Source organism: Lupinus angustifolius, chromosome LG04 (genome assembly GCF_001865875.1).
Source record: "Lupinus angustifolius cultivar Tanjil chromosome LG04, LupAngTanjil_v1.0, whole genome shotgun sequence".
Lineage (NCBI taxonomy): Eukaryota > Viridiplantae > Streptophyta > Magnoliopsida > Fabales > Fabaceae > Lupinus > Lupinus angustifolius.
This window is the reverse complement of record NC_032012.1, coordinates 11,756,251-11,828,339: the sequence shown is the minus strand read 5'-3', so window position 1 is coordinate 11,828,339 and position 72,089 is coordinate 11,756,251. Positions and strand designations below refer to the sequence as shown.

Here is a 72,089-nt window from a genome sequence, read left to right as displayed (position 1 = left end):
TGTAGGACATTTAGCTTATCATAGTAACTGGTTTGTTTCAGGCTACACCAAAACTTAGTGAGGATAAAGTGAAGCAGTGTATAGATGCAAGACTTGATGAAGAGTACCCACCCAAAGCTGTTGCTAAGGTTCTCACTCTTTTTATTATATTTTTCTTCCTATTATTTTTTCTACCACTTTTTCTTGCTGAGGTATTGTGGAGTGTGAACTCTCAGGGAAGTGTGTTTTTTATTCTACCATTTTTTACTTGTTTGACATACAGAACTATGAATACCAACGGGTGTTGGTTCAAGTGGTAAATGTTTGATTCCCCTTAAGCAAGAACCCGGGTTCGAGTCTTGTGGATGGAAAAAATGCCCGTTGGGTGAGTTAGCCCCACGTACCTGTGGATGTTCTGTTGAAAGGGACAGTCACGCATCCCGAGAATGATTAGTTCTTTATCCATAGAGTGATGGGATACCTTTATAACTGCATGATGGTTGGTTAATTACAGATGGCTGCTGTTGCTGCATTGTGTGTGCAATATGAAGCTGATTTCAGACCAAACATGAGCATTGTGGTCAAAGCACTTCAACCTTTGATGAATCCAAGACCTGGACCTGTTAATGAAACATCATACTAATCTTTCTATCTGTATCTCTGAGGTGCAACATAAATCTTCTACTTCATAAATTGGACACACAAATAATTTCAGATTCATTAGTTTTTCCCCCCTTCTTAATATGTGCATAATTGTGCATGCAAAATATAAGAGAACTTTTCAAAAGATGGTAGATTGCTCAAACATGGTTATATAACTTAAACATCCTCAAATTGTTTTAAGTACATTCATTTTGTTCATAGTTCATGAGATTCTTTGAGGTTTACTTGCTTCTTTTATTGTAAGGTATTTGCTCTATTTCCCTTCTTTCTATGTCCCTTTTTTGAGTTGAGATTATTTTATGAGAATAAAGTATCTCCCGACTCCTCATACGAGGATATAAGTTATCTCACTCAACCACTAAAATTATAACGCGTGTCATATTTTTTAGTTTTTATGTTTTTTTTAGAAAATGGTGAAATATGACACATGTCATAATTTTAGTGATCAAAGGATATAACTATCTGTTGGGAATGTTTGAACTATGTTATTGTATTAGTCCCACATTGTCTAGTATTAGAATAGAGTAGAATATCAATGTTATATATTGGACTCAGGTCCCTTGTTGTAATGTGCATCAGATATAAGCATCAAATAGAAACACCTCATGGGCAGGTGGGTCCATGGGTGTGCTAGGGTTTGTAATCATATTCTCTAATAATATCTTGGTAGCCGCTTAGCGCTCCCAATGACGTAGGCACAGTTGGTCGAACCCCGTTAACAAATTCTCTTGTTTTTTCTCTTCTAACGATCACTTCCGCTGCACCACTATCTTTCAATACAAGGAGATATTTTATTACCATCACTTTAGTGCATGTAGTAGCTAATTTTGAAAAGAAAGGTTTTGGGAGGTACAAATTGCTTGCTAATAATATGTGGGAGGAGATGACCAAAAGAATTAGAAAGATAACAAAAGAGATATTAGGTGGATCAAGAGACTCTAGACCAATGATAAAGAAATCATGGTAATGACACAAAAGTGTTGAAGATAAAGTTAAGGTAAAAATGTATGTTACAAATCACAATCATTGTATAAAATAGTGAAAGATAGGACAAAAATATGAGGCAACTAAGAAAGAGACTAAGAAAGCGGCTAGGGAAGCTAAAGATAAAGTGTATAATGTGTTATACAAATCTTTAGGTACCAAAGAAAGAGAATGACTACAAGTTATAGAGAAAGAAAAATAATATACTTCACCAAGTAAAATGCATTAAAGATGAAGACGAAATTTATTGGTAAATAACAAGGATATTAAGAAAATACGGAATAACTATTTTTATAAGTTTTTCAATTAGAAACATAATTCATTGTTTTATGATAAACTAAAATGAAAGAGATAAAAGAAATTTTGAAAAGTATAGATGAAATCATTAAGAAAGCTTGAGATCAGTATTTTGACAATAAATGTAATTTATAATAGAAAATTATTACATTGTTCGATTCATGTAGTCAAGTTCATCTAATAAAATTAAGTGTTGATTATTGTTGTATTGAATGTGTTTTGTCTTCAAAATAACATGTCCTTTTTTATGAAATTGGGATATAATAACATTGAATTCTCACATTTTTAGATAAAAATGTTGGTGACTTGGACTCTCATGTGAATATTTTTAGATAAGCATGTTTTTATATCAACCAGTTATGGCAATTAGACATGAGAATGAAATTTTTCCATATCAGATTCTAGTATTATCTTTTTTTGGACATAGATTCTGATAAATTTGTTCAAGAGAAATTAATTTATGCATTAACAATGTAAAAACAATAGAGTGTAATATCTATATACTGTTAGTATAAAAATTTATATACAATCAATACATCATCCACTATTTATTTGTATTACTTTTTTAAAGAGAAATGAAAATTAAAAAATGAATAAAATCTATAATGGACTAACACTGTATAAAAGTATTTACATTTTTTCCTCAAAAAATTATATTTTCGGTATATGATTACGTTAATTATCATCAACTTTTATTTATATATATAACCGTATAAAAAATTAAATTAAAAGAATGATCTTAAGGTTCCTTCTACATAGAAGAGGAATTTGACATTAAGTCTTCCTTTTCCTTTGATTGTTGAGAATAAGTTAAGAAGAATAAGAGAGGTGAGAAAGAAAATGTAAGAAAAAAAGTGGAATTGTGAGTTATTTGATAGAAGAGAAAAGGAAAAGAAAAAAGGTAGAAAAAGTAGGATTTTATCTTTCCACATATGAAATAAACAGTATTAATAGTAAATATATAATTTTATATCAATGATTAAATATATAGATTAAATTAATGTGTCTAAAAAAAATAAAAAATAGAAAAGGATAATTATATATCAATGATTAAATATATAATTTTATATCAATGATTAAACAGATAAAAAAAGAAAAAGGATAAACAAGATAAAAAGCAGGGCCAAATTGTAAAAACAAAAAACAACAAATTTAATCGTCACTTTCTTCCCGGTTTCCACAAGGGAAAAGAGGAGTCTTCTCATATATTTTTTCCTCCCTCCTCCCTATTCATCCCTTGTACCAAATGAGAGAAATGCGCAAACTCTCTTCTCTTTCTCTCTTTCCTTCTTAAATCACATCTTCAAAACAAAACAAATAAGTGGTAATATTACTCTATCTTCCTAATTAATATATATTATGATTTTGGTTCACAATCTCGAGCCTAGGACTCAAATGCATTCCAATTTGATCAAATACACCTTCAAACAAATGGCTAAGAAATTGGAATATGAACTATGATACTAGAGGATTTATCTTATGAGTTAATAAAATTTATGTCTCCTTTTAAAAAAAATATGATTCCAAATCAATATATTCAAAACCCAATTATAAAAAGAAAATCATTTATTAACAGCATGAAATCGAAATTCTATTTCCGACTAAAGGTAAAAACAAATTAGATAGTCTGTCTTAGTATCTGACCTAGATCATACTTGTTTAATAAACAAGTCAAACTCATCCTTCTCAATAGCTTATTTAACTTAAATAAGTCAAACACATATTTCTTAAAAAGTATATTAAGGGTAACTCAATAACACATGTAATTTTATTATATATTTATATTAATTAATTTGTTCTCAAGTATAAGATTGTATACATCTTGTACACTGTGCCCGCCATGTGTGATAAAAACAGGAGTACATTTACTGTCCCACATTTTGTGTCACTCCATGTACAATGAGCTTATGATTGGTTAGAAAAATATTTAATAATTAAATTTGAACTTAAATATATTTTTTCTGATCAATCACATGCCCATGGGACATGGAGTGGCACAAAGTGTAGGATAGCATATGTGTACCAGATAAAAATCATTTTCAGGTGAAGGGGAGATGCCAAGTTGCAAACCCAAATTTCAGTGTCACGTAGCATTAAGTTAAATAAATTGATTTGTTAATAAATAGCAACAGAAAAACTCTATAGAGGATTAAAAAATAATAATCTCAAATCTTATTAAAATGCTTCCTGATATAACCTTTCTTTTATTATCACAACCAAAAAATCAACTTTGTTTGTAAAATAGTGGAAAGCCATGAATGCAATTTCAACAAAGCTAGACACCAAAAACAATCTATTCTTGGACTTTTTCTGCAACTGAAAAATATTAAGATAGAAACAAGATTATTAAAATTAGAACCTCAATGCTAGTAGACTAAGCACCAATACCACTTGTAATTTATTAAGCTAAGCTCAAGTTTTCAAATCTACCTCAATACTATAATAATTTATTTACTCATGGACATAGTTTATAGAGAAAAAATATGTATATGTCGTTGTCAGTATAAGAGATTTTATATTGTCATTACATTATCTATGGTTTAAATTTTACCAACAATGACTCTGAAATAAAAGTAATATAAATGAATAGTCTTACAAGTATATAAGGACATTATGAGTTTGAAAGACTCAAAACCCATAAGTCTAACATGAACATAAAGAAAATTTCAACATAATAGGCTTTGTTGTGTTTGCTTTCTTGTGATACTAAAGCTTTATCTCAACAACAAAAGCAATAAAGAATTTGATAGATCCCATGAAGTGCATGTCTTGTCTTGTGCTCCAAGATTAAAAGGGTAACATACACATAAGTTAGGTGACACAAACATGATAGGTCCTTTTCCACTTTTCAAAGTTCTGCATCAGTACAATACTACTTGTCAAAAGAGAGGTGTTCTTTGTTCGGTTAACTTTAGGGTCTATTTGCGAGTTGGGTTTTGGGGAAAGAGAATACTTGGGAGCTACATAATACCCTTTTGAAATGACTCAGAAGCTTTCACTTTACATTTCTTTCCGTCTAAAACCCAACTCGCAAATGAACCCTTAAAGTAAGGTCTCCAAGCCACTGAGATTCCACTCTGCTACTGAGCGCGTGTTTGTTTGTTTTTACGTTGGGGAGCCTCAAACGCAAGTTTGAGCAACAATGTGCGTGTTTGAGAGGCGCGGGACATCAAACTAAGCATGCTATAAATCTTCTATACAAAAAATTACACAATAACCTTACAGGTTGCATCAAGTTTTGGGCATTAACTGGGGCACATTCGATAAGTCGGATAGGCGAAATTTGCAGTGTCATATGAATTTTCCTGTTGTTTGAACTGATATGAAACAATGTAACATATGAGGCTGCACTAAGCTAGTGTTTCATTGATAATCATCTCATATCATAAGGTGCACCATTTGTAACCATTAATTTATGCAGGAAACAATTATCAATGGTTGAAGTTTGAGATCTGGCATTTGATCAACAATAAGCTCTCTAAAGATGCAATTCACAAGTTAGTCCCTATAAATGAAATGAAATGAAATATCGTCATTTACACATGATTCCCAAATTGGTGTTTATTTTCCATATTCGGAGTATGAAGTTTGCAAGACTGGATAGATATGGGTGCCCAACATCGATATAGACTCTGATACTATATTAGAATAACCGAGTTGACACCTTAGACTTAACCAATATGAAACTTGACATTTCGCGAGAACAGAACAGATCTCTTTCTCCACAAAATGTTACTCCAAATAATTCAATTACTCACATTCCTACAGTTACAAAGCAAGTTAAAAAATATTTATAATTTATCCTATACATTTTGCAGGGATCATAACTATCTACTTCTCCATCTTCTTCCTTGTGTATAGTTAATGCCTTACCAGCTTCTTAGCCGAAACAATCATTTGTACACACACATATATACATACATACATATATATATATATATATATATATATATATATATGTGTGTGTATATGTGTAACTTGACTTACTTTTACTCTGTCATGTGCCCTCCAAGAGATGAGGTAGTGTTATCTTCCCGCAGTTTGTCGGGTCGAGCCTCCTGAATTGGTTACAAATTTGCAATATATCTTTTTCCTGTATTTTACCCATCTCTTTCAGCTTGAAAATTACATACTCAGACTTACTGAAACAAAACAAGAACAGAAGCAAAACTCTGGTTGAAAAATAATCTAAAAAAATCAACTCGGCAAAGTTAACCATTTAAAATAATGTCAACCACATAAAATACTTGCATAATGCATACATTATTGATACCTCACTCTCTCTGCCCTTATCTGTATACTATGCATAGTGCACACTAAATCCAGAAAGTGACATCAAAAGATGACAAGCTTAGCAAATAAACAAGAAAAAAGTATATAATCCATGCATTGCAATGATGTACTAAACAAAATTATAATTGTGCTTCTTATGACTAACAATTTCTTTAGTCGATACTTTTTTGGCTCATATCGAGAATCCATGAATCATAACAGATGCTCTATATAAGCAACAAATGATGATAGCTAGTTGTAGTTAATTAACTTGAGGAGCATGGCACTTTATTAGAATATCCTATTTATGGCATACAAACTTTAAGAGTAGTTTTACAATATGAGGAGCTATTTTCCGGGTTAGATTCGATGCCCAGAATTGCTATCAGGTTTCGGCTCCTTACAAAGAAGCCTTCAGGGTCCTTTTAATCCACTTAGTACTCAATATCAAGGTTTTTATATATAGGTTGCTGCAACAATTGAGGCAACAAATATATGGTTTTAGTAGTCTTTGCAACAGCATCAAAGCCACAATTGTGATAGCCTTATTTTCCCACAATAGTCTGTAATTGCGGAAAGTGTAACGTAACAACAATTGCAGTCACAGTTTAAAATCATGCTCATTAGTCAACACTCTTACTGCTCATACAGCTTCACTTTTTGTACAACTAGAATCAACACTCAACAACCTCTTACTACTTAAATTAGATGTTTTCCTGCATAAGTTAGATGCCCGAAATTGCTATGAGGTTCAGGCTCCTTACAATTTAGCCTTGAGGTCCATTTAATCTAACTCACTACTCAATAGTCAACATCACTCTTACTACTTAATGGTTTAAACTTTAAAGCAGGGTTGCAGTCACAATTGCAGTTACGTTACATTTACCGGAATTGAGGGAAAATAAGACCACAATTTCAGTCACGATGGAGTTGTAGAGGCTCCCAAAACCACAATATTACAACCGAAATTTTAGTTGTGGACCAAAATTTAAAACCATGCTAATTCCTTATACGACTTTACTATTTGCAGGACTATTATCGACACTTAAGACAGTGACCTAATGGACAGAGTAAATTAGGATGGCAAATTATCAATTGACTCTGAACAAAAACAGAAAAAGATAGATTTGACCTAAACAATGGGAAAAGAAAGTTACCTGATGAAACCAGTGTTGTTGATATCTGCAGCAAACAAATCCTCAACAGTGATTTCTCTATGCAAAACTTTCTTGGCCATTCTCCTATGCCTCCTATCGATTCTGGCCTCGGCCAAATACAAGAACGCCCTCGCCACCATCAACGTCGAAAACAGCAGCCAAATAGCTGCAAATAACCTCCCTAGAGGGGTCTTAAAGGCTCTATCACCATACCCAACAGTTGTAACAGACATAACCGATAAATAAACAGAATCAACCAAATCCAAACCCTCAACAAAATACAACACAAAACTCCCAATCCCGATACAGATGACAACAACACAAAGTGCCAAACCAACTTTTAACCTAATCCTCATTCTCCCTTTTGCCACATCAACAATGTAATTCCTTGCAGAAAAACCTTCCCTTGTTCTAGTTCTTATTGGAGCACTCATTTCTAACCCTGTTAAAATCATACTCTCTTGCAAATCTAGAACATAGTTAACAAGCCCACTAAGGAGTATATCAATAAAACCAAACCCAACCAACACAAAAACACAAGCAAAAACTTTAGTAACTGGGGTCAAAGGTGCTATGTCACCATAACCTATGGTACACATAGTAACAATACAAAAATAAAGTGCATCAATAATAGGGTGTGTTTCAATCCCTGAAAAATGTTCTGTGTTGAATGAATATATTGTAACACCAAAACAAAGATAAATAACAAGTAAACAAATGCCTTGTCTTATAATTGAACTAGATGAATCAGGTTTAGAGTGTTGTGTTGACTTTGGTTTGAGTTCATGCATTGAAAATATAGAAGGTGCTGATTTTGGACGACCAAGTTTCTTCTTAAAAATTTGATTTTGATTCAATGAGTGGTGTTGTTTTTGTTGTTGAATGATGGGTTGAATTTCTGAAAGTTGTGGTGGTTTTTGTAAGGTGGTAACATCATTGAATGACTTAGAAGCATGAAAGGGTAGATCATGGTGTTGAATGGTTTGAGAATTGGTGAGTAAATATTCATCTTCCATGGGTCAAAACAAGAACAAAGACAAAAGATTATAGAAGAGGACATTAACGTTTGAGTTTGAGATTTTATGTGGACCTAACATGTTCAGGTTCAATTATTTAGTGCATTATTATTATTTGGTTCATTATGTATTTCCCACTCTTTCTTTATTTATTACAGGTATGTATAGATCAATATTGGTGGTTGTTACTTATAATTATATAATTTTTTGTAAAAATTAAATAATGTGAAAGATAAAATAGGAAGTGAAAATTACACCATGATAAAAGTTACACCATGTTTTACCTTTAGATATAGTATAGAAGTATAGATTATTAGTCGTCGGTAGGCACTCCATATCTGCCGATCAATATTATATGATATTGCAGATTTAATGTTTATATATTTTATTTTTAAAATTAAAATGTAATTTTTATGTTTGGTTTCCTTTATATTATATATTTTTTATATTTGTTATAATAATTAATGAGTGTAATATCTGTATAGTGACAGTGTAAAAATTTATACACATGCACACTATCATTCACCCTTCATTTGAATTACTTTTTTTGAAAAGTCAACAATAATTAAACATCAGTGGTGGATGATACAATGACAGTATATAAATCTTGTACACTGTCAGTGCATACATCTTTTTCTCATAATGAATTTAAGGTAAGAAATATAGTTAATTAATGTGTCGTGGTAATTGTTTAAAATTATAAAGTTTTTTTTTTCATAAAAGTTAAACAATATTAAGGCAATATTAAGGACAAAATAGGAAAATAAAAATTACATCATAATGGAAATTTATGTATAGTAAATATTGATAAGTATAGACCATTAGTAGAAATATGTCATTGTTGGAACCCACTGTTTAACCTAGTAATATATTAGGTGAGGTTAGACATTTTTCATCTACAGACGAGAATAATATCTTAACAGGTTAGATTTATGTACTTTTAGTATGGTATATTTAATTATATTATAATATTTTAATATAATAAAGTTTTCATATACATATGAAATTTCAATATAAATATATATAAAAATTTAATTTAATTGTTAGTTGTAGATATGTTTATTAAAAATAGAACTTGTAAACTTATTTAAAGAGATATATATTAGTATATTTAGTTATGTTGGAATATATTAAACTTTTAAATAGGTTTTATATATTAGGAATGAAGATCATTTCTCTTAAAATAATAGTGTTTCTATGTATTTAGAATAGAATTCTAGTGAATAGTATAAAATAATAGTTTTTGTTTTTATAACTTTTAAGTGTTTTTTTATTGGATGGGACAAGAATGATGACAGCTAGTCCATATTCTATATATTAGATCTAATTTTTGGATAGGTCATATTTATCATTGGCAATTTGGGCAAAGCTCGTGGGGCTTGTTGGCCCGCCCAATAAGCATGAAAAATATGTCTATCTATCCTAAAATGTCTCACTAACAATTCTTATCCATCCACAGACATGTCTATATCTGCTCTAATTTAGATCTACATTGCGTGGACACGGGTAGGGCAGACGGTCTTAATTACCATACTACTCATATCTAGACAATTAAAAAATAAACATGTTAAACTTTAATTACTATATACGTCACACTTGTTTAAGAAGAGATTTGATCGTCATAACCCTAGTAGCATATTTTTGGCTACTATCAAGAATATTTCATTACTTTATATTATAGAACTAATTCATTTTAGAATGTATAATCTTATCATTCTCAATAAATATCACTCTAAAAAAATCAAATCCTTAATAATTTGATCTTTTAAAAAATATAGCACGACTTTACATCACTAAATCAACCCCTTGATAATCTCACTCACACCAAAAAAAGATCATGTGTTGGATTGGTTGATTCGGTAATAGAAATTGAGTAAGAATAGATAAAGAGGAGAGGGACCCATGCCACGCCAGCTGTGACTGTGACAGAACCTAACTCACCTAAAGTGGTAGTGGAGTTTCATTTCATCTTTTTTATTTATTTATTATTATTATTATTAACATTAAGCTACTTATAACTTGGAGACAAAAAGTGACATGTCTCCTAATCTACCTTTGTAGTCACATTATTTTTATTTTGGATCTCTTCATTATTATTTCCCAAGTCATGCTAATGTGGATTAGAGATACCCATAACATGTTGGCATCTTTTATTCTCTTTAATTAAAAAATATAAAATTAATATATATTAAGTTTATGTTATAGTTTTCTAACTAACAATAAATAAATGTAGTTCCATGTAATAGCATGTTGAATTTTCATGTATCTTAAGATTAAAATTCAATAGTTAATATCTAACCACAATACTTATTGAAAATATATCACATATTAAAATAAATATCATTAATAAAAATAAAAGAGTGGAAAGATTGGCATATAATTTTTAGTCTGTCTATTAAAGTTTACGAATTTTTTATTTTTTATAATATTTATTTTGTATTTCTCACTCACTTGATAATTCAAAATAAAATTAAGAACTACTTTAATGATTAGGATTGTGGACATATAAGAAGAAAAACTATGATATTTTGTCTTAATTTATGGTTTAGTATATTAACAAAGTATTTATCTAGTTAGTGTAAGATCTTGCTAGATCTTTATGATGACTAAAATATTAAAGATTTGATTCTTGGAAATAACATTTGTTGACAGTAACAATCACATATTCCAAAGGATTAGTTCTTTACTCCAATATGTGAAGAGATACTCTTAGTAGTACAAAAAATTAGAATTTAATTTAGTTGCTAATCGGATGGAATAAGTTGTGGTGGATGATACAATGACAGTATATAAATCTTGTACACTGTCAGTGCATACATCTTTTTCTCATAATGAATTTAAGGTAAGAAATATAGTTAATTAATGTGTCGTGGTAATTGTTTAAAATTATAAAGTTTTTTTTTTCATAAAAGTTAAACAATATTAAGGCAATATTAAGGACAAAATAGGAAAATAAAAATTACATCATAATGGAAATTTATGTATAGTAAATATTGATAAGTATAGACCATTAGTAGAAATATGTCATTGTTGGAACCCACTGTTTAACCTAGTAATATATTAGGTGAGGTTAGACATTTTTCATCTACAGACGAGAATAATATCTTAACAGGTTAGATTTATGTACTTTTAGTATGGTATATTTAATTATATTATAATATTTTAATATAATAAAGTTTTCATATACATATGAAATTTCAATATAAATATATATAAAAATTTAATTTAATTGTTAGTTGTAGATATGTTTATTAAAAATAGAACTTGTAAACTTATTTAAAGAGATATATATTAGTATATTTAGTTATGTTGGAATATATTAAACTTTTAAATAGGTTTTATATATTAGGAATGAAGATCATTTCTCTTAAAATAATAGTGTTTCTATGTATTTAGAATAGAATTCTAGTGAATAGTATAAAATAATAGTTTTTGTTTTTATAACTTTTAAGTGTTTTTTTATTGGATGGGACAAGAATGATGACAGCTAGTCCATATTCTATATATTAGATCTAATTTTTGGATAGGTCATATTTATCATTGGCAATTTGGGCAAAGCTCGTGGGGCTTGTTGGCCCGCCCAATAAGCATGAAAAATATGTCTATCTATCCTAAAATGTCTCACTAACAATTCTTATCCATCCACAGACATGTCTATATCTGCTCTAATTTAGATCTACATTGCGTGGACACGGGTAGGGCAGACGGTCTTAATTACCATACTACTCATATCTAGACAATTAAAAAATAAACATGTTAAACTTTAATTACTATATACGTCACACTTGTTTAAGAAGAGATTTGATCGTCATAACCCTAGTAGCATATTTTTGGCTACTATCAAGAATATTTCATTACTTTATATTATAGAACTAATTCATTTTAGAATGTATAATCTTATCATTCTCAATAAATATCACTCTAAAAAAATCAAATCCTTAATAATTTGATCTTTTAAAAAATATAGCACGACTTTACATCACTAAATCAACCCCTTGATAATCTCACTCACACCAAAAAAAGATCATGTGTTGGATTGGTTGATTCGGTAATAGAAATTGAGTAAGAATAGATAAAGAGGAGAGGGACCCATGCCACGCCAGCTGTGACTGTGACAGAACCTAACTCACCTAAAGTGGTAGTGGAGTTTCATTTCATCTTTTTTATTTATTTATTATTATTATTATTAACATTAAGCTACTTATAACTTGGAGACAAAAAGTGACATGTCTCCTAATCTACCTTTGTAGTCACATTATTTTTATTTTGGATCTCTTCATTATTATTTCCCAAGTCATGCTAATGTGGATTAGAGATACCCATAACATGTTGGCATCTTTTATTCTCTTTAATTAAAAAATATAAAATTAATATATATTAAGTTTATGTTATAGTTTTCTAACTAACAATAAATAAATGTAGTTCCATGTAATAGCATGTTGAATTTTCATGTATCTTAAGATTAAAATTCAATAGTTAATATCTAACCACAATACTTATTGAAAATATATCACATATTAAAATAAATATCATTAATAAAAATAAAAGAGTGGAAAGATTGGCATATAATTTTTAGTCTGTCTATTAAAGTTTACGAATTTTTTATTTTTTATAATATTTATTTTGTATTTCTCACTCACTTGATAATTCAAAATAAAATTAAGAACTACTTTAATGATTAGGATTGTGGACATATAAGAAGAAAAACTATGATATTTTGTCTTAATTTATGGTTTAGTATATTAACAAAGTATTTATCTAGTTAGTGTAAGATCTTGCTAGATCTTTATGATGACTAAAATATTAAAGATTTGATTCTTGGAAATAACATTTGTTGACAGTAACAATCACATATTCCAAAGGATTAGTTCTTTACTCCAATATGTGAAGAGATACTCTTAGTAGTACAAAAAATTAGAATTTAATTTAGTTGCTAATCGGATGGAATAAGTTGTTTAAAAGCAAATATGATTGAATAATACAATTTCCCCTCTAACCTTATCACCAAACACTAACCTTCGTCTTTATGATTCGTGACTACCATTATCAGACAACCATTGCAACACCATCTCCCTATTCTAACAGTATTTTAAATTACGGATCATATCACATGATACAACTACAATATAGTGGTTGTGGTGACTGTCGCAACCGTATCACACTACACTTGCGGTATAACGCTGGATAACAATGATGTGACTGCATCAGACCGCATTTGGGCTGTAATATAATCATATTGGGCCGCATCAGACCACATCAATATCAAAATATTTTTTACTCGCAAAATAATTCACATCACAACGGCTACAAACCACGTCGTAACGACTGCGTTAACGTAATCATATTAACCATAACCACAATTTCAAACATTGATCCGACAGCCATTTTGCTTGCTACCTACTACCATTAGTGTCGTTATCACTATTATCAAAATTATTCTCTCATTACGAACATCACCGTCACTTCCATCCCTACCACCATTGTCATCCCCATGACCACCACACCATCATCCTAGATCATGGTTACCACAACAATTGCCATTAAGCCAAATAAATATATTAACAATTACATCAAATTTAAAATAAGGATAATATAATTATTTGCATATAACTTATATAATATTATTTAATGCTTCTGATAAGCTATTGACAAAATCAAAACAGGACTTTGACACTATTGTCACATAAATAAATTATTGTTGAAAGTTGTACGTGTGCTTTAATTTTTTTCTTCAACTATTTGATTTCCCTTTTTATTTTAATTATTTTTTTATAGATTCAATTTAATTTATTTATAAATTTTAAACATATACCAATATTGGTATATGTCAATGTTATTTTACTTTGTAGGTGTTAATGTTGCTATCACCATCTAAAGATTTGGTTCAAGCGGTACATGCTTAATTCCTCTTAAGTAAGATATTTAGCCTCACATACATGTGGATGTTCCCGGCTCGAACATAATTGTCTCTTATGATACATGTAGGAAACAAAAAAAATTATTATCTTCCCACGTTTTCTTATTTTGAATTTACTCTATATCCTCTCCACCTTTGAAAGGGTTCAGAAAGTTTTTTTTATTTATATAATCATGTGTATCCCCACATCTTATATGTAAAAAACTAATCTCTCTCAGAATGTCTGGATGTCTCTCTCAATAAGTATCATTCACATGAATTAAATTATTAACCATTTGGTCTACCTAAAGATTTAGTAGAGTCATATACAACTAGACTAATACATTATTGATCAAGGGTTGAAAAAGTGATAAAAGTCTCATGAAACCTTTACTTAGAAACACAGGAGAAAAAAAGATATCAGTTAAAACAATTAGTTTTCTACTTTAAGTTGTTTTTATTTTTAATTCAATATTAACTTTTTTAATATAATTTATAATTTAAGTTGTTTTATTTTCCAATGAGTCTTATGAATTACTTTTTCACCATTAATTTAAAATTATAATGAATTGAAATTTTCATTTTGATTTCAACAAAACCAAAATTTAAATCAAGATAGTTGTGAAAAAAACTTAATACATATTAACAAAATGAATAAAAATGATACAAAACAATGGCATGTGGAAATTGGGATATTGTATAGTATGGTTTGGTTCTTTGGACCGAACTGATTTTTTTTAATAAAATGTTGCATAACCTCGAAATCCGAATTAGAAATGGTATTAACATGGTTCTAGAATAAACTAAGGTTCAAAACTAAGGTTCAAAACTAGGTTCAAAATCAATTTTAAATCCAAATTGGTTTAAAACAAGTCAAAAGCCGTTTTAAAATTGAAGTGATTCTAAACTTGAATCCACTCTCACGTGCTTTTAAATTTGAATCAAACTGTTCAAAAATGGTTCGGTTTCAAAACTAGTTTGAAATAATGATTTTTTGCTTAGTTCACTTTAGTTTATGGTTTGGTCTAGTATATTTGGTTTTTTCCATCACTTTATTGCCCTTTTTTATAAAAACATTTTTAGAGATTGATTTTAATCCTTTTACATAGATTATAGGATCCTTTCTAAATTCATAAGTAAATTAATGATTTTTGTTAAGAAAATATCCTCATTAATATAATTAACATGTGTATGTTAGAAACAAAAAATGAATAAATCATAATAATTAAAGTCAATCAAATATATCTTGATTGTTAACACATATAATAAAAGTAATTATTAACTTGAAGTTGTTTTCAAAAAAGATCATCATAACATTGTATACTCAAATATTTAGACCATAAATCCAAGAAATGTTGTTATCATAAATTGAATATTTGACCTCTAGTCTAGTACGATACATGAGGTTATATTGAAGTCTTACATCATTATAACACCATTAATATTATAAGAATATTTAAGTCAATTTATATTATTTTGCTTTTAAAAATACTTATTGCATATTTCTTTCCTCTTATATGACTCCACTCCTTAATTACTTACTATCTCTATTATAATAATCTTTACCTTTTACAAGTAGCCATAGAAGATATATTCATAATTATTCAAGAAGCCATAGAAGATGGTGGGTTATAAAATCTCTGGTTGCATCCTAACATGAAAGATATGTTTCTACTTTTCATTTCCAAAAAAATTTAATAAACTTATGTTCAATATTTTTCCATTTTGTTTTCAAAATAAGTTGTCATGTTTAGTTTTAAACCATTTTATTTAAAAAATTGTCAATATTCACTATCCTGCACTCCTGCCTATAATGTTGGAAAAAATATTTTAAAATGAAGGTCGTACCAAACCACATGTATTTGAACTTTGAAGTAATATCTATATATAAAAATTTATATAATAATTATATTATCCTATGAAGCACGGATTCGCCAAATACCCTCGCGTGTCGGTGTCCGACACGTATCCGACACGGATACGCTCAGATTCGCGAAGGATACGTGTCCATAGAGTATCCAAAAAAAAAAAAATAAAGAAATAAAAATAAATATCAAGACACGTATCAGATTCGTTTTCAATAAAATATATGCTATATAGATTCATTTTCAATAAAATATAGGATATATAGATTCATTTTAATGATAAGATAGATTTGTTTTTGTTAAGGATAGAGCGCAATGCGGAAGCACATGATTGAATCAATTGAGAACAAAAGAGAAGCAAGTAAAGGATAAAGAAAATAACACACAAGATTTAACGTGGAAAAACCCCTCAGTGTGAGAGGAAAAAACCACGGGCGATCAAGAGCAAAATTATGTAAAAAAGAAGAGTACAAGAAATCCTCTTATAATGATGAGGACAAATGACAATATTTTTTCTCACAAATACTCTCTCAAATGGAACAAGAATTCTCACCAAGAATGCACTCACAATATATGTGTAAATGAAAGAGATGTTGTGTGTTGTGAAGATGATTTTGAAGCTCTCTATATGTGTCCTTTTATAGGCAAGCAAAATCTTGGTATCTTGGATATGAAGCATTGGATGCTTGGAAACAAAGCCACAAAAGTGACATAAAATGCCCTTAAAGAGAGCCATAAAATTGTCATAAAATTCTTTTAATGCATAGAAATGATGAGAGACATCTAACAGTTTTCAATAAACACTCACTTATTTAAATGTCACATCATACCAACTTACCATCACACCACATTGACTCTCGAATAGCAGGTACTTTCCGATCCATAACGTCACCGACCGGTGCTTAGTGTTAGTGCCTCTATCGCCATAGGTATGTTGTGAAGAGCAAACAGAAAAATGCTTACCTTTCTTACTTCTTAGTTTCTTTTCACTTAGTATGTTTATAAAGAGAAGAGGATGTGTGAGAGTATTAATAGAGAAGATAAATAAATGGCTTACCTTTATTTCAAGAAGTTATCATATTTTATGTATTTTTTATTAATTTATACACGTATTCATGAACGTATCGTATCCTACATTTTAGAAAAAATGCGTGTCGACGTATCGGATACACGTATTCGTATCTTTGCTTCATAGATATTATCTATAATTCATTTATATTATTTATATTTAAAAGCATAGTTAAATATAAATGGTGAATAACACACTGGTAATATAAAAAATTCTTACATTATCAGTACATATTTTTTTATGGAAGTAATTCATTTACTCCAAGAGTAAGTTTTTTAGGAAAATTTTAAACTTATTTTATATATTAGCCATCAATTCTAGAAAAATCTAATGGTTTAAATTAGAGAAGATGTAAACCATTAGATGTCCCTAGAATTGATGGCTAGGACGAGGAGTACTCTTTATTAGCTATTCCAATTTTTATGTTCCATTATGTCTCAATCTAATAAAAAGTTGTCAACTACTTGAAAAAATCTACACAATGTTAGTGTAAAAATTTATACATACTCGTTGCATTATTCATCATTCATTTGCATTGTTATTTTTTGTAGACTCAATAATGATTAAATATCAACGATAAATAATATAATGAAAATGTATAAAACTAGCAACACACATAATATTCTTCATGTAAGGACTGTTTCCATGATTCCATGACTAGAATTTTGTATGAAGTGATGGACACAATTATTGTCTATTTTATGATTTATTGATCTGTTTGGACTTGGGTTTTGACATCCTATGAGATGATAAGCTTATAAGACCAAAACCTTAACTAATCCTTTGCTTCATATAATGATCGTGATTTTTTAGAGTTATAGTTACATAATTCAATCTTCATTAACCACGTACCCAAGTCAATTATATATCTTTATGGCATGTTTGTGAGTTGAGTTTTAATGAAGGAAAATGAAAGACTTGCGAGCCATTGGTGAGATGACTTCAAAGTCTCCTTTCCTCTAAAACTCAACTCGCAAACAAACCCTTAAGAGATAATGGCAAAGAGCATAAGTACAATGATACAAGTAAAGTAGAGAATCCCCTAGAGACCAACACGAATGGTGAAAAGAGCAAGCAAACAAAAAGGCTGAAACAGTTCCATATTTCCGGCTAATCAGACTCTACTGACATTGTATTGATGGTTGTTGGCACCATTAGGGAGCAATGCCATTCATGACATTGCTACTTTGGCCAAGTTATTAGTAGCTTACCACCTCCAACTATGCAGGTACGTAATACCGGTATGGTAGGGGAATATTCAGTATGGTTCCTATAGCTCTCTACACAGTGGTTTCTAGTGCTAGTTCTTCTAGGATTTTTTTTGTATTGTTAAGGATACTCACCTTCTTAGGTAAGGAATTAGTCACTTTCGGTATTCGTGGCTGCCCCTCTTAATATTCATGAATCAATTATCAATTATCCTTCTCTTATTTTACTCAAATTGTAGCTAAAAATCTGGTTCGTTCATTAAAAGAACCACGAACGGCTACGAGAGAACCAATTCACGGTTATCTATCAAAATGAGATAATTGTGTTTCAATGGGTTGTATATATCTATTAAGAAGATTTTTATGAGGGTAATATAAAAAAATGTGGCTCATTGCACGAAGCTTGTGTATAGTGGGGTCTGAGAGGGAAGATATATACAACTTTACATCTTTAAGTAATAAGGAGATTATTTTCAGGATTCAAACTACTAATTCCTTAATTCACTATTTGACAAATAACAGACTATAGTTGTTTGAATCTCGAGGTATAATAAAGGTATCCTAAACGAGGATTGATGTATGAGAACATAGGTTATATTGATATAACATGAACTAATAGCCTCTAGGGTGTGTGATTGTCTCTCCCAACAATTTTCGTGCACAAGAATCGAGTTTTTAGCTTTTGCTGGTAACATTATGGATTCACCTACCCATACTATATACTCATACGGTTTCAACTTTTCAGTTTCATTTCATGTACATTTTTTTAATCTTTTCAACATAATTAGATACTGTCTTTTCCATTTTGATTTTTCTACTGTTGAATAAATCCTCCTGAATTTCCTACCACTTTCTCTCCTTTCTCACTTTATATTTCTTTATTCCATTCTTTTGTTTTATAGTGCACTTTTTTCAAGGTTAATACCATATTACCATGTCCAAGTTCATTTCATCATATGGAACTATGAAATCAAAGTTTTGTTGAGAGTCAATAACACTTAACATATGAGTGAGTGATGATGTCTCGACAGTGTAAACAACAGTTAAATGTTACTCGGTCTATATATATTAAATCCTTATCTTTAACGAATTTGTAATTTTGAGAATATCTCGCAACTAATACATAAAATAGTCTTTTGCTTCATAAATTGGCTATGGCTTTGTTAAAGAATTTGTGTTCAATGCACTTCTCAAAACTAACCATTTCAAATTTTCTTTGACAAATGCTACGGTAGGGTATAATCATGTCTTAGTAGTTTGCACAAATGCAGACCGGTAGAACGCCTGTAAGGAGAGTAAATCAAATAGATGTTAGTTCAATTCTTAGAGAAGAAGGGAGACCAAGAAAAACCATAGGCGAAATGATAAAAAACACATAGAGATTAATGTTTTGTCGATGAAAATGATTTCTAATAAAATATTATGGCGTCGTTCGATAAAGGTTTGTGCACTGTTGTTGCTTGACAAATGCTATCCCTTGTCCAGGAAAAGTATAACAGGAAGCAACATACTGAGTTTCTTTATTATGCTTTCAATCTTTCATTCCACCTGTTTTTTTGTTGATTCAAGAATCAGTGTATAAGAGTTTCAAATCATGTTAGGTAAATGTAAAAAATGTCAACATGGTTCTGTAGCTTGATTCCCAAGCTTTAAAAGAACATTGTACCTTATGAGAATTTAGTTCTAGTTCAACCTTACCCTGCTTCTATACTCTATAATCCATATACTAATCTAGTATAGAAGACATTACTAATATGGGTTCTGAGAATGGAGAAGAACGGCAGCATGAGAGTCGTGTAACCGAAAATCGGAGCAACAATGAGGACTTAACTGCAGTCAACACAAAGGGTGGAAATAGCAAGGGAAAAGAAAAGACTGAAACAGTTTCATATTATAGGTTGTTCTCATTTGCAGACTCCACTGACATTGTGTTAATGATTGTTGGTTCCATTGGAGCTATTGGAAATGGAATAGGAATGCCAATCATGGCAATACTCTTTGGTCAAGTTATTAATAGCTTTGGTACTAACCAGTCTACCAGATCCAATGTTGTCAGTGATGTTTCCAAGGTAAAATATCCATAACAAAAAAAGTTCCCTATTTTCAAAACAACTCTTATATAAGAGAGTAGGGTTTGTTTTCATTTTTCTCAAGTTTATTTTACGTCTCTTTAGAGGTTAAGTTTCGGCGCAATGATAAAGTTGTTTACCTTGTGACTTGAGGTTATGAGTTCAAAGCCCAAAACACAACTTTACATGTAAGGGTATGACTATGTACATCTATCCTCTACAGACTTTTACTAGTTGAGAGTCTCGTACATTATGCCGCTTTTTACCTCTGGAAGTTCATAAACTATAACCGCGAGAGATTCAATAAAGAGATTGTGAGCTTAATAGAGATATCTAAACAATCTAAAAGTCTTGCTCTTTATGAGCTTAATAGAGATATCTAAATTTGACTTTAGTTTATGACATTTATGAAGTGACAAAGTCCTGATATCATATCTAGAATTGTAATTTAAATACTAGAGTGTGAAATTCTAAAGTTCTGATGTTATGGTTTGGACTTTGGTTTTTTCTAGAAAAAAGTTATGGCAAAGTTTGGTTCTAAGAATATCATAACTTGGTTACTTGTTAACATTGCAGATCTGTCTCAAACTTGTATACTTGGGAATAGGCATTGGTGTGGCAGCATTCCTACGTAAGTATAGTATGTTAGATATATAGAACTATTCATGAACTTATACCAAATAGTTTTAAGTTTATCAAAGAGATCATTCATGATATAATGTTAGAACTTCTTTAACCAAACAATCTAAAATCTGCCCTTGTTACTTTGTCTCTTTGTCATGTGTATTCACCTACCAACTTCAACTTTCCTTAGTGTGATATCGTAAATCAGGGTCAAGATCCTCTCCAGTACCGGAGAGGGAAGTGTATAAAAAAACAAAAGGAAAAAATAGCACGATGTAACACTTTTTGCCATTTAGTTGCAATGTGATTATACTTTTATCTTTGCAAAAGGAAAAACAATAACTTGTCTCTTCAGTACTGGAGACGATTCTTTACCCTCAAATCACAAGAGTTTTTGAGACATGAAAAAACGAAAGACCCTTGGTGCCGAAAATATTTTCATTTTTTTTTCCAGAGGTTGCTTGTTGGATGGCCACAGGGGAAATACAGGCTGCAAGAATAAGAGGGTTGTATTTGAAGACTATACTAAGACAAGACATTAGTTTCTTTGATATGGAAACTAACACTGGAGAGGTGATAGGGAGAATGTCAGGTGACACAGTTCTCATACAAGAAGCCATGGGTGAGAAGGTATTACGCTACTACTAGTCTACTACTACTATATATAATCTATCGTCTAAGGCATACGAGGATTCTTTCGCCATTTCAGGTGTTAATTTACCCACTAAAATATTGCCCGCCTCTACCCAAGATCCCAGGATCACAGTTCCATTTTTGTCTAAATTTCGGAGCAATGGGCTTCTAGGTGTGGAATTTCACTAGCGATTCTTTTCGGATAATGACTTGTCACATGAGTTAACTTCATATTTCCACATGTGAAAAGAAGTATAAATATCTTCATAGACCAAACGCTCAACAGTTACATATACTAAAGAGTTGAATGCGAATTAGGAGTTGTTGCTGCTTTCTCAAAGTTGCCATTTACTAACAAATTGCTTGTTTAAACAGGTTGGAAAATTTATGCAGCTAATATCAACATTCATTGGTGGGTTTGTGATAGCATTTGTGAAAGGGTGGCTTCTTACTGTTGTCATGTTGTCCATTATTCCACTTCTTATAGTGTCGGGTGCTTCTATGGCCATCCTCATAGGAAGGATGGCATCAAAAGGTCAAAGAGCTTATGCAAAAGCTGCAAATGTAGCTGAACAGACAATTGGATCAATAAGAACTGTATGCTGTTGTTAAACTTGAATACCTTGTTGATGCTTATCCCTAATGGTGCTACGAATATTCGTTGTTTTAATTAGATGTGTTTATCTTAAGGTTGCGTCCTTTACCGGGGGAAAACAAGCAGTCTCTAGTTACAACACATTTCTTGGATATGCTTGCAAAGCAGGAGTTTATGAAGGTTTTGTATCCGGAATGGGTCTTGGCATGGTTATGTTCCTTATATTTTTCGGTTATGGTTTAGCTGTATGGTTGGGTGCAAAGATGATAATGGAAAAAGGATATAACGGGGGTACGGTGATCAATATCATAGTTGCTGTGATAACTGCCTCAAAGTAAGTAAACTGTAGTTTGTATTTCATGTTCTAATGAAGCACATAACCTCCTTGCTTTTTTGTAAAAATCGTGCGAGTTTATGACCATACACGAATATAGAAATAAAAGAGATGCATATCATACTCAGCTTATTTACATAAAATTTCACATGGATATACATATCTTAGGTCTCTTGGCCAGGCATCCCCTTCCATGAATGCTTTTGCGGCGGGTCAAGCAGCGGCTTATAAAATGTTTCAGACAATTGAGAGGAAACCAGATATAGATTCTTATGACCCAAATGGTAAAACAATAGAGGATATTCATGGTGAAATAGAGTTAAGGGATGTTTATTTCAGTTATCCAGCTAGACCCGAGGAGCTGATATTCAACGGATTCTCTCTTCATATAACTAGTGGTTCCACTACAGCATTAGTAGGAGAAAGTGGAAGTGGAAAATCAACAGTCATCAGTTTGATAGAAAGATTCTATGATCCACACGAAGGTGAAGTTCTTATCGATGGCGTTAACGTGAAAGAATTTCAGATTAGATGGATCAGGGGGAAAATTGGCCTTGTTAGCCAAGAGCCAGTGCTGTTTGCGTCTAGCATTAAGGATAACATTGCATATGGAAAAGAGGGTGCAACAGTTGAAGAGATAAGAGCTGCAGCCAAACTTGCCAATGCAGCGAAATTCATTGATAAATTGCCACAGGTCATTATTTCTACAATTTTGATTCAGGATCTTTCGACCTGTTTTAATGTAACCTTAAGCTTTTTACTTTTTGCATTCAGGGAATGGACACAATGGTTGGTGAGCATGGAACTCAGTTATCGGGTGGACAGAAGCAGCGTATTGCCATTGCTAGAGCGATCCTGAAAGATCCAAGAATTCTACTTCTAGATGAAGCGACAAGTGCACTTGACGCAGAATCTGAAAGGTTAGTGCAAGAAGCTCTTGACAGGATCATGGGCAACAGAACCACTGTTGTTGTAGCACATCGCTTGAGCACGGTGAGGAATGCTGATATGATAGCCGTAATCCATAGAGGGAGAATGGTTGAAAAAGGTATGAAACAAGTGGGGCTAAAGCATTGATTCTTTCATTTAGTCAATTGTAGATGATAAGTGGTTACCTTGTTGGATCAAGCACTAATCACTAGGCCAAAAGTTATAGCTATTTGCAAGGATGTAGCTTCATTTCTTAAAACTCATGAACACTATATATAGCTTTCTAATAGAAACACAAACCAACTTTAGTCACATGGCTTTCTCACCGAAATCACCGATTCCGTATTTCTATCTTAAATTTTAACTGTTATCTACATATCACATATAAGTTGAAATGAATAATAATCAGTTGAGAGATGATTAACTCTTTGGTTCTGAAAACATTCATGATTTATGTGTCTACTTTTGATAGAACAAAAAGAAAGAATTTCTCATGCTATCAAGAATTTTTATCTTTCTGGAAAAATAGAGATCCTAGAACTTACCCTGTATAAACTGAAATCAAATTATCACACTTGTGTTTCTATGCATCTCACTATAACTTGTGTTTATCAACCAGGAACACACATAGAATTACTCAAGGATCCGGAGGGAGCATACTCACAACTTATATGCTTACAAGAAACAAAGAAGGAATCAAAAGAAAGTACGGGCCGCCAAGACAAGGGTGAAATTACCGAAATGAGGTTATTTCGAAGATCGGGATCATCTGCAGGGAATAGTAGCCGCCACTCATTTTCAAATTCATCTGGTTTACCAACTGGAGTTAACATGTCTGATCCTGAACTTGAACATTCACAAACCAAAGAACAATCACCAAAGGTTCCACTCAAGCGCCTTGTTTCCCTCAACAAACCAGAGATTCCAATGCTTTTGATTGGATGTGTAGCTGCAATAGTGAATGGTGCTGTATTTCCGGTATTTGGTTTATTGATTTCTGTTGCTATCAAAATATTTTATGAACCTTTTCCTGAGCTGAAAAAGGATTCCAAGTTTTGGTCAATAATGTTTGTGATAGTTGGACTTGCATCTTTAGTGGCAAATCCTGCCCGGGCGTACTTTTTCTCTGTGGCCGGAAACAAGTTAATCCAACGTATCAGGCTAATTTGTTTTGAGAAGGTTGTTAGCATGGAGGTTGGTTGGTTTGATGAACCGGAGAACTCAAGTGGTGCAATTGGTGCAAGGCTCTCAGCAGATGCTGCATCTGTCCGTGCCCTTGTTGGTGACGCACTAGGACTAATGGTTGAAAATATAGCAACAGCATTGGTAGGTTTGATAATTGCGTTCAATGCGAGCTGGCAGTTGGCGCTTATTATTACTTTCATGATTCCTTTGATTGGAGCCAATGCATATATTCAAATGAAATTCATGAACGGATTCAGCGCCGATGCAAAGGTGAACAAGTAACTGCATACTTTAGATTTTGCAACAACGTCGCATAAGTAATTGCATAAATTTTCCATATAAAAATATATTTTTTGTGCAAGTGATTATTGAGATGCCTTGTATTCTAAGGTGGAGTAGATGCACTGCATGCATATGATATAGAGATGTTGTTTGCGGTTTCAAATCTAGTTGTACGAGCAACGGAGTTATTTTGTGTAGCTATACAATGCTGCATAAGTAAAAGCATATTTTAGATTTTGCATCAAATTCTAAGTATTATATACAATTTGATGCAGATGATATATGAGGAAGCAAGCCAAGTTGCTAATGATGCAGTTGGAAGCATAAGAACAGTAGCTTCTTTTTGTGCTGAAAAGAAGATTATGGAACTATACAGAGAGAAATGTGAAGGCCCCAAGAAAACAGGAATTCGACAAGGCTTGATCAGCGGAATAGGATTTGGAGCTTCATATTGCATACTATTTTGTGTCAATGCAACATGTTTCTATGCCGGAGCCAGATTTGTACACTCTGGCAAGGCAACATTCTCAGATGTTTTCCGGGTACTAACTCGCTGATGCTTGACCAAAATTTGTTGTCAACTTGTTAAGTGGGTACAAAAATATTTACATTTCAAGACTAAAAAGTTTTCTTCTTTGCAGGTTATCTTAGCTTTAACTTTTACAGCTAATGGAATTTCGCAATCAAGTTCTTTAGCGCCCGATTCTAGCAAAGCCAAGTCAGCTATACAGTCAATATTTAGAATAATTGATCGGAAATCAAAGATAGATCCAAGTGATGAGTCTGGTACAACATTAAATAACATTAAAGGAGAAATTCAGCTTCATCATATAAGCTTTAAGTATGCATCTAGGCCAGATATACCGATTTTTCGAGACCTTAGCTTGACTATCCATTCTGGCAAGGTAAAGTTTCAAGTATATTTCTCTTAAACTCTATTTAATGTCACCAAGTAACTGAAATGCATGTTGCAAAATTAGTGTTCACAATCAAACTTTGTTGTTCTAGACATTGGCCCTTGTTGGTGAAAGTGGAAGTGGAAAATCCACAGTGATTTCGTTGTTACAAAGATTTTATGACCCAGATTCCGGTCAGATTACACTTGATGGAGTGGAAATTCAGAATTTACAGGTAAAGTGGTTAAGGCAACAGATGGGGCTTGTAAGCCAAGAGCCAGTGTTGTTCAATGACACCATTCATGCTAATATTGCCTATGGAAAAGAAGGAAATGCAACTGAAGCAGAAATCATAGCTGCAGCAGAACTAGCCAATGCCCATAGGTTTATTAGTTCATTACAACAGGTAAAAACAATGATAAGCATTTTTTCTGTTTAATGTCACCATGCAACTTTTACATCTACACAATTTTCAACAAGATTATGATTAGTCATATCTTGATTTTTCTGAGAGTGGCGCAACGGCTAGATAGATTTCCTTGTGACCTGGAAACAGTCTCTTCGCATGTGATAGTAAGATTGTATACATATACCCTCTTCAAACCCTACTAGGTATGAGTCTCGTGCAATGTGTCTCCCTTTTATATGTGCGAAGAGTGAGCATCAACTTAACATAAGGGTGACCATCAGCGCAACGGTGAGGTTCTCTGCTTTATGACCTGAAAGTAATGAATTTAAATCTTAGAAATAATTTCTCCTCTCGCGAGGGTAAGATTGCATACATATATATTCCCCAGAGCCAACTAGGTTACAACCTTGCACACTAGGCCACCTTTTTTATACAATAACAACCTAACCTTTATCTCACTAGGTGAGATCGGCTATATGGATCGAACGACACTATAATGCTCTATCATAAATCATGTTCATCGACAAAACATCCATCTCTAAGTCTGAATCATTTCGCCTACGACTTTTCTTGATCTCCCTCTTCCTCTAAGAATTTTGCCACCTATACATGAAATGAGGGAGTGTGCACTAATCAACTATTATGCACCAATCATTATTCTTTTTTGGCCCTATATCTTTCATTATTATCTTTCATTGCAGGGTTATGATACTATAGTTGGAGAGAGAGGAATCCAATTATCTGGTGGACAAAAACAAAGGGTAGCCATTGCACGTGCTATTATTAAAACTCCAAAGATATTACTCTTAGATGAAGCCACAAGTGCATTAGATGCAGAATCAGAAAGGGTTGTTCAAGATGCATTAGATAGAGTTATGGTGAATAGAACCACTGTGATTGTGGCACATCGTTTATCTACTATAAAAAATGCTCATGTTATAGCAGTGGTGAAAAATGGAGCTATTGTGGAGAAAGGAAACCATGAAACACTCATTCATATCAATGATGGATTTTATGCTTCATTGGTCCAACTTCATGAAAGTGGTTCAACAATATGATAGCCACTCTTGGATTATTTGTTTCCCTTCTTTATTTTCATCTTATCAAATGTGTAATTGTTGGACCGCGATTTCGATCGGAGAGCTTCCAACCACCAAAACCTTGAGACAATGATTATATGAGCATTTTCCATTTATAAATTCTTTCAATCATTCTCTATATGCAATATAAGACTTTACATTTGATTAAATGGAACAGTAATAATCAATTGATGGGATGTTGGCTAAGAAAAAGTGAATGAAAAATGATGTAATTGTCAATAAAAGCATGTGCATTGCAAATTTTACACTTCATATATTTCTCTTTCGGCCTATATATACCTTCCTCGGACCCGACTAAATGGGCCGAACTGACCTATGTTATATCTTTCTCTGCATTAACATATTTTTACCATCTTTCTCTGCACTTTTTATATCATTTTTTCATTAAGATCTATCTGAATGAAAAAAGGGTATAATTCATTTGACAAGAACCAATTTAAATCATGTAACTTCTCAAAAATAGTGTTCAACTTCAATTGCATACTAAGAAAACCATGCCACCAACTTAGTTGTAATTAAAACTAGGGACATTGGAACTAAAATTTGGTAAAATTAACTAACCAAAGTCTAAATTGAGCCTATACTTTACATTCATTAATATAAATTCAAATGTAATATATGTGCAGTGACATTGTAAAGATTTAAGCATAGTCAATACATCATTCATTTGAATTACTTTTATTTAAAAGTCAATCATAATTAGAAAACAGTAGATTGTCTAGCTTTAGTAGCAGTCATATAACATTTTTGACAAGATTCCCACAACTTAAGGTCATTGACATAAATAACAATGGACAAAGATGAAAAGCAGTTTTGTTCATCACTTTGATGATCCTAGTTTTTGTGAGTGGATGAAAAGTTTGTCATTGGTTTTGTAACTTTGTTACACATGTGACATGTTCCTATATTTATAGACAAAAATGATAAATTATATATGAAATTAGTCAGTCTAATCTGACTGTTTAATCATTTAAACTAATTAAATATAATATGAGACATCTTCCGGTTTAATATTCGGTTCGGGTTTCACAATATTGGATAAAATGTTAGAATTCCCTTTGATTACTCATCCCACTAAATTTGAAAAATATTTTTTAATATGATAAATTAAAAGATAAGTTGATAATATTGTATCCATAATGAGTATTAGCTAAAATTAAGATCATAATATTCAATAGTGAAAAGAATAATATTCAAATATAAAATCAAGAATTTGTATATAAATCTAATAGTATAAAACATAATAAGGCACAATCTAAATTTAATATATTAATAATCTCATTTTATTAAAATTATTGAAAAATATATGTCTTTGATTTGATTTAATTATGGTCATGTAAATGATTCTTCTAACTCTATTTTATTAAAAACAATCATAAGGTATTCAAATTTATATGCATTATAACACATATTTGATTTATATTTTGTTTAGAATATTTCTGATTCTTTAATTTTGGGAAAACAATAGTATTAAAATTAATATTCAAGGATTTTAAACGTATATTTCAAACTACAAATTAATACTATTGCATATAAGATTAATTATAAAATCAAGAATTTGTATATATGTCCTTGATTTGATTTTATTGTGATCATGTAATTGTTTCTTCTACCTCTATTTTATTAAAAGCAATCATAAGATGTTTAAAGTTGTATGCATTATAACACATATTTAATTTATATTTTGTTTGAATAATTTTTTAATCTTTACTTTAGGTAACACTCATTATAGATATATTTTGTTTGGGGTTTAATGATTGCTTCTAATATTGTAATGTTACTATTACAATATTAAAATAGTAATAATATGAAGTAAAACATAAATAGAATATTAAAATAGTAGATTAAGAAGATTAAAAATCATAATAGTATTTGAATATATATTAGTATAACAACATATGAAAATATAATGAATGAGAGTTTGTAAAATATTTAATTACTACCATTATATTATTAATTAAAAGATAATAATGTTAGATATATTAATGGAAAAATATAAATATTTTTATTAGGAATATATAAAAATAAAAAATCAATTATTAGAATCTTTTTATTATTTTGATTAAAATTACTAGAAAATATACCGTTAAATTATTACCTAATGTATTTTTCAAATAGATTAGAAACATTATATCATCGTAATAGTTCATCACATCCTTCAGTATAATAAAATAAGATAAAATAATAGTATTAAAATTAACACTCAGATTTGAACATATATTTCAAACTATAAATTAATACAGTTACACATATAATCAATTATAAAATCAGGAACTTTTATATAAATTCAATAACATAAAACATATAAGCCACAATCTAAATTTAATATAATAATCTTATTATTATTAAAATTATTAAAAACAATATGTCTTTGATTTGATTTTATTGTGGTCATGTAAATGATTATTCTAACATTAAAAATAATCATAAGATATATAAAGTTGTATTTATTATAACGCATATTTGATTTATATTTTGTTTGCATTATTTCTTGTTCTTTAATTTTGGGCAAACAATAGTATTAAAATTAACACTCAAGATTTTAAACGTATATTTGAAACTACAAATTAATACAATTAAAAATAAGATCAATAATAAAATCAAGAATTTGTATATAAATTGAATAGTATAAAACATAATGACCCACAATCTAAATTTATATAATAATAATCTTATTGTTATTAAAATTATTGAAAAACAATATATCTTTGATTTGATTTTATTGTGGTCATGTGAATGATTCTTCTAATTCTATTTTATTAAAAACAATCATAATATACACAAAGTTGTATGCATTATATAGGATGAACTAATATAACTATTGTAACAAAGTTAATTATATGAGATAAAACTCCGATGATACATAAATATTGCTTTGAGGCACTTGATAAAAGTCTCGGAGACATAATGAATATTACATAAAATGATTCAATTGTTTTTGGAGGTAAGGTTGTAGTTTTTGGAGGGGATTTTCAACAAATATTATCGGTGATTCCAAAAGGATGTCGTTCAGATATAGTACATGCAACAATGAATGCATCATATCTTTGGCACCGTACAATATTAACTATTACAAAAAACATGTGTTTACAGAATAATTCAAATGCAAGGGAAATCACATAATTCTCAAATTGGATATTAAAGGTGGGAGATGTGAAATTATCCGAGCCTAATGATGGTTGTGCTGAAAGCCTGAAATAGATATTTCAGAAGAACTATTGATTCTAAATTTTGATAACCGAATTGATGCCATAGTTCAAACCACATATCCAAATCTACAAAATCACTACAAAAGTGAAGAGTTTTGCAATCAAAGGAAACACTTGCATCAACAATTGAAAATATGGATCAAATCAATGAATTTGTTATGAGTCTTACTCCAGATACAAAAAAAAAATTATTTTATTCAATCACATATTATCTTCATGCTAATATCTTTGTAATTCATACTAATATATGTCCTCATGTAACATTGTAGGTGAAAATGAATACTTCAGCTTAGATTCTATTGACATGTCAAATACTGATGAGAATGAAGTATTCAACATATTGTTAGTATATTTTACGTAACGACAAGTGTACCGTATCGTACAAGTAATAAAATCCGGTAAAGTACAGGGATATCATCCTCAGGGAGCAGAGTGCATTTATATTAATTCCTACAACGGTCAATTGAGCAACTATGTACAAATATTGATTGATAAATTTGCATTGAAATTTTTAGAAACAATAGCTTGAGATAACAATTTAAGATAATAAAACAAAATGGTTGGGATCGAAACTCATCATTCTTTCCCTTTTAACATCCATGGATTCAATTCCTAATAACTTGTGAAGTTACTGAATTTGATGCACATTTTTCATAAATCAATTACATCAGTCCCCTGATTGTAATATTCTTAGGTAATCACTCAATTCTCAATTCCTCAGATAATTGGATGATTGACTAGCATTAAAATCAGATGTAAAAGCAATTCTTACATCATTGTCCACCCCTAGATCAATTATGTAGGAAGAAAGACAATCCAGATCCAGTATCAAGTTTAACTTCCCAGTTAAACTTGAACCTTAAATCATGAATTCAGTAGCTAATTGAAATCACGCAATAAATAAGGAACAAACTTTCCAAAATCAAATAACATTATTATAGAATTGAATCCAGGAGTACAAAAGTTAAGAAGATTACATTTCGAATCCAAAACAAAGAAAAACTAGCCACTCATCCTCGCTATTACAACGCTTAAATCATGAACTAATACAAAGAAGTGGGTAATAGAATCGTTTCCACGATTTCTATCTTATTCTCTCTATATTTCGTGCCCAGATTTTCTTCCCAATGAATGAATGACCCCCATTGAATTTTGAAACCGCTACTTCTAATTCCAACTTCCATGCTCTCGCCCAAGCTAAAGATTCTCGCTTGGGCGAGGATCCAAGAGATTCCCAGGCCTGAGCACCTCGCTTGGGTGAGGTGTCCCTCGCTTGAGCGAAGATCAACAGAAGCAATGGTGATTTGTCGCCCAGTACCTCGCTTGGGCTAGGATCCCTCGCTTGGGCAAGGATCCTTCGCTTGAGCGAGGGGCATCAGGTATTTTGGTGTTTTTTCTCTTATTTGTCGCTTGAGCGACCATTTCCTCGCTTGGGCGAGGCTTGCAATGTTCAGAGTCATCAACCTTCTTTTTTTTTTCTCCTCTTTTCTTTATTTATTAACCTGAAACAACAACAACACCATAAATTCCTAAGCAGNNNNAAAATTAACTAAGTTATCAGGAATTGTATACAATTATAACATAAATGCATACTAAGTGCCCCATAAATTATATACAATTTTACTACAATTTGGCACTTAACAAACTCCCCCCAACCTAGAATCTTGCTTGTCCTCAAGCAAAGTAACAACGTGTAATTCAGTTCAAAGTATCTGGTTTTTTTAAATTTAATCACTCATCCAATTGTAGCATGCTAGAATCATTCATTCACTATTTATAAAGACATGTTAATGATCAATCATAGTGAACTAATTCTACTGAGACATAATATTCATACAATTCAATTCCAAACTGAATAGAAGGAATAACTACTCAGTTAGATTAAAGGAATTCTCTCATGCTCACAGGTTAAGTGTTTCGCTCAATTCTTTGCTGGATCCATTTAATTTGACTTTGCCTTTCATTTCAGTCAAGCCATGTACAGGTTCAACTATGGATCTTAAGGACTTAACATAGGGTTGTAATGAGGCTGGGCTACAAAGAACTTGGTTTTTCTTGGATACAAAGAGGAGGGCAAATCATCAGTGCATAAAACTGAAGGATTATGTAATGAGAAATTTAGATCAAACTGAAGGATTATGTAATGATACAAGATTGATTATTACTAAATTGGTAAATCATGTTGTCGAAGCAAAAATTATGTTTGGGAAAAACATAGGAATATATTCCTCGAATGTCAATGTCTCTATCCCGATCTCCATGACTTTTTAAGATGACAATGAGACAATTTCCTATGATTGTTTCATATGCCTTGGCAATAAACAAATCACAAGGTCAACAACAAATATGATTTATAAGGAAGTTTTCTAAAACTTGTAACATGTATTCTACTTCTACTTCAAGATTCTTATACTACATTGTTATTTTTCCTAAATCTAATGTGTCATTTATTTTAACTTTGTTGGTGCATTAGAAGCGATCATTGCGTAGTGTTGGCTACAAGCAATCAAATAAATGCATAGAATAAATATAAGAGAAGAAACAAGAGAATTTGTTAATAGGGTTCGGCCAATTGTGCCTACATCTCTGGGAGCGCTGAGCGGCTACCAAGATATTATTAGAGAATAAGGATTGTAAACCCTAGCACACTTATGGATCCACCTGCCCATGAGGTGTTTCTATTTGATGCTTATATCTGGTGCACATTATAACAAGGGACCTGAGTCCAATATATAACATTGGTTACTCTACTCTATTCCAATACTAGACAATATGGAACTAATACAATAACATATTTCAAGCATTCCCAACAATCTTCACTTTGATTAAAATAGAAGAATATATCGCTCCTTAGGAAATCTACACAAGAATCTCCACCTTAGTGAATATATAATTCCACATTGTTCAATGTCTAATTCTCTTTAACTGCTCCCATACAACATAGACCTTTTAAGTATCCTTGACGATGTTATCAAGAGCCTAGCTCTCCAAACTTGTAGTGCAACTTCCCGTATCATCATCAAATGGAATACGTCGCCTAGCCACCTATTGTAAGGAAGTCTTTCAATATATTGGAACATCTACACAAAAGTTCACCAACAATTATCCTCTTCAATACTCAGTCAAACTGAACCTTGGAGCTTCCTTGGAAAGTCTCAATCACTACCACTATTGTCTACTCCGACAATCCTAGTTCAAAAGAACTATCATACTCCACCATAAGGAGTATACCCACACACCTTGCGTCAATGCTAACTAATGTATGTGTCACATCCTTGCATCACAGCCAATGCCCATGTCACACCACTTGCATCTCTACCAATGCTCGTGTTATAACTTGCATCAAAGCTAATGCTCATGTTACACCCTACATCAAAGTCAGCTAGCGCCTCTGTGCTTTTGTAGATCTGCTAACAATTAATATCCTTCACTATGATGTCTCAAACACGCCATTAGGATATATAGTTTCTATCTATAGAGATATTGTCAGCATTTGTCTCTATGTTAAACTCAACACATGAGTCTTTATCTCCGCCTTGATCCTAACTCAATACGTGAACTTATGGGGTTCTGGATCATCACACTACAGTGCTGTCATGTTTCCTTCTCCTTCAACTCATCTACTCTATCTTTGCCATTACCTTTGACGCACCTTGTCTAGCCATCACGCATTCACCCTCTCTTTAGCCATTATCTGATGTCTGGGTTAAGAGTCATCTACTAGTTGACTCTGATACCAATTGTTAGTGCAACGGAAACGATCGTTGCGCAACGTTGGCCACAAGCAATCAAATAAAAGCATAGAATAAATATAAGAGAAGAAACAAAAAAATTTGTTAACGAGGTTCAGCCAATTGTGCCCACGTCTCTGGGACCGCTAAGCAACTATCAAGATATTATTAGAGAATAATGAATACAAACCTTAGCACACCTATGGGCCCACCTGCCCATGAAATGTTTCTATTTGATGCTTATATCTGGTGCACATTATAACAAGGATCTGAGTCCAATATATAACATTGGTTACTCTATTCTATTTAAATACTAGACAATGTAGGACTAATACAATAACATATTTCAAGCATTCCCAACAAACTTTCTGAGATTAAATACAAATTAACAACATCTAAGGTTACACTCCATAATATTTAACATACAAAAAACTTTCCCCCCTCTTATTATACAACCTCGAAATTCAATTATTTAAATTCATACCAATAATAAAACACTTCGCTTGTGCAAATACACGGGTATCCTACTAGTAATCCAATGAAAATTCTTGTCATGGTTTTTTTCCATCAATCTCTCATATGTAGTGGCATAGATGTTTCTTCGATCAATTGTCATCTCTAAGAAGTACTATTTTTTAATCAATCACAAATAACAGTAGTGTTTTTAGATACTTTAAATTTACGCTTTCACAAAGAATTAGGTCATTAATCTAAAAGGTGAGGAGATAGCATTAGAAGCACAAAAAAAAAATACTTTAATCTTTGTTGGAGATTATGGGGTGCACATCTGCTATCTATAATAAGTGTCATTTCATGTATTATGACTTTATGATTAGTTAAAACTTAAAAATTAAATTTTAATTTGAATATTTTTTTAACCAATCATAATATTATGACACATTGAATGACACTCATTATAGGATATCAAATATAATTAGGAGATTATGTGCTAGTTTGTTTTTAATTTTTGGAAATAAATTTATAATTGATAAGGTTAGTTAAAAATGAAATGAAAAAAAAAAAAGGAAGAAAAAAAAAAGAGAAGTGGCTTCTTAAAACCTAGCCGCCGAATTCGATTCGCTGTTCAGTAAACTCAAAATCGCTTTCGCACGCTTATTTCATCTTCGTCATCTCTGCAATCGGTAACTTATTTTCTCTTTTTCATTCCAAATTCAAAATCACTTTTTCATTAATTCGTTATAACAATTCTCATTTCTCGTTTCAGTTCCTTCGCAATGGCAGGGAATGAAGTCAAAACCAAAAATCCTTCCTCAAAGCAAAAATCTGGTAAAATCGATTTTCACTTTTTCAGCTTTTTTATTTACCGTTCATTCTAACGCTGAATATTCGTTTTATAGGCGGTGGTGGTGGTAAGAAGAAGGAGGTGAAGAAGGAAACTGGTTTAGGACTCACGAATAAGAAGGCTGAGAACTTCGGAGAGTGGTATTCTGAGGTATATCTTTATGATTATGATAATGATTATGATTATGATGATTTTAACGGTTTTTTGTTAGGTCAACGTTGTTTTCATTCAGATCTGATATTGTTTGATTAATTGGACAGGTTGTGGTTAATTCTGAAATGATTGAGTATTATGATATTTCTGGATGCTATATTCTGAGGCCTTGGGCGATGTCGATATGGGAGATCATGCAAGTGAGTTTCTTAATTTTCTTACATTGGATTTGTTTTGCTGTATTGTTTGTTCAGTGTTCTATATTGCGGCCGGCGTTTATATGGTGATTACTGCAATTGCGGAAGAATTTGACTGATGTGGCTGTGATGCCGGAAACAGCAATACTGCTGCCACAATTGTGGATGTGGAGTGTAAATTAAAACACTGGTTTGTTTGGTCTAGATGCAGTCAATAAATAGTAACAGTATGCTTGTCATAGACTGAAATTTCTCCCAATTAGCTGTATTGTCAATGCACAAGAGCCTGTTTTGTGTGGGAATACTTCTTGCATCTAGCGCGTGTTTGGTTGGGTTTTACTAAAAAGCAAAAGCTTAAAAAGATGAATTTCAGCTTCCATGAGAAGCTATATTTTTCAGATTCTCATAAAACAACTGTTTTGAAAAGCCTCTATAAACAAATGGGTTCTAAAAGTCATTATATGTGGATTTAATTATTTGAAGTTTTTCATAATTTGTTGGTTAAAATTCTCTTTTTGTGTCAACGACAATGTGCAGGCATTTTTTGATCCAGAAATTAAGAAATTGAAAATCAAGAACTGTTATTTCCCTTTGTTTGTGTCTCCTGGAGTTTTGGAAAAGGAGAAGGAGCACGTTGAGGGATTTGCTCCAGAGGTGAGATTTTGTGAATATGTTGGGGCCATCGCGCACAACTCCATTGCTTTCTGGAGGACATAATCGTTTGAAAAAAAACTAAAATTCTTTATCTCACGTCTTATTCTTTCCAGGTTGCTTGGGTGACAAAGTCTGGGCAAACCGATTTAGAAGTTCCCATTGCCATTCGTCCAACTAGTGAAACTGTCATGTATCCCTACTTCTCTAAGTGGATAAGGGGGCATCGTGACTTGCCATTGAAGCTTAATCAGTGGTGCAATGTTGTTAGATGGGAGTTCAGCAATCCGACACCATTCATCAGGTACTAAGTAGTTTTTAACCTCATTTCCCTTTCTCCATGTCATGTAAGGATAGTTGGCTTCTGAGAAAATATTGTATAATTTCAAATTTGAATTTAATTAATAGCTTACAGATTTTGGAATCTCCTGCCTTCATTTGTATTTCTTGTGTAATGCCTTAACAGTTTGCATGTTTTCTTTCTGAATGGATTATTGGATTTTCCTCTTGTGGTACTTATGGTGATGTGTTCATTGTGATTTGTGATGATTGAAGTGGTCGTAATGATTACTGAAGCGGGCTTGTCCTCCCTTCATTATTATTTTGATCTAGTAATTTTATCTTAAATCTGCAAGAAATAGTACTTGTATTATATTAGTCTCTCTGTATTAATTTTGGCTTTAGATATTGTTGCTTTCTTGCAGATTAGTTTATTTATATTATTTGCTATGAAGTTTGTTAAATAGTCCATTTTGTTGTGCTTATAAATAAGTATATGATTACAGGAGTCGTGAGTTTCTTTGGCAAGAAGGACACACTGCTTTTGCAAAAAAGGAGGAAGCTGATCAAGAGGTATTGCATCAAATATTTATTTTAGGAAAAACTCTTTAATCGTATGTGAATAACTATTTTTATTATCTCTTTTTTTTGCATGTTTCAAAGAGGTGTTAATTGTGCTTTTTAAAATACAAATATGGTGCCTTATGAACAATTTGCTTTGTTTTGTAACCAAAATAATGTAGCAGTGTGTTCCCTTTTGTGGTTTTCTACAACTTTCATTAGCTATAAAATTCTTTTTTCATCTGGTGCATGCTATCCGCAGATATGAATTAGTTCAGAATTTTCCAGCCAAGCCCATGGATGTCCCAATTTATAAAGATTATATTTTTTTAAATTTGTTTTGAAAATATTCTAAATTGTCACTGTTTCAGGTTCTTGATATTTTGGAGTTATATAGGCGTATTTATGAAGAGTATTTAGCGATTCCTGTCATAAAGGGTAAGAAAAGTGAACTTGAGAAGTTTGCTGGTGGACTTTACACTACCAGTGTTGAGGTACGTGTCTGACATTCTTGTATGAACACATTGTTTGAATGCTGGAATTTTGTTTATAAATAGTGGTGTTCCTTTTGCTAGGCATTTATTCCAAACACTGGTCGTGGTGTACAAGGTGCAACTTCTCATTGCTTAGGCCAAAATTTTTCTAAAATGTTTAATATAGAATTTGAAGATGAGAATCGTGAGAAGGCAAGGGTCTGGCAGAACTCATGGGCCTATAGCACACGAACTGTAAGGATTTGAGTTCATGAATATACATCCAGATGACGATTCCTATACATCTGATTGTGTTTATATTTGTGCCTTTTTTGAACAGATTGGGGTGATGGTGATGGTTCATGGCGATGACAAGGGATTGGTGCTGCCTCCTAAAGTAGCATCTGTCCAAGTCATTGTGATTCCCGTGCCTTACAAAGATGCTGATACTCAAGGAATTTTGGATGCCTGTTCTGCTACTGTTAATACATTAGTTGAAGCAGGTATTCGTGCCGAGTCAGATTTAAGAGATAACTATTCTCCTGGTTGGAAGTATTCACACTGGGAAATGAAAGGTGTTCCCCTAAGGATTGAAATTGGGCCAAAGGATTTAGCAAATCAGCAGGTCACAATTTTTCCTACCATTGCATCAATTCTCATATATGCCTTTTTGCTTCTACGTTGTCAGTTTTTCATGGAACACCAATTAAATATCTTCAGATTATGCACAGGTCCGTGCTGTACGACGTGATAATGGAGCAAAGATAGACATTAAAAGTGCTGATTCGGTTGTGGAAATAAAAAAGTTGCTCGATCATATTCAACAAAACCTTTTTGAAGTTGCAAAACAAAAACGTGATGAATGCATTCAGGTCATACATACATGGGATGAGTTTGTTCAAGCTTTGAGCCAAAGAAAAATGATCTTAGCTCCTTGGTGTGATGAGGAGGTATGAGTTGTGATTTTCGTCGAAATTCAATGTCCCAAGTGTCTTGATGATACACTTTCCAAGTTTTAATTCTTGTTTTTTCATGGTCCAAATTTAATTCTATTTTTACCAATCTCACACCACTCACTGATTGGGTTCAATCATGATTTATTTAACTACACACTTTGTTGCAGAAAAATATGTTGGGGTCAAAACACTTTTTATTTCAAAACTTCCAGTTTCTTGGTGCCCTTAGGCTGTAGATAAGGTCTTTATTAACGAAAAATAAAACATTTGATTGGGCCAACCTAAATATTTTCCATTTCACAATTTCCTTCCAGATTGCACTTTATTTGCTTGAGTTATCAATTATGTCATCTTTGTTGGACAAAAAGACCTTGATGTTGATATTTTGGAAACCCTATTGCATAATATATATGTTTCTCTCATGGGACACTACTTAGCTGTTTAATGCGCAATATTCTAAAATGTCTGGCTATGCGTGCTGTGGTTTGGTTCTATTTTGGTAACTTATTTGGTCTACAATGCTTCAGGAGGTGGAGGTAGATGTGAAAGCAAGGACAAAGGGTGAGACCGGAGCAGCTAAGACTCTTTGTAGCCCCTTTGAACAGCCCGAACTCCCAGAAGGTATATAATCCTTTTCGATCACACACGGGTGTTATTATCGTTTGAATTTAACTTTGTTCAGTGTCATTACAAATCTTTTGCACTTGCATTCAATGTTTTGTATGTCAACACAAGATTGGATGATACGGTAAAAAAGTTTTACACTAACAATGCATACAAATTAAACTCTTGCAACCCGCCCTTAAAAGATATGTGCAGCTTTAGCTTCATATGAGTAACATACTATCAGCCAGTGTCTTATACTACTATACTCTAAGGAATTACTTTCTGTCTATCACATTCAATGATATGATATTGCTTATTAAGACCTTATGTGGTGGCTGTACATAGGTACCAAGTGCTTTGCATCAGGAAAGCCTGCAAAGAAGTGGTCATACTGGGGCAGAAGTTACTAGACCTTATCAGTATTGATGGTGCTAATCTGGAATTGTTGAACACAAATATTACTTTTCATTTGCTTGGATCTTGTTTTTCAACTATTTCTACTTCGATTCTGTATGCTACATTTTTCTTGGATTGAAAAATGATAAACCATAAAAATACTTTTAAATATATTTGCATTTGGATTTCTATTCTTCTTCCTCCCTGTATATAAATGTCCCACTTCCTGTTGAATTAGATCTGAAGGAAATACTGGCCCCTAAAAAATTTTGTGTATCAATTTGTTCCCTTGAATATTGAGAATCGAAAATTGTCCCAAAAATATCAAATGTGAGTTAAATTAGTCATTTATATGACTGATAATAGAAATTATTGACTCACATTTCTGATTTTGAGTAATAGTTTGAATTTTTACTTTTTTGGGATAACATTGGTATACATGAAAATTGATGACAAAAAGTGGATATTCACTCTTAAATTTTTGAATTATTGGTGCAAGGAATCACATAAAGGGTGTTGCATGTATTTAGTTGTAAGTGGTTCTGAAAATATGTTGACATTTATCACATAATCAAGATAAAAGTGATCCTTTACCTTTATCTTCTCTGGTAAGAAGCTTCCATCTAAAATTTCTTGCTGATTCAATCCCCTGTTTGCTAGAATAATCACTTTTTATAATTTCTAATAACACTTAAGCTTATAAATTGCATTAGACACGATTAGATTTAGAAAAGGTAGTCAAGCAGCTCATGCAATAGAAAGTTTTTGGTATACCAAGGTAAATAATTAATTCGTTTGTGTGATTGTTTTTTCTGTCAACTGTTATTTTTGGGAATCGAACTTTTGATATTTTGGTTTATCTGTTTATACCATTAGATCAATATGTTATTGGTTCACGCATTAGAAAGTTGGATTCTTGTTTCATGCCTCTGCTTCATTTCAGGAAATGTTAAATCAACATATTGTCCTTAGTGTTAAAATAACAAATCAAAGTGTTTATCTCTTGATTCATTGGGATAAGACAATAAGAATAAAAAAATTAATAGTAGATTTTGAGCATCTCGGTTTAAAGTAAATAACCAAGAACAATGTGATTTTATAATTTGAGTGAGGAAAATATAATTGCACCTTTTGATGCTAAAGAAATGGAAGCAAAATATTATTTGCTTGATCCCACAAGATAGGAAAGATAAGAATTCAACTACTTTGAGATTAAGTTTTTAAAGTTACTTTTCATCTTAGTCATCAATTTTAGAGATATCTAATGGGTTAGATATACTCACTAATTCAAACCATTAGATTTCTCTAGAATTGATGACTAGGATGAAAAGTAAGTTTAAAAAAAAAACTTACTCTACTATCCTCATAACTAAATAACTAAAAGCCCTTCCAAAAAATGGAATGATAACTAAGAGAGAGTTTATCCAAAAATGAAAAAAAAGGTAATTAAGTATGATCCCAATGATTATGAGATTTTGTGTATCTCTTGATTTTTTGAGATTAGCTTTCCAACACTCACCTCAAGTTAGGGACCACCTTGGTAACACTAAAACAATTCTCTTATTCTTATGTTTGGTAAAGTTTTGAAGGAATTTGATAAGCTACTTTTAAGTGCCTTATACCTTTTATATAAGCTAGTAACTTATGTCTTATAAGATTATATGCAATGGTTAGAAAACATAATGTATGCAAATGCAACTTTTTTAGATATATCTCATACGCACCCACATACTAAACACACTATTATTCATTTATCTTTTACGGCTCCCCAAATTAAACTTTTTTATTTGGCTCGTAAAAAAATTATTATTTTTTTCTTAATGAACATGTTTTATTTGTCAAATAAATTAATTTTGAAAAATAAATTTGTCCAAAAAGGCATTTGATTCAAGCATTCACTCCATAACTCATAAAGATAATAATGTGCACAAATATTAGAAACAACTTGTCAAGGTTCAGAAACACATAAACATAATGATCTCAACATCCTTTATTTCATTCAAAAGAAGAAGCAAGGCTCATTTTTTATGTACATAAAGTATTTAGATATGAGTTTAAAATCTATGCACTAACAGTGTAAACACATCATCCATCATTGATCTGTATTATTTTTGTGTGACAATCAATGGTGATTCACAAATTAATGATGAATGATTTATTGACAGTGTAAAAAAACTCTTACACTTTCAATCTATATATGTTAAATCCTTTGCTATTAACCTTTTGTTAACATATCATTAATCATAAAGTTTGTTTGACATGCTTATATATACTATAATTTCGTCACCTTTTAGTATTCGTGGTTCTTAGAGAACACACACTTCTACGAAATTATTATAGTAAAATTTCAGTGCCTTGGTGATTATATTAACACTTAACAACACCATGTTGTAAAACAATTTTTTTTGCAGCCATATCTAATTGAACAACCTTAGCTTCAAAACATGCTACGATTATGCCTTAATGATGTAATAACACTTTCTTTAAGGTAGACTTTCTAGTCTCAATACATCCACCAAAATCCGAGTCTAAATATCCAATTACTTCTAATTCATTGGATCGTGAGCATGTAATCCTTAATTCCTTGTACGTAGGGGAAAGTTTTCTTTGTAGTTTTCTGCCTAGTGATCGACCAATAACAAAATTATTTTGATATTTACCTAACATTCTAACAAAAAAATTTAATATATGGTCTTGCCCATGTTTGCATATACACAAACTACCTATGGTAGAACCCCATGTAATTGATTCCATTTGTGTTCGCTCTCTTATACTTTTGACATTGTATTAGACTAAATTTGTCTCATTAATCATGACAACCCGTAATGGAGACCATTTGTCCTTAAATTGTGTTCAAAACTCCGTCTCATCCAATCAGATTTTGATACATAATAAAAAATAATATGCCATTTAAATTTCGCTTCCCACTAATTATTTTTTTTTAGTAAATGTCAGCATTCGATTAAATGGGACCAAGTGGAAACACAATTTGAGGACAATTGATCTACATTCTATACATAAGTGTCTTGTTTATCTCTACCTCCATCAACATATAAGATTAACTTTTATTAGTGATAATGGTCATCATTATTTATGACAAAATAGTTGCCATCATCTATTACAAAATGGTTATCAATATCTTAAAAATGGTTACATCCAACATTTTTTGTGTGCAAATTGTCTTATGTTTCATTCTACCATGTTGGACTGAGTTATGGTTTCATCCTAACTGTCTCTTATAATTACAATCCACGCATTCAATTTCATGTATGTTAGGAGTGTGTCGGGGGTTGGGTGATTCCATCATTAATTACACTGCCAAAACATGAAATGTATGTTCACCTTTTTTTTCCTGTCAATGCAAAATATCGTTATCATGAATCAAACATATGATTTTTGACCTTATCCAAAGATTCAGTAGAATATTACATCACTAAACCAATAGTTGACTTGTATGTAATATTCGCATTATTTAAGTAGAGTCTTACATCACTAAACCAATAGTTGACTTGTATGTAATGTTGGCGTTATTTAAGTCATACTATTACCTACAAATAAAATAATATTATTTGTCCTAATAATGCTTGATAAGATTGTTGAGTGTAATTTTACTTTGCATAATATAATCACAACAAACTTTGTGTATGTCTGGGGTGGCTGTGGGGTAATAAAAGGATAAAATACACAATTATGCAATCATGATTTAGCACATTTTGTCATGTTTTGTTAAATATTAACAGACTAATTAATCATATAACTTTACATGATTAAATATATGTTTTTTGTTGTAATTTTTTTTCTCCCTAACCAAACAATGTTGTGAACTTATTTTAGCTTTTCAACATAATGGAATTGATTCTCACTCATCTCAATATAATGGAATTGTAAAAAGAGAGGGGAAACTAAACATAGCATGTGCACACATGTTATTGTTGAGTATTTCAAATGTGAAGAAGTAGTTTCATATTGCATAAAAGTTGATGAGTCGAAGATCATATAAATGGATGAACACATAAAATTAATGTCTTAAGGTTTTAGGTTAAGATGTGGTATCCAACCCACTTATATGTTTCTTTCATTCAGCTCATAGAAGAATTATAAATCACATAGATGAAGATCTCCCATGAAGTGATATTAGAGTCGATGTTCGATCCGATTATTGAAGCGACAAGTGATTGATAAATCCATGTGGGATCCTTGTGTCGAAAGTCTTCTTGGCAAGAGGTCAAGACGACGTGTTCTTTGTATGAAAGGACAAGTCAATGGTGGTGCAAATAAATGGAGAGTTGAGCTCTATTGTATCCAATACGGGGAGTAACTCACACTTGGAATACCCAACATCTCCATCTGAAGTGTTAAGAAGTCTCACATTGTGTAGAAGTAGATAAGTTAAAGAGTATATAAGTGGATGGACCCATAGACGTAATGTCACACATAAAGATAAAAATGTCATCTCATTCCATTAATGGAGAGGATCCTCACTCCATAACATCATATATTATCTATTATTCATTTTATATTACTTATATTTCAAAATTCAATTACGATTAAACGTAAATGATAATGATAATATAAAAAAAACTCTTATAATATTAATGGAAATATTCCTCGTACAATATATAGGAATATATTTGCTGTTCCACAAAACTATGTCGCTTATGATTATTTAAAAAAATATATTTAAATTAAAAATTTAATAACACATGAAATAATACATTTTTTTTTATAGAGAATATATTCATCCGACAATATATATACTTGTTTGTTATGTGTATGTACTTTCATTTAGATTTGAGTTACCGTTTGGTTTATTGGGCATAGGATACCACACTTTGGAAACCTTAACTTTTCACATACCAAATGATTTCATTTATCACTTAACTTTACCTATCTCATATTCTCTTTTTTCTTCTTCTTATTATACTCATCAAAATTGTTGTTTAGTGTTGAAGAAATAAAAAATAACTATCTACTATTTTCTACATCAAAGTACTAATATTTGTTAATGTGTATCAATTATTTATCATATTAACAAATCATAAATCCCCCCTCTATGTTTGTTCCTCTATTTAATGACCATAGTTGAGGAATTTGACATTTTTGAATACAAAGAAAAATAAAGTAATAAAATGTTAATTAATTAATATATTAAATTCTGATGTTCATAAAATGAAGAAACTCATTTTCTATTAGTTTTTGCTGGTTGGCCAATAAAGGACGAAGTTGATTCGGTCCAATGACGAACAAAAAGTATTATACTATTTTTTCATCCAAATATTATTATTTATAAGCTGGTTTGTATAATGTCTTATACCACCCTTCTTCATGCATGTGTATTTCGTATATTTAAAGAATAATAATGACAGAAAGAATATGAATAATGAATAATAAGTTGATTGTGTCAAAAAAAATTTACACTATATATTGATACAAAAAAAATTTACACTATATATTGATATAAAAAAAATTTCTCCAAGAAAAATTATTATATAGAATATTGAATTACAAAGTAGTTTATTTTCTGTTTTTGAACTAATTTATTTATTCAATCATTCACTCCTAAAACATGGTCACTCGGAAAATATCACTCGTGTAATTTTTTACTAATAAAACATTAATTTAGAAATATAAGACACCACTATATTCCTAAAAAGATCAAAAGATTAATAATTTAATTCTTGAAAAAAACTCTTTATTAGGAGGGATAATTATACATTTAAAAAAATTAATTCTTTTTATGAAATATTTGTCATTTAATAGTAAAAAAAATATATGTGAAATAATGTTTTGTAATGTCTATAAAAAGGACACATACTACACTCACACACGTGATAGGATTAGAAGAGATACCTGACATAATAGATTCAAATGATTAAAAAATAAAATAAATAAATTGAGAGACCAAAATAAGAATTTGTATGACAGTTGTAACATGATGTTTCAGGAATGGTGATGTGACACATGACTATAACAACATTTCCCCATAATTCACACTAACATAACCATCTTTTGCTTTTTATGCTTAAATATTTTCCCACATTTTAATATCATACCTCCTCTTTATTTATTTATGTTAAACTTCACTACACAAATCACAAAGGTTAATCTAAAAATAAATTGACATATTTAAAAAAAAAGAATTGTTACAACTTTTTGATGTTTTTCTGTCTTGTTGACTAAGATGACAGAATCATAGAACAAATGATTAGTAGCATGAAAGTGAATAAAGATAGATAAACATATATCATGTGAGTTTGATTTTGATTTTGATGACCGTTAAAATAAAGTTTGTTATTTTATTAAAGGTTATTAGAAGCATATAAACATTATTTTTTATTGAAATAGAAAGTGTTTTGAATATCAAAATAACAAAAATATAATAACATTTTCTTTTTAATATGAATTACTTAAGAATGATGTCATGACTTCTATTTCTAGATTCAATTCATGTGTATGTAAAATTATATCAATATAAATTTAGTTTACAGTAAAAATATACTAAAATTTAAATCATGATTCGTTATAATAATATGAAAGTTTTGATTGGACAAAATATAACTACTACTATGTTCGTTCATGAATTTTGCCTTTTTATATATTGATATACTAAATTTATGTTCTGCATAGTTATGATTTAAAATGTTAGGTACATGTACAAAAGAATCCCCATTTTTGCAAATATATAATTATGGGGTGGATCTTACGAATTAGAAACTTGGGTATTGTGATTTGTTCGAATGTAATGTTATTGTTTAGTGACCATGAAGGTTTCAGGTACTCGTAGGATAAAGCTGCGTATACCTACCATCTGGTTAACTCAATGAGTCGGAGTCTCGTACCCTGAACCGTCTTTTTTTATTTGATCCAAGGTAATACACGTACACATTGAAGATAGATTAATAGTGGTCCTGCATGCAAAGCTGAATTATGTGCAAACATCTTCAGTTCTGTTGCAAATCACACTCTCTCTAGTACTTCACCAGTACAATCTGTGACAAAAACTACACACCATTTCTCTGCTAATAAATCCATAAAAACTAGACCCATCTTGAAATATCATTTCAGTTTCGTTTTATAAGTACCAATTTCCAAGCTTGTGAGAGAGAGAGAGAGAGAGAGAGAGAGAGAGAGTAAACTAAGTACATAATGTGAAGAAGTTGAGTTGAAGAAGAAGAAGAAGAAGAGGGTCCTACTGCTTAACTTTTGAAGGGTCATTATCAATGATTTTTACTTGAGTGGTGACTCTCTTATTGTTGCTGTGGTTTTTAACCAATAAAACAAACCAAAACCTCATCTTCTATCTCTCACTATTTTCTATTCACACTCTTTTTTTTACTTTGGTGTCATTTTCATCACTAAAAGCATTTGAAGATCTCAGCATATGAAGAGGGATTCAACAGTGAGTTATCTTTCATTGCTACTTTCTCCATCATTTTCTGTTCCAACCCATTTTTACTTTTATGTCTTAGTTCAGTTTTGAATTGAGAAAGATCTAACTTTTTCTTAGATCAGATCAAGAATCATCAAATTTCACCTCAGTATAATTTGAGTTACTTATTTTCCACTAATTCTTAAGGAAGTGTGGAAATTTGTTGGTTTTGTACTCTTGGTTGTTCCTTTTTGTGATATTCTAGAACTCTTCTTGTACTTTTTAACTGAGTGGTGAAAATGTAGTTGATCTGAGTAGAATTTCAGCTCTTGAATATGAAATAATTGAATTGGTTTATAGCCCTATTTAGATTCTACTTGGGTTTCAAACATGTCATGGTAACTACATAATGTTGAAATGTTTGTTTTGCAGCTTGTGGTTCTTGTACTTGCATTGTTCTGTTGCAGTACATGGACAGTGTATAGCAGCAACTCGCTTTGCAAACACACAAACTTCGACGAAATTCGAAGGCCTCATAGTGTTAGTATCACAGAATTTGGTGCAGTTGGGGATGGAATTACTCTCAACACAAAAGCATTTCAGAATGCAATCTTCTACTTAAACTCATTCGCAGACAAAGGTGGAGCAAAGCTTTTTGTTCCGGCCGGTCGGTGGCTAACTGGCAGTTTTGATCTCATCAGCCATCTAACTTTGTCCTTGGACAAGGATGCAGTAATTCTTGGATCAACAGTAAGTCACTCTTTGTAATTTATTTAGTAAGATGCAGGGCAAATGAAGTTTAGAAGGTTGCTTTCAGCATAATTTTCGTGTTCTTTCGAATCAATGAAGTGATTGATAGGTAATTTATGATATATATGTTAACCAACCATGAAATAATTGTATTTATGACATTTAAATTTGGTGCTTAAGTAGTATACATTTGTAGTTTGTGTTGGACCTAACACTTAGCACTAGGCCAAAACTATGCTTCTGGCAATGGTTCAGCCTTGCAGCTTTATTTCGATATAAATCTTATCAGAATTGCATTTGATTTTAGGGGCTGTAACCTTTATAAGCGTCACCGGATAGGATATTAAGTTCATAGAATCCTAAGGGAGAAGTTGATTAATTGAAGCCAACAATCCCCTAGTCTCGGCTGCAAGATTCGAACTCATGTCCTTGCTCTGATACCATTTGTTGATTGAACGCTTAATGTATATCTTGCTTGTTACAGGATATCGGCGATTGGCCAGTTGTTGATCCTCTACCATCATATGGGCGAGGAAGGGAATTGCCCGGTGGAAGGCATATGAGCCTTATTTTCGGGCGAAATTTGACTGATGTCATCATTACAGGTTAGCATACATTCAATAAAATAGTTATCTTCTATGCAGATATTGGTTTATTGATGCCATCAATGCCTCAATGAAGGTAATAATGGAACTATCGATGGTCAAGGGAGCATATGGTGGAACAAATTTCGGAACAAAACTTTGGATTATACGCGTCCGCATTTGGTAGAATTGATGAATTCAACAGGAGTTCTCATTTCAAATTTAACCTTCTTGAATTCTCCATTTTGGACTATTCATCCTGTATATTGCAGGTTTGTACCCTACATAAGGAATGAGTTTATGCTTTGTTCCTTATTTTCGATACTTCAAGTACTTCCATTACCATTATAAAACAAGTGCAATAGTTGAGCTTTCATGATTAGGAGGAGACTTTAGACTGTTTTTTATGGATGAACAGCCAAGTTACAATTCAGAATGTCACCATCCTCGCGCCTCTTGATTCGCCGAACACGGATGGGATCGATCCAGGTGAATTTTCTTCCTTGGGCTGGAATGCCATACACTCAAAATTGACAAATATCATAAGGGCATGTTTGTTTAGAAAACTTAAATTAAGTGCTTATCACATGAAGGCTTATGGGCTTCCAATAAGCTCTATTTACCTTATCTCATAAAGCTTCTTTGATAAGCTTACTACAAGAAGTTAAAAAGGTCTTATAGGAAGAACATAAACAATTTTAATCAGATCTTGCAAACACATGCTTAAGTGCTTTTGTGATAACATAAGCCAAATAAGCCTTCTATAAACTCTTCCGATCGCTCCGTAGATTAATTTTCGAAAATTTAAAGCAATGTAATGTATCTCTTAATGTCCTTGCAGCATTTTTTGTAGAGATTGAAAATTCTCATATATTTTCAATTGTGTTCAGACTCTTCAGATCATGTATGCATTGAAGACTGTTACATAAGCACAGGTGATGATTTGATTGCCATAAAAAGTGGTTGGGATGAGTACGGCATCGCATTCGATCGACCGAGCACAAACATAATCATCCATAGGCTGACAGGGAAAACTGAAACAAGTGCAGGCATAGCAATTGGAAGTGAAATGTCTGGTGGTATATCCGAAGTCCATGCCGAAAACATTCAGTTCCATGATTCATATAATGCTATCAGAATAAAAACATCTCCTGGAAGAGGTGGTTATGTTAGAAACATCTATGTCTCTAACATGTCCTTGGTTAATGTTGATATTGCTATAAGATTCACTGGCTTATATGGTGATCACCCAGATGATTATTATAACCGAAATGCGCTACCTTTAATAGAAAAGATAACAATTGAAGATGTTATAGGACACAATATAAAACATGCTGGTATTATAGAAGGTATAAAAGGTGACAATTTTATCAACATATGTTTATCAAACATTATCCTTAATGTGACATCAAGATATGCATGGAACTGTTCCTATGTTGAAGGGTACTCTGATTTGGTTGTGCCACAAGCTTGTGAGGCTCTTAAGGGAAGAATATTCAGTGATCATTGTTCAGATTGTTACTATTTATCAAAGTGCATACCAAGTTGGAATAAGAGAAAAAGAGGTGGTTGGTTTATGCCTTGGTAAATTCTGGAGTTTATAGCATTTATTATGCTGCAAAAAATCACTTATAGTTTCAATTTTGATTGCTGCATTTTTTTTCAGAAGGAGAAATTTCAAGTGATGTAAGAAGTTGAGTGGAGTTGGTGATCTTGTTTTGGTGTTCCATCTGAAGAGAGATACTTAGAGATCATTTTTCTTGTAACTTGTGTGTAGTAACAAATAATTGAGTGATTTATCATAAATACTATTAAGTTTAATAACTTTTTTTTTTCACTTTTTGTTTTTTTTTTGTACTACGGGTATCCTTATGTTTTGGTAAAGAATTAATCCCTTTCAGAGTTCTTGGCTGTCTATCGTCACTCTCAGGAATCGAATTTATTTAAATTCGATTTCTTGCTTATTTAGGTGCATATTATGGCTTTTGGAAAAGTTTTTTTTTTGTGTTTTCTTTGATTCTGTTAAAAATGTGGTAAGAGTCATGAAAGAAAGCTTCTTGATGAATCAAGAAGTGTATAAAAGAATGAGAAACAAAAATTGATAATATTATCATTGAATGAATTAAATTCTCATTACAAAATTGAATGAGTTGAATTGATTGAATATGAAGTGAGTCAATATAGCTTATTTATACAAAAGAAAAGAATGAAAAGAAAGCTTGTAAAGTAAGTAACTAACATAAACCTAACTTGCTAATTCTTTACTTTCTAATCAACTGCCATTTTTCAAAATAACCTATCGTATATCTTTAATAGATTCTAAGGGAAAGAATGTGTTTGAGTTAATTACCCTTTTGCTACAATGTTATTGGAAGAGAGATTTTGCAGAAATGAGAGTGAGGTGATTATTGGCTTTTGGATAGTTGAATAGTTGAGTTGAATAAGGAATCCAATAAACAAAACTTCCTAGAAAGACAGAATCTAATGAATTCAATGTCTCATCTTTTATAGTCAAAAGCACATCATAAAGTTATTCTTTGTTGGTTTATATTTATTTTTATTTTGGGCAAGTAGATAGTTAGAGTTATGAATTGCATATGAATTGCAAACGTATAGATTTCAATTCATCCACAAATTCATTTTAATGGATAAAATGAATGAATATACAATTCATTTAATTTTTGTAATTGAAATTATAAATATTTTTGAAGAAATCAAAATAATTATTTCAATAAAATAATTTTTAAAAAAAAATCATGTTTTTGAAGAAAAAAAAGATTATTTATTTACTTATTTTAAGAATAAAGTAACTTTTTGAACTAGTTAGAGCCTTATGATCTTAGTGGGTGTTATATCTTTCTGGCTCTGGAAGGCAAAATGAGTATTAATCCTTGCTAATAATGAAAACTTATTTTCTTCATAAAAGCTGTTTTTTTAGAAATTGAGTTTAATAAATACAACATCAAAGTATTATTTAATGTGAACAATATTCTTACGTATTTTTGAAAGCCTTAAATAAATTGAGTTATGGATTTAGGCCTAGTGTTTCCTCAGCCTTAGGATTGGGCTTTGAATCTTGTAAAATTGTCCAAAAGTGTAAGTAAAATTGTCAATAGAGGAAAAGGTGACATGTATATTTAAATTGATAAAGAATCATCTTATATAAAACTTAGTTAGTTAGTGCTATTGCATAGGCTCCCTTAATACATCGTCCCAAAGACACAATAGACACATAAGTTTCTTGGCAATGATTATAATGAGCTTAGTTAGTGCCCCCTTGCCAATAAAAAATATTAAAAAATACTTCCCCAAGAAAAAATTAATTAATTAAATATAGTATGCTTAAAACTACTAGACCAACAAGACATTGGTCTAGTAGTATAAGACCTCATTAGATCTCTAAAATGATCAAAAAATCAAAAGTTTGATTCTTGGAAGTGATACTTGTTAGGAGAGACAATCATATATCCCAAAAATGATTAGTTTATTACCAAAAAGTGATGGGATATTATAGATAGCAAAACGGGCAATGCTCGCAGGCGCGTCCGCATAACCTGTATTTTTTTGCGGATAATGCATACAAATTTTGCCCATTTGCTCGTTTCATCCGCCAAGTCCGTGAGCATTTCCATTGGGCAATGCGAGCAGCCCACAAACATTATTTAAGGAAAAATTAAGAAAATTTCAAACAAGTTACGATGGAGTGTGATTTTTAATCCTTAAAAAATTGTAATCTATTGTGATTTGTTCAACTTCATATAAAATATCAATTTTTTTATTAATCTTTTATCTTCAACTACTTTATTTAATTTTATTTTATTTATTATATCAATCTGTTATTTTTTTTAATTATTCAACAATGAATGTGGGTCGCCCGCAAGGTTGTTAGCCTGTTTTAAAACGGACAAACCATTGAATTTTGTCTTTTAAGCCAATGCGGGCATGGCTGCGCCTGCTTAATTTTTGTGGGCACTGACAAAACGGATCAAGGGCCCATTTTGCAATCTCTAAGAGATACCTTGACAGTACAAAAAAATCACTTTATCAAACATATCAAAAATTCAAAATACCCAATAAAAATTGTGGAATAACTTGAGGTGGCAATTTCTTTTTTTTTGTTAAGAATCTTACATTTAGTGAAAAAATAAACTTAATGTGATATTTAAGTCATGAAGACTTTCATAACTAATAGAATAATTGTTTGGCTTGAACTCTCATATATGTTTAAGTCATAATAATAATTATTTTTCACTTCCAGACTCAAGTGCAAAAATTGATATCTATATGCTAAATTAAGGTACATTATTGAATAATAATATGTGAGTAAAACAGCCGAAAAAGAGAGCAATCATTGGGTCAACATAAAAAAGTGAAAGTCATCATAATAACCAATCCTTATAGGCAGCAATTTTAGGAGCCTTACGTTGACTGATAAATTAAAATCGATGTAATACTTAAATATATCATATAATGAACTAATCTTTTAGTTTTCACTCTCCTCTTATACTTAACTCCAAACAACATCCATGTAAGAGGGTTAGAAGAACCCATTGGTAAGTTTAAAACTATGTTAATTGGCATAGCTAATTAGGATTTGAGCATGAGTATGACAAATTACATACAAATGAAGGATCTCATAAAAATGAATGATGTATTGACAACGTAAAAATTCTTACACTATCAAATATAACATTTAAATACATTTCATATTTATTTCATAATAAATTCATAATTTCTTGATGGAACATATAGTCGATAATAATCCATATTTTATTGGTAACTACAATTAAAAAAAGTTGGTAAACTTTATAACTTGTTCATTAATTAAAAAATAGAAGACAAAAAGGCCATAATATAAAAATAAGGTGACCCATATAAGTGTTAAAATGGTGGGGTCAAAATAAGAGAAGTGATAAAAAAGTACAAAGACAATGTGATACTATGGCACGTGAACCCAACGTGATATTCACGTGTATGTAGGAGACCACACACACTTTTATTTTCCCATGATTGAAAAATGTTTGATATCAAAAAAGTTAGGCTATGGTTTGGTTCCATTAGTGTGGTCCAAAACATTAGATTCCATATAGTAGGGTTTTCTTTGATTGTGACAACTCTCATAATCAATTCTTATCTTCACATAGAAAAATTCTTATGCTATATTTATCATATCATATTCAAAAATGATTATTTAACACGTGTAGGGGTGATGATGGGTTGGTTTTGGACACTAGTAAAGTATTCATTCACATATATTCATATTCAAATTTTATATAAAAAGTTAGTTGTGTATGTCCCCATATCTATTTCAGTAACAACTTTACTTTTTAATTTTTGGCCCCTTAACTTAGAACAATGATTAACAGAATGTTATAAAATTGTGTTAATATATAAACTTAGCTTCATCTTTGAATAAGTAAAATCTGGAAGTTTTAATGCATTGGGATTGTAGAAGGAGGTTACTAAGATAGCATAGGTATAGTATAAGAAAAACAACTATTTTACAACGAGTTTGGGAAAGTAATACATGTTTACAATTAATTGGAGATCTAATGATAGCTTACACCACTAGATCAACGCTTTCTTGGTGACTAATTCCCTTTTAATGTTGTAATATTTAGTTGATATCCAATATTTTAATGGATATGGTTGATTTTTAAAAATAACCTAAAAAGGTTGGAAATCAACATTTTTACTCCCTTTCCCTTTACAATTTCATATTTAATTTCTAGGAATATTACTTTGAGGATATTATTTTTTATAAATCTTCTATCAAATATGAGAATTTAACTGCCAAATAATGTTTTTAGTGATATGAAAATATTATTATTATAACATAAAATGTGACCATAGTATGATGTGATGAAAGTATATCTCAAAATTTAGCCCTATTTATTACCTTCACCTTTGTTGCTTTTGGGTCTCACAAGTCTCAATTGAAAGCATACTATCAAATTGTGGCACACAAAAGCTACATAGCACCAAAGCCATAGAAGCTCAATATTGCCTCAGTTTCATATAAAAGTTCATGAAAAGAAGCTCCTCCTCCAATCAAATTCCCATGTAAGTTACCACTCATTTTTTTTGTATTACAGTAGAAATCTATAAGCTTTTGTTGTAGCATTCATTTGGTCAAATTAAAATTTGCTTGATTAATGGATTTTCATAAGCTCAACACTCGTCAAGTTTTTCGTCCAGTTATATGTTTTCCAACAAGGCATTGGTCTACCAACAAAACGTTAGTCTAGTGGTATAAGATTTCACTAGATCCTCATATAGGCTAAAGGGTCAAATGTTCGATTTCTGAAAGTGACAATGTTCGGATTCAGGGTTAGTTCCTTCTTTAGTTTCCATATACTCAAAGTGAGAGTTTATTTTATTTCAGGTATGGAAAGGATTTCCTTGAGCTAGTAATGGAACAAGGTCAAATTACTGTACAAGGAGGTTCATCAAATAGCACACCAAGTAATCCTTCACATAGGGATGAAGCCACATGCATTATTACAAAAAGACCAAGGTCAAACACAGTACTCACACCTTCCAAGGATTCTGACTTGAGTTCTTCACATTCACATCAAACCAATGATCAAAATAATTTGCAATTCTCACAATACAACAAGAGTTACAACAAGCTTGAAGTTGAAGAATTTGCAAACATAAAACAAGCAAAAGAATCTACTGATAATCACTTATCCACATCTCCATTCAAGAAACCAAGAATGGATGATTCAAATCAAGTACCAAAGAAACTCAAGTACTTGGGAAAATGTGATCAAAGACCAGCAAAAGTGAACAACTTCTCCAACTTTTTAGTACCTAAAGTGTTCATCAAATCTACCCAACCAGCAAAAAAAGCATCTTTGGCAGAATTAGAGGAGATTGAAGCAGGAAAAGTATCAAATTGTGTCACAGGATTTCAAGATCATCAAACTTGTTTAAATGCTAATAAATCAAATAAACATGTTTCCCTTGTTGCAAGAAGTGATGAGGAGCAACCACTTGATGAGAATTCTGATGCTGTTGATCATAACATTGCTATTCTTAGAGCAAAGGGAAAAACTAAAACTAATAGTAGCTTATATAATGAGCCCTTGCTACCATCTTCTCCTGTATGCTCCCTTGAAGCCTCAAATGATCCAAATTTTTGTATCAGGAAACATGAAGACAGTTATGAATCAACTTATTCTAGTGATGTAAGTGCAACCCTATTCTACTTTTTTGTTAGAGTAACCCCCGATTTAGTCTTCGAAAGATTACGATGTTGTCAGATGGGTCTTTGAAAGTTTTGTCGCTAACTGTCCTCGAAAATTTAAAACATTATCGACTTGCAAGTTAGGCTCTTAGAAAAGCCAATGTGATAATATTTTAAATCTATCGTGGACTTTATCAATTACAAAACATAATTTACAACATATTTGACGACATAATAAATCTTTTCTTAAAAAGAACTTTGCTAGAACTTAATTAAGGTTTTACTCTTACCTTCTTATATTGATTTGATGCAGAATGATGAAGAGACAGAAGTAAAGGAAAAACCATACCAGGAGGGTAACAGTGTGAAGAGAGGAAGGAATGTAAAGATTCATAATTTATATGATAAGGTAAAGATATTAAGTAAACATATTATTATGAATGATAACATAGATTTAACAAGATATGAGAAGCTTGTATATTAATTTCATACACTGATATAGTTGTGGATATTTGCAGAAGGGTAGAGATAAAATGAACAAGAAGATGCGTATATTGAAAGAGCTTATACCCAACTGCAATAAGGTGTGTGAGTGTGTATGTGCTTAGTTTTTTCATTGTTATATCTAATTTTTCTGCTCAGAACTTTCTGGCTAGCACGTGTGTTAATCCTATATTTGTTATATTTTTATGTGTATTAGGTGGACAAAGCTTCATTGCTTGATGATGCCATAGACTATCTTAAGAACCTCAAGCTTCAATTACAGGTAAAATTTAGGTATATATTTCTGAAGTATTAATTTAATGATTGATGTTCACATTTATCTAGTCTATAGACAAGGTTTATTCTAATATTAGAGAGTGCAGTGAAAGTGTTACTAACCATTTTGTTTCCTACCTTAACTACATTTAATGTTACATCACAGTGTTTTGAGTAGTGATTTCAATATCTTAAGCCTAGTGTTTCTGATGCAGATTATGTCAATGGGTAGTGGACTTTGCATGCCACAAATGATGTTAACTCAATTATCTGGTGCTGGAATGGGTTTCAATCCTAGCACAGGCATTAATCCTTGGAGCATACCTCAGTTAACTATTCCACCACTATCTAATATCAAAGATAACACACTTCAGAATATGTTTGGTACTTTCTCCAACCAAATGCCACAGATTCCAATTCCCCAACATGCACCTAATAATTTCATTCCTATGATGATTGGAAACAATTCTTCTACACAACTTGTGCCAACTACCATACCTACCCACATGCCAAAACATGTTGCTAATTCTTCCCAGTTAAAAACTCTAGATATCTCATATCTAAATGCAAAGGATGAATTATGTGGCATAAACCAAGCAGAGGTTCCCCTTAACCACATTCCGAGCTATCCCTTCTATTTTCCCATAAATAAAGAGGAAAAGAAATAATGGAAAGGAAAACTAGAATGTAGGAACTAGGAAAGATATTTTTTGTGGAAGAAAAATTTATACACCTCAAACACTTATGCAGCACAGTGTGTATGATGTAAGTGCAACTGAATTAGTGTATGAAAGATTTTAAATTTGGGTTCTCAACTGCGAAGGAGGTCGCAATGTTAAAGATCATAGTGGTCTCCGAAACAATATCGTGATGGTAAATGTGACTATACTGGCCACATTTTCTCGCAATAGTTCACAATGTTAATAAAGACAATGTAACTGCAACCGTAACTACAATTGCAATTTAGAACCTTGATTTTATGTAAAACTGGAATGAACATATTACGAATAGATGTACATGTAGAGAAGCCAATGCTGATTTACCTGACCTAAGGGAATCAATCTGAGGAAATTATAGTTTTTTGAGCAAACATAGATAGACAGTAAACTTGGAGAGAAGTGATGTGCAAACAAGCACGAATACATCATGATAGCCGTTATGTCAATGTCGTGTTTGTATCGAACACATATATCATATATGTATTGGACACTTCTAACCATGTTCTTAAACATTTTATATTTTTTTGCTGTACCCCATATCCATATCATTTCGTGTCCCATGTCGTCTCTGTGCATCCTTGTACGAAAATCACTTATACTTTTGACTATGAATTGTTAACACCATTCTTTTGAATAAGTATAACCAGTCAAAGTACATTGTAGTCAAATCCTCTTCAGTCAATCCATGTTTTAAGAATGCACAATCAACAAACAATCAGAAGGAATCCCAAATTCCAAATAGGTGAAAAAGTATATGTCAATGAAGTCTTTTCATTAGCAAAAGGAAGCAAAAGTAATTATTTTTATAATCAGAAGAAAAATGTTACTGGAAAAGGAGAAAATTCTAAGAGGATAAGAAATCATCCTAGACACAAAAATAAACACCTAGAAACTACTCAAAAGAGACATTAAACAAAGCATGCCAGTTTCTCTGCATATCTACCATATTAACCCTGCTAAAAATCCCATCGGTTTTACACCAGAGAGAAGCCAAAAACATAAAACCCTATCCGGGACAGTAAAAGTATAGAGTAATGGCTAATGGTTGAAGATCAAACAAGAAGTTTATCATATCCTGCACCCATCAATGTTATTTGTGCATGGACTAACATAAAAGATAACAATCTACTGTAGAATAAAAAAGGGGAAATAGTTCAATATACAAAGGGGAAATTCTTTCATTTTACCTTGAAACTTTGTTTAAAATAGAGTTATGTAAAAATCCCTTAAGGATACTACACAAGTACAAAGATTCACAAAAACAAACTTACAATTCATAAGGCCTGTCAATCACGTCAAATTGTTTCTGAAGCATCTCAGTTGTCCAAATCAAGTGCAGGGGATAAAAATCTAAATTCCAGATACAGATATTATGATGTTCCACAGCCTGACATATTCATCAAGGTTGCAGATGCTTCTTCAGCCAATTCACATATGTCCTGGAATTTTTCATAGTAATGATACATGATGAAGTCCGGTGGCTTTAGGATAGACATTTGACAGCTTCAGCAGCATTACCCTACACGTCAAGAAAGAGAATGATAATTCGAGTTGCCATAATAAAAGCATCTAGCAGGTCCAACAAGGAAAAGATAATCCGACTCCTACATAATTTAATTGACTCACTAGCACTAGCATTGCATGGAAGCAAACATGAACAATCACAGACATCAGGCATCATACACCAAGGAAATGAACCTATGCACGCAATCCTTGTGCTGGGGAGGCACTAAATAATTTCTAAAGTATCTAACTTAAACAGCAGCAATTTATTACAAATTGAACTCCTAGGAGAATACATTCAATGAGCAGTGAGACTGACCCTGTCTTCGGAAACTTTATAATGATAAACTTAGTTGTATGAAATTTGTTCGGAGATATGATAGTTCAAAAATTCAATTGTTCAAAAATCACGTGTGTAATAATATCTAATGATTTGTAACAGATATAAGAAATAGTTAGCAAAAATATCAATTGATGTTAGAAGTATTTGATATATCCAAATAAAATATCAAACAATGCCAGATTACCCAGATGAGACAAAAACACCTTGCCAAGTATGAACAAATTAACATGGAACCATTCACTTTGATGAAATATTGAAACACACCTTTTGAAGGTGGCTATGTCTGTGACATATATGTCAGTCAAACTTAATTAAAAATGCATAATATAAATCAAACACCCACAAGGTTAAAGGAAGCAAACAGAACAAAAACAAAAGAACAAGAACTCTTGAAAATTGAAATAGGATAGCAGATTACCTTAAGCAGAGTAGTTATTATCACACATTCTTTAGACATGATATATAGAGTTGCAAGTCACAAACAACTCTATTATTTGTACAACTAGATTAGATGCTCTAATTGACATCCTCCACACATTTGGAGATTATATGTCAAATCCATTTCAAAATACGGGATACCCCCATGCCCACTCACATTCACATCAACATATACCGGGTGTCCAACCTAGTTGTATAAAGAACATTTTCCATCGTCAACAACTTCATTATCTTTACATTTCCCATTCACAAGTTTCTCATTTTGCGTAGAGTACATCTACTCCAAATTTAAAAAACAAGATACCTCAATAAACCTACACAAACTCATATAATATACCCCTATCATATAGACGTAGACGGAATACTCGGTACCAAATCCAGTTAAACAAAAAAAAAATAATCATCATCATCAATTGTTTCCTATATAGAAAGAATGCAACTACTTGTCCACTTACTCTTACTGTAATAGAATTGAAACTAATTAAGAATTTAATTTTTATTTCAATATATGATCAAGATATAAGGGGTTGAAGTACCCTCCACGATTGAACAAAACATTTTTCACCTACAAATAACCAATTCAAGGTAAGATGCCAAAAAAATGAAACTTGGAAATTGAAATGGAAAAAAGATAAACCCTAATTATACCTGAGAGGGTCAAATTGGGAGGAACCGAAAATGGGTAGTGGCTTTGATGATCAAATCTCTCCAAAACACGAATCATGGATCCCAATCATAACGTTGAGCAGAAAATGCTTTGAATTTAGCAACGGCAACAAATTCGTCGTCTTAATCAGATAGTTTCCTTTGATATGAAATCCCTAACCCTAATTGAATCCATCTTCCAATAACAAAATTAAAAAGCAATCAAGATTCTTCAGTGATTTGACATTGTTGCTTTTACCATTTTCTTCACTAAACCCTTTCTCATGAACAATTGTGGTAACAACTCACTTATTAATACTCTACTATGTTTTGTTTTCATGTTCCTAACACCAAACAAATATGAATTTGTTGATGAAAAATACCTCTTCAATACTATAACCTATCATTGATTAGAAACAATAACTTTTTCAATGAAATTTATGAGTGTAATTGTAATCAATGTTTTTTATTTAGTTAAAAGTGATTTAAAATAAGCATTAGAGTTTTTTTTTTCTTAGATAGAAAATTGGATAAAATATTCTTTAGTTCTAAAGAAATATGGTATTTTATTACTCAAAAACGTTGGAGTAAATCTTATTAATTTTATATTTGAATTAAAATTCTGAATTTGTTCCAATAAACTATTTAATGTTAACAACGAGTATATTGCATCTCCTTGTTACCATTGGTTATAAAGATTAGAAGGTTGAATCTAATTGTTGAGTATTTCAAGTGTGAATGAATAAATTTTACATTGAAAAAAAAAATGGACAGAGTTAAAGAATATACAAGTGAATGGACTCATAGACCTAATGCTTTAAAGTTTTAGGTCAAGATGTGCTGTCAAATTCACTTCTATGCTTCTTTTACTTAGCTTACGGATAAATGTTGTATCCCATGAACGAAGATCTCCCACCACTTAGATATGAAGGACAAAAACTCATAAAAAGGTTCTAAGATTTTTGTAAGATGATTTGTCTAGAGTTGAAATTTGGTTAAATCATCATGTTGTAATAGGTGTTCAGCGACATGTGAAGACATTCTCCATTACATTTGTGAAAATGGTCACATTATTTGGCTAAAGACTTTGCTTGTAACCATAGCGAAAAGTTATTTCTAGCTATTATATGGTGGCTTTGGCATTGGCAAAACTCAATGATTTTATCCTTCATAGGATCTGTATTGATGTTTCTCAACTATCTATTAACAATTTACAATCTCTAAAGGATGCTACACGACATATCATATATGTATTTTGGATTTCCTCGTAACTTAGTTTCATAAAGATTAATGTTGATGACAATCGATTCAACGAGGATCAATATATTGGTTTTAGTGGACTGTTTCGTAATGAAGTTTGGGCTTGTCTCCAAATATACCGGGAAGAGATCTATGTTGTTAGTTGAGCTTCTCAGGATCAGACATGATCTTCTTCTTACATGGAAAATGGGTTATTACAAAGTGTAGTGTGATTCCAACTCTTTGGAAGCAATTAATCTAGTGAATTATACAACTTTGTCATGGGCTCACAAGTATGATTATGTACATTCTGATATCAAAATGCTTCTCACTAGAAAATGGATTGTTTAAGTGATTCATACTTCCACGGAAAGCAAATAAAGTTGTCGACTACCTTAAAAGATGAGTGTTGAAAGGTTTTTTTTTTTGGAATTTGTAATGCACCTCCATCTAGATGTGCACTATTGTTGTTGGAAAACTCCTTTTGGCACAGTTCATGAATACAAGTAGGTTTTTTTTTTATTATTTATTTATTCTTTGTTTGTTTAATTTCTCGTTTAACCAAAATATATACTAAAGTTTTAAATTCTCTAGTGAAATAGAGGTTAGCATGTAGGGACTTTAACTTAATCTGAATTTAATATGATATTTTAATAAAGTTATTTACTTATACAAAAATCCTAATTCAATCTTAACATGATAATACCAAACACAACCAAATCAATCTAATATATTAATATAATGTATAAATTTGAACATCATACATAACCAAATCATATAATTGAATATGTAGAAAGCTAAAAATATAGTTTTTTTGCACTATACATTCCAAAATAAAAAATATAAACATGCAACTAAATGCTAATAATTCAAGTGAAGAAGTTTCATTGCTTATAAATAATTATATAAAAGTATAGATTTAAAAAGAATATAAGATATCACCCCAACTTAAAGTATATTCAAAGGACAACTTTATTAAATTTCTAAAATTTGAACTTGTCACAATAAACTTTAGGTCGAGACGGATTGGAGAGACGATTTTTCTTCATCAGATCAAATTATACTCTATACATCACCTAAATATGAATAAAGTTGTTTAGTTTAATTTGTCACTTGCAAAACGGCTTTCAAATTTGAAATTTAATTTAAACATTTGATTTTTACAAAACCATAACACTACCATTTCTAATCACCACCACTACTATTCCAACATAGAGTCATATAATAACCATTGCAGGTGAAGGAGGGTTTTGTTGGTGATTAATATAATTGTATTTTTATGGGTTATTTAACCATTGTCCCAAGAGCAATCATTAACAAAAGCAAAGTTTGTTAAATTAATTTTTGTCTCTATGGCTAAAAATTGAAATACCTTAATCTTAGCCACTTGCTTTATTATCAATAGTTTATTTTCTTTCTCATTCATTCTTTTTTTCTTTCTATTTTTTTGTGATATTTTCTCTCAATGTCATTTCATTCACAATAATCATAATTATTAATTTGAACATATTTAGTACAAACTTTGTCCAGCAGCTCAAATTCTATGAAGTCAACAAAAAAAAATCCAAAACTATAATATTGTAATCACAATTACCATTCATAAGTACAATTTAAAACATTGTCATGCATTATGCGATAAAATATTAGTAAGACTAAATCCGTAGAGAATGTGAAATTAAGCTGCAGTTAGGACCCAACTATATTTTCAACGTTGGCTCATCCCAATAAAAACCCAAAAACTAAACCCATTAATTGATCAAATAATGGCTTGATTATTGATATGTAAAGCTGAAAATAGGCTAGTAATACCATATCGATATGAGCTTAAATAGGTTTGACCTGTTTAAAATATTGAAGCTTAAGTCTGATATGTTTGTGTGTTTAAGTTTTTTCAGGTCTAAGTCTGAGTTGTTTAAAAGTATATTCCGATATGTTAGTCTATTTAAAAGTATATGATAATCTAATACATTTAAATATGTCAATAGATCTTCAAAAAACTAAAGTTTGCTTTTAAATAAGTTAATATATCAGCCTTGATAAATCTAATATACCAATACCAAGTTATCTATATAATTTACAGATTTTGTATTTATTTCATGTATATATATTATATAAAATTATTAACTTAAGTAAATAATAAAATCATATAGGTGAATCTGCTTACGAAAAATGCATGACTTAGTTTGACTTGTCACAGACTAAGTACTAGACCTTGTTAGATGACCTAGTCTATTTTCACCATTTTTGATAGGATAAGGATACTTCATCCTCTTGTATAACTTCAATTTCTTCCTTCAAATTAAAAGCTAATTGGTAATCATGAACATTTTCTATTCTAAACCTCTCATTGGTGTTTTATCTTTATTTTCCTAATTTTCTTCTTATGCCCATCAAACTTTACTAGGCTAGGATGCATTACTCATCAAAAGTGTTGTTCCTTTCTTCCTTGAATAGACCAACATTTTACCCTTTTCAAACATCTTTCATTGTAAATAATAATCAATTGTGGGAAAATTTTAAAACTTGACAATATTGTAATGATGACATAATGATGATGAAAATTAATGGATTGTAATGGTATTTCACTAATCATGGTTAGTAATTGAGTTTATATTTTTTTAAAAATCAACCCAATTCGGATTTGATGCATTGAACATGGTTTCTTGTTCCTTTTTTCTTAATTGCCAACAATGTCTTGTCATATAATCAGATTTCAGATCTAAACAAAGTATCAATGACAAGATGCATGAACTAATAATAATGTCAACTCTAATGAACCTTCATTTAGTGGGTTACAACTTACAAAGGTTTTCATTAATTTATAAGTACTCAAATGAACATGGGGTGCTTCCAAAAAAATGTGAGACTTGAGAAATGTTGATTTTTTTGGATGTTAACATCAAAAGGGTCCATAGTAGAGGCCATGGACCAACCTAGGCGATGTAAAATGTCCAATGAGGCAATAACAAATAAGATATTATTAGAAGTATTAATGAAAGCTTAAGAATAAGGAAAATGATATATATATTCTCCTACAAAATCATCCTACTAATTTTCATAATCACAAGAAAGTGACATATATCATAATATTATATTTTATTTATTAATAATTAGTTTACAAGTAATGTGTGTCACTTTTTTATGGGTAACATAATTAGAAGAAAAATATAGTAGTATGGTATAGTATTACTTAGGATCGGGTTAAAGATAATGAACCTAGGCAAATGGAGGACCTCACACTCATTTGTGTTCAAGGAGAGATCAATAGTGGCTCATTTGGACTTAACCTTTCAAGTAAACTCTTTCTGTTGATATACACTCGTATAACAACTTTGGTTTATTTTATAATATGTAGTTAATATTCATATATAGTTGTGTTAGATTTATAAGATTGATTATAGTCTTTACTGCTTCATGGAAAAAATATTTTGACATATTGAAATATGTATCTTATTTTTCTTCAATTTTGTGGTTCATCTTCTCATTACTCTATTTAATTGAGGAGTCTATGTTGGTATTTTCTCCGGTATGATGGCATAAACCTTGCAATAGACTTCAAATGGACTATGATACTCTCTATCATTATTTGCTTTAAGATACTTTGGATTCTTCTCAATCTCACACTCAACTAGAGTATGAAATTCTTTGAAGGCTCATAGTACTTGATCTTTGTTTTTCATCAATTACACTCATTCTCTTCTTGAGTGATCAACATGAATGTGACAAAGTAACGAACTCTTCCAAGTAATCTTGCATATGTAGGCAAACATCTTTTAATGCACAAGTTCAAGTACCTCATTTCTCCTTAAGGGATTGTCCAAGTGATCTTGCATGTAAAATGGTTTTCCATTTTCACAATACCATAATCATCTTTCTTATAATTTGAGGGAGAAAAATCATGTGGACTTATCTGTAACTCATCATTCTCCAAAGAATTTCATATCTAATGATATCGATAAACAATAGGCTTTGTTCGAAAATAAAATGTAGGATTCTTAGTAGGTATATTACACTTTGGTTGTTAAGTATAAAACATATTTTTCTTGAACATAACCTAAATAGTGCAAGATATTTTTCATATATTTTACCTCTTCATTAGCTTCAAATACTACAAAGTACTCCACTTCAATTGTTATAATGCAACACATTTTTTGTAACTTGAATTGCCAAGATACAACTTTCTCTGAAAATAATTAAATAACATTATGTGAATTTTCTAGATTCTACATCTCCAACTATATCTGTATTTGTGTATCCTACGAATAACATACCCAAATTCATGAAATACGAGGTTTAGAGTGTATAAAACAAGATGGGTGTTGTCCTAAGGCAATGATAGTGTAAGTATCATAACTTACAATAACAAGAACAATCAACTATTGTTCTTGCTATCTTGGGTATGTACAAAGATATATTATTATGATCACAACATTTATTGGAGCATGGTGAACTTAATAATGATGAGATGCATGTAAAGGTACTTGATTGATAAGTTAATTATGTATAGACTTTAATTTAAGAGAGTTTAGTTAGTGGATGAAAATGTCTCTTTGGGGATTGGAGAGTTCAATTTGGCGTCAATTGCATGGTGAAAAAAAGAAGGAAATTGAAAGAGCAAAAGAGAAGTAAGGAATTGAACTTTTATTATTGGAATTCATTCTACACATAGGCAAAGTATAGACAATTTATACAATGAAAATTTTGGTATTTGCTTAAAATTCAACTACCATTTAAAGTAAAAACAATTCTAACTACCATATCTGAAACTATATAAGAATGAGATATCTTTTTAACACAACTTCTAAGTCCTTAAAGCGTATAAAACATTACCAATATCAAGATTCTTGATAGCAAAAACTGGAGACATTATCATTAGGGTTGTGTTTAATTAATTTATATAAAAATATACATAACATATTGACATTGAGTTTATGAAGATCTCACGTTTGATATTACCTAATAGTATTTTATGTTAGTATCTTTATGACTTCTATTGATAACAAAGTTTTATAAACAATCATTACATTATTCAATATTCATATTTAATCATCATTGACTGTTAAAAAAATAATACAAATGAATTATATTTAATTTATTAAGTGTGTATAAAACTTTATACTGACTATACTATAAAAGTTTTTTTGTTTAAAAAGGTATGATTCCATGTGGGCCAGGCAGCTAATGATATGCCCTATAATTCACATATAACACCTACTTTCTTTTTTAAAATTAATCTTACGTTTCTCTTTTTCATATTTTATTATAAAACATATATTATGTTGAGGAGCTTTGAGTTTCAGATCACGATAATGTTATTCTCCTTTCTAAATCTAGATTAGTTAACCTTTAGTTTGCAAACTATTCTTTCCATTTTTTATAATAGATGGTTTCATAATTCTTTTATTGTCTGGGTTTCAGAGTAAAGGTAGTAGAAAAGTTGTAGAAAGCATCAATGGAGAGGTCTTAGGCTAAAAAGAAAAAGAAAGGGCAAAAACATTGGACATAGAAGAATTTGGAACCCTCTTTGTGCTTTAGCTTTATAAAATATAAATAAATATATATATATATATATATACCTGCTTTAATTTGTGTATTGATGTTTGTATATACATAATAAAATAATAGCTTTGTGTAATTATCATGTCTTGTTCTTTCTCTTTTCTTTTCACCTTTCTCTTTTCTCTTAGGTCTTGTGTATTTAAAATTATTAATAAGTAGTTAATTGATTAATGTATTTTGCAATATTTAATTAACTGGCACAGTTAATGCCATTTAGATAGACCATATGAGATTTTCTAACTGAATTTTTGTTTCAATGTCAAGTCAATTTAATATTGTCCATGATTTAAGGTTTGAACCATTAAATAAGTTTTCCTAGCTAACTCAATTGTGATTAGTCCTAATTATGTGATTGTCGAATATTGAGATTACTCATAATCCATGATCATAATGATAGTTAAATACTTAGATCAGGATAATAGTGATAGTTAAATATATAGATTAGTGAATTAAGTACACTTTTCCGACTCAAACATCGTCAAACATAATGAAATAGATATTTAAAAAGTCTAAGTTTAACATGCTAAATAACCATAACCTTAAAAAATTGAAATCAAACTAGGTCGACATTAAAAATGTGGAGAGCGATTCTTAGAAAAAGGTGCATATATGCCAAAATTAATAGTAGTCTGGATCGGAGCAATGAACTTATTTGAAGTAGTACGGAAAATCCATGTATGAACATGGTTGGAGAGTTGGCAATGGCCATGATATTTGTTGATGCATGTATTTTGGAAATGTCGTTTTGCATGGGATTTTTGTAACCATTATGACGTGCTTTGTGGAATGGTTCTTATCCGTTTGTTGGTATGTGTGCTTCATACTGAGGGTTGGACCAAAAGGGTAGTATTATATGTTCCCAAAATTTTCTGTCTTTATGTATCAAATCAATCATATTTTATCAAATAATATAAAAATATTAATTTATATTTTTTGTTTTTCTTTTTAAGTATGTGTCAACTTTCGATTAATTCGGGACACAATAAAACATAGAAAATAAAACAACTGATCTTCATTCATAACGGCGTGTGATAAATGCACAACATATAACTCAGGCCAAATACTTTATCTCAATATGACAAATATGTTATTATTTTTATTTTATTTTTTGAATTTATTGTGTTGTTAGTTATTAAACTCGTTTAGTACTTTGTTAATTGTAATGACCATGATTTTATATTTTCATATGGTTAATATGCAATGGATACTCATTTTTATTTTTATTTTGTTATTGTAATAAAATTAGAGACCCAATTTTTTTCCACACATAACATACAAAACATCAAGACTGACACTGTACAAACTTATATATATTATTTTCTCAACATCTACCACATATAGAATTCATTCATCTTGTTGCATATTACATACAAGGTTCAACACAACTCATAATTCATTCATCCTTTCCATTATTACCTCATTGAAATTACATATTTTTAATTAAAAGATGATTTACAATGTCTATCACAATTGAGGAATAAAGAAGAAGGTGACTAAATATGGGACATGCATGAAAGTGAACAAAGCTCTTATACAATGACTAGTACTACTTTATCAAAGTGAACAAAAGGCAATTAAGTTTCTTCAATAAACGGAGTAGGTTTAAGGAATATAATGAAGAAAGTTGTAAGTTTGAGTCTCACGTACAATATATTTGAGAAAAGAAAAAAAGAAGTTATAAGAGGTTTGATAGTTAGAAATAATAGATGAAGTGAAGGGGTTGAAAGTTCAGTGTGGTCCACAATAAATACTAACAACTCTCGAAATTTCTCCAATAAATTCTCTATTTCTAGTGAATGATTAGTTGGTGGGTTAAAAGAAAGAAGAAAAAAATATGTAACATTTAACGGTTTCAATACATTAACGGCTAATTAATCAAAGAGAGCATAGAAACTTTGGTCTCATTTGTTTAGAGAAATATCAAATATTGTACATGTGATGACCATACATGCCGGTGGGATGGTTATGGAATTAATTAGATTTTTAAAAACCATTGACAAATTACTATTATTATTATTATTATTATTAAGTGAGTTAACTAATTAATGCGCCCAATTGTTAGTTTGTCCATAGTTAAAGCTTTGCTTAAAAGTAGAGATATATAAGCCTAAATTATTCAAAATATTTAGCATATAGGATATTAATGATATCATATTTTTCATATTTTGTAGCTATCAGCTACTATGTATGCGTCTAGGTCACCAACATTACTATATAATCTAATTTAATTAGTTTAAAGGAAAAACATATATACTGATAATATAATAATTTTTTATTTTGTTATTGTATTATTCACCATTCATATTTAATTATTATGTATTCCTTAAGTATGAATAATATAAATGAAAAAAAAATTCTATATTAATTGATAGTACATAAATATTACATATTTTATTATTATCTCATAGGGTAAATGTAAATATTTTAACTGAGTTTGAGAAAAAAGTAGAGCAGATATAACTTTATGCTTGAAAATGGAAATTATGATCAGAAAGAGTCATTTTGCAACACTCATTAGATTTCAACTGATAAAGGATAACTTGCATTATTTCTAATTAAAAAACAAAACAAAAACATTGTTCATGACTTTATTCCAAATAACGACGGAACTTTTCAAAGAAACCATTTCATGGATGAATTGCACATCATTCACATTATTTGAATAATTAATAGGAACAACTATAAATAGAATACATCATTCACATTATTTGAATAATTAATAGGAACAACTATAAATAGAATATTCATACTTTTTAATTGAAGTTATTAACTAATTATAAAATTAATTAATCATTGTGCTTGAGTGTATAATAATATATTCATCATTATATACTATGAATACCTTGTTAGTTGATTCATATATTTGCCAATCAATTATTAAACTAACTTCAATTAAAAAAAAGTAAGCTTATACGAAAACAACTGTACAAATTATTATAAGTGATTCATATTCTCAATCATTATGGAGGATTAGTTCCTTGGAAGCAACATTTATTAAAATGGTCAATTACGACTCTAAAAATGATTAGTTCATTACCCAAAAAATAAAAAAATACTGTTAATATTTAATAATACCAAAATATTCTCAATCAATATGACACTTCAATATTTTTACACCAACTATGATTTGCCCTTGTGGTGAAGAAAGAAGAGGATAGGGGAATGTTGAGTGAGAGAGGACAAGAAAATAAATACACAATCATTTTAGATGTTTAAAATTGTTATACAACTTTTTCTTATTTTATATATAGAATATTAACCAAACCTTAACTCTATTAGGGTCTATGGCATGGACCAATGATTTAAATTGTAGATTACAATATGTGATGTAGTCGCAATATTATAATTGTGGTGACTATTACTATCATAACATAATCATAATGATATAGCTACATCGGGCCACAATGCAACCGTGTCGGACATTATTTGGCTACATCAAGTTACATTAGACATCATTGGACCATATCAAATTCAAAAATATTTTTCTAATCATAAAATAATTCATACCGTATTCTTTCAATGCATATCGCAAAAGGCACAATGGCAATAACTATAACTGTGACCACAACCATAATTTAAAATACTCCTCAAATACGATTTGGCAGCTTCATGCTTGAAAATGGATATTCTAGAAGTGAACATGATAGTTGCATCTACTACAAAAAGCTTGCACATAAGTTATTCATATATTTGCTTTTATATGTTAATGACATGTTGATCGCATGTAAGAACATGTCAGAAATTAGAAACTCGAAAGCTCAATTGAGTTTGAAATGAAGGACTTAAGAGCAGAAAAGAAAGAAAATTATGGGAATGGAGATTCAGAGAGATAGAAAAGAGGGGACACTTTTTTGTCACAAAAGAAGTACATTGAAAAAATGTTAGAACGTTTTGGCATGCACAATGCTAAACCAGTCACTACTTCATTGGCGACTCATTTCAAACTTTCAAGTGAATTATGCACTACCTGAAAGGTACCATAAATATAGGGCTTTTGTATGGTAAAGTCAAAGACGTTGGAAACAAGATTATTGGATATGTTGACTCAGATTATGCTGGAGATCTAGATAAGCGAAGATCGCTCACTGAATATGTCTTTACAATGTGTGGTTGTACTATTAGTTGGAAAACAACACTACAATCAATTATTGAAAAGTTGAATATACAACTCGAAGAAACAATAATCTATTGTGATAGTCAAAGTGCTACACATTAGATAAAGAATCCAATGTATCATGAAAGAACTAAGCATATTGATGTTCAGATGCACTTTATCAGAGACACAGTGGAGAGATGAGTTATTAGAGTGTAGTAAATATCCACTATAGATAATCCAGCGGACATGATGATGAAGCCAGTTCCAAGACGAGTTATCAGATAGGAGTTATTAGAGTGGAGTAAATACTCACTACAGATAGTGGAGAGAGGAGTTATTAGAGTGGAGTAAATACATAATCTTTAAGAGCTTTGACTATAAATAGGAGTGTTTCATGTCATTGTAAGACACACCAAATACTTAGCTTAGTGCATATTTTCTCTTCTTGTTCTCTTATTCTAATTGTGTGATAAATTCTTGAGTGAGAGTGAAATTGGGTATACATGGGTTTTGAGAAGTGAGTGAAACACTTTTCGTTCTCTTTTATCATAGTGGAATAATCTTTGTTGCTCTTCACCTGTGGACATAGGTAAATTGCCGAACCACGTTAAATTCTCGCTGTCATCTTCTCTATTATATTTTCTTTATGGGTCTTCCGCTCCAACAAATACAGTATATACATATACAAAAAAGAAGGAAACTTAATGATTATGACTTCTTCATGGGGCCTAGCTCTTATATTAATTCAACTCCTTTTCTCAGCTGCAACTTCATTTTCCTCCTTTCACATCATCTCTCTCTCACATTCACCTTATCATAGTTTTGATTCAGTGCCACTCTTGCTGAAAAATCTCTCCAAAAATTCAACACTTCATTGTAGAAAAAAGGTGCAACTTTATACACAAAAACACTACA

At 31.0% G+C, this 72,089-nt stretch overlaps 7 protein-coding genes and 1 long non-coding RNA gene across 14 annotated transcripts in view; 6 read left to right on the top strand and 2 right to left on the bottom strand.

The window, feature by feature from the left end:
• LOC109345873 (pto-interacting protein 1-like) overlaps nucleotides 1-916 on the top strand; it is a 3,107-nt gene extending 2,191 nt beyond the window's left edge. The window contains exons 6-7 of the mRNA XM_019585123.1: nucleotides 42-128; nucleotides 494-916. Coding sequence (XP_019440668.1) covers nucleotides 42-128; nucleotides 494-622 — 216 coding nt within the window. The 3' untranslated portion in view covers nucleotides 623-916. The remainder of the gene's footprint in view (nucleotides 1-41; nucleotides 129-493) is intronic.
• On the bottom strand, nucleotides 5,417-8,453 carry LOC109345872 (two-pore potassium channel 5-like). Of its 2 annotated transcripts, none has more exons than XM_019585121.1 (3): nucleotides 7,353-8,453; nucleotides 5,905-6,065; nucleotides 5,417-5,823 (listed from the first exon to the last, which is right to left on the bottom strand). In XM_019585121.1, the coding sequence occupies exons 1-2, from the start codon at nucleotides 8,366-8,368 to the stop codon at nucleotides 5,921-5,923; spliced, it is 1,161 nt and encodes a 386-aa protein (XP_019440666.1). In that variant the 5' UTR covers nucleotides 8,369-8,453; the 3' UTR covers nucleotides 5,417-5,823; nucleotides 5,905-5,920. The 2 variants fall into 2 exon arrangements, with proteins under 2 accessions (XP_019440666.1, XP_019440667.1); XM_019585122.1 differs by having other exon boundaries at nucleotides 5,417-5,807; nucleotides 5,911-6,065.
• On the top strand, nucleotides 20,033-27,423 carry LOC109345869 (ABC transporter B family member 11-like). The gene is made up of 12 exons (XM_019585118.1): nucleotides 20,033-20,475; nucleotides 21,052-21,106; nucleotides 21,554-21,729; nucleotides 22,108-22,329; nucleotides 22,423-22,661; nucleotides 22,830-23,355; nucleotides 23,436-23,709; nucleotides 24,211-25,046; nucleotides 25,334-25,600; nucleotides 25,700-25,963; nucleotides 26,067-26,360; nucleotides 27,065-27,423. The coding sequence occupies exons 1-12, from the start codon at nucleotides 20,161-20,163 to the stop codon at nucleotides 27,419-27,421; spliced, it is 3,825 nt and encodes a 1,274-aa protein (XP_019440663.1). The 5' UTR covers nucleotides 20,033-20,160; the 3' UTR covers nucleotides 27,422-27,423.
• On the top strand, nucleotides 35,422-40,149 carry LOC109345868 (proline--tRNA ligase, cytoplasmic). The gene is made up of 13 exons (XM_019585117.1): nucleotides 35,422-35,545; nucleotides 35,629-35,690; nucleotides 35,762-35,856; nucleotides 35,967-36,059; nucleotides 36,594-36,710; nucleotides 36,824-37,011; nucleotides 37,493-37,559; nucleotides 37,919-38,041; nucleotides 38,123-38,275; nucleotides 38,361-38,645; nucleotides 38,752-38,970; nucleotides 39,504-39,597; nucleotides 39,928-40,149. The coding sequence occupies exons 2-13, from the start codon at nucleotides 35,639-35,641 to the stop codon at nucleotides 39,990-39,992; spliced, it is 1,551 nt and encodes a 516-aa protein (XP_019440662.1). The 5' UTR covers nucleotides 35,422-35,545; nucleotides 35,629-35,638; the 3' UTR covers nucleotides 39,993-40,149.
• LOC109345867 (probable polygalacturonase) lies at nucleotides 47,112-50,522 on the top strand. Of its 2 annotated transcripts, none has more exons than XM_019585116.1 (7): nucleotides 47,112-47,377; nucleotides 47,780-48,097; nucleotides 48,582-48,702; nucleotides 48,779-48,953; nucleotides 49,100-49,170; nucleotides 49,572-50,226; nucleotides 50,263-50,522. In XM_019585116.1, exons 1-7 carry the CDS (start codon nucleotides 47,360-47,362, stop codon nucleotides 50,267-50,269), a joined length of 1,365 nt encoding a protein of 454 aa, XP_019440661.1. In that variant the 5' UTR covers nucleotides 47,112-47,359; the 3' UTR covers nucleotides 50,270-50,522. The 2 variants fall into 2 exon arrangements, with proteins under 2 accessions (XP_019440661.1, XP_019440660.1); XM_019585115.1 differs by having other exon boundaries at nucleotides 47,113-47,377; nucleotides 49,572-50,246; nucleotides 50,348-50,522.
• On the top strand, nucleotides 54,562-57,442 carry LOC109345863 (transcription factor PIL1-like). Of its 3 annotated transcripts, XM_019585109.1 has the most exons (7): nucleotides 54,562-54,744; nucleotides 55,067-55,670; nucleotides 55,749-55,874; nucleotides 56,187-56,282; nucleotides 56,392-56,457; nucleotides 56,574-56,639; nucleotides 56,848-57,442. In XM_019585109.1, exons 1-7 carry the CDS (start codon nucleotides 54,710-54,712, stop codon nucleotides 57,298-57,300), a joined length of 1,446 nt encoding a protein of 481 aa, XP_019440654.1. In that variant the 5' UTR covers nucleotides 54,562-54,709; the 3' UTR covers nucleotides 57,301-57,442. The 3 variants fall into 3 exon arrangements, with proteins under 3 accessions (XP_019440654.1, XP_019440653.1, XP_019440655.1); XM_019585108.1 differs by having other exon boundaries at nucleotides 55,067-55,874; XM_019585110.1 differs by lacking the exon at nucleotides 54,562-54,744 and having other exon boundaries at nucleotides 55,241-55,331; nucleotides 55,397-55,874.
• Nucleotides 58,641-60,651, bottom strand: LOC109345866. The gene is made up of 2 exons (XR_002107453.1): nucleotides 60,284-60,651; nucleotides 58,641-58,870 (listed from the first exon to the last, which is right to left on the bottom strand). It is a non-coding gene; the product is annotated as an uncharacterized LOC109345866 (long non-coding RNA).
• LOC109345865 (transcription factor MYB86-like) overlaps nucleotides 71,883-72,089 on the top strand; it is a 1,951-nt gene continuing 1,744 nt past the window's right edge. For 2 of the 3 annotated variants that reach the window (XM_019585112.1, XM_019585111.1), the window contains exon 1: nucleotides 71,883-72,089. This exon is cut by the window's right edge and continues 135 nt beyond it. In XM_019585112.1, the coding sequence (XP_019440657.1) occupies nucleotides 71,885-72,089 (205 nt within the window). In that variant the 5' untranslated portion in view covers nucleotides 71,883-71,884. The other variant, XM_019585114.1, reaches the window with a different exon arrangement.

Coding starts and splice junctions, on each gene's coding strand:
- LOC109345868 (XM_019585117.1), top strand. CDS start 35,639: ATGGCAGGGAATGAAGTCAAAACCAAAAATCCTTCCTCAAAGCAAAAA. Junction 36,711..36,823: donor TTGAGGGATTTGCTCCAGAG/GTGAGATTTTGT, acceptor TATTCTTTCCAG/GTTGCTTGGGTGACAAAGTC. Junction 37,012..37,492: donor AATCCGACACCATTCATCAG/GTACTAAGTAGT, acceptor ATATGATTACAG/GAGTCGTGAGTTTCTTTGGC.
- LOC109345867 (XM_019585115.1), top strand. Junction 48,703..48,778: donor GACTGATGTCATCATTACAG/GTTAGCATACAT, acceptor GCCTCAATGAAG/GTAATAATGGAACTATCGAT. Junction 48,954..49,099: donor ATTCATCCTGTATATTGCAG/GTTTGTACCCTA, acceptor ATGGATGAACAG/CCAAGTTACAATTCAGAATG.
- LOC109345863 (XM_019585108.1), top strand. CDS start 54,710: ATGAAAAGAAGCTCCTCCTCCAATCAAATTCCCAT. Junction 55,875..56,186: donor AATCAACTTATTCTAGTGAT/GTAAGTGCAACC, acceptor GATTTGATGCAG/AATGATGAAGAGACAGAAGT. Junction 56,458..56,573: donor TTATACCCAACTGCAATAAG/GTGTGTGAGTGT, acceptor TATGTGTATTAG/GTGGACAAAGCTTCATTGCT.
- LOC109345869 (XM_019585118.1), top strand. CDS start 20,161: ATGGGTTCTGAGAATGGAGAAGAACGGCAGCATGAGAGTCGTGTAACC. Junction 22,662..22,829: donor GCTGTGATAACTGCCTCAAA/GTAAGTAAACTG, acceptor TACATATCTTAG/GTCTCTTGGCCAGGCATCCC. Junction 26,361..27,064: donor TTATTAGTTCATTACAACAG/GTAAAAACAATG, acceptor CTTTCATTGCAG/GGTTATGATACTATAGTTGG.
- LOC109345872 (XM_019585121.1), bottom strand. CDS start 8,368: ATGGAAGATGAATATTTACTCACCAATTCTCAAACCATTCAACACCAT. Junction 6,066..7,352: donor AACAACACTGGTTTCATCAG/GTAACTTTCTTT, acceptor GTTTTGTTTCAG/TAAGTCTGAGTATGTAATTT.